We start from the raw sequence: 67,826 nt of genomic DNA, 5'->3' as shown, positions 1-67,826 counted from the left end.
AGACAGGATTCCAGTTTGTCCCGCCTGACAGATATTTAGTCTGTCCTGGGGGCTGCGCAGCCATGCTTCCAGTCTGTCCCACCACACAGGTTTGTACTCCATTCTTTTCCAGGGGCTGTGCAGCCAGGTTTCCAGTCTGTCCCGGCAGACAGGATTCCAGTTTGTCCCGCCTGACAGATATTATTCTGTCCTGGGGGTTGTACAGCCATGCTTCCAGTCTGTCCCGCCAGACAGGCATCCAGTCTGTCCCACCACACAGGGTTGTATTCCATGCTTTTCCAGGGGCTGTGCAGCCAGGTTTCCAGTCTGTCCCGGCAGCGGGATTCCAGTTTGTCCCGCCTGACAGATATTATTCTGTCCTGGGGGCTGCGCAGCCATGCTTCCAGTCTGTCCCGCCAGAAAGGCATCCAGTCTGTCCCACCATACAGGTTTGTACTCCAGTCTTTTCCAGGGGCTGTGCAGCCAGGTTTCCAGTCTGTCCCGGCAGACAGGATTCCAGTTTGTCCCGCCTGACAGATATTATTCTGTCCTGGGGGCTGCGCAGCCATGCTTCCAGTCTGTCCCGCCAGACAGGCATCCAGTCTGTCCCACCACACAGGTTTGTACTCCATTCTTTTCCAGGGGCTGTGCAGCCAGGTTTCCAGTCTGTCCCGGCAGACAGGATTCCAGTTTGTCCCGCCTGACAGATATTTAGTCTGTCCTGGGGGCTGCGCAGCCATGCTTCCAGTCTGTCCCACCACACAGGTTTGTACTCCATTTTTTTTCCAGGGGCTGTGCAGCCAGGTTTCCAGTCTGTCCCGGCAGACAGGATTCCAGTTTGTCCCGCCTGACAGATATTATTCTGTCCTGGGGGTTGTACAGCCATGCTTCCAGTCTGTCCCGCCAGACAGGCATCCAGTCTGTCCCACCACACAGGGTTGTATTCCATGCTTTTCCAGGGGCTGTGCAGCCAGGTTTCCAGTCTGTCCCGGCAGACAGGATTCCAGTTTGTCCCGCCTGACAGATATTATTCTGTCCTGGGGGTTGTACAGCCATGCTTCCAGTCTGTCCCGCCAGACAGGCATCCAGTCTGTCCCACCACACAGGGTTGTATTCCATGCTTTTCCAGGGGCTGTGCAGCCAGGTTTCCAGTCTGTCCCGGCAGACAGGATTCCAGTTTGTCCCGCCTGACAGATATTATTCTGTCCTGGGGGCTGCGCAGCCATGCTTCCAGTCTGTCCCGCCAGAAAGGCATCCAGTCTGTCCCACCATACAGGTTTGTACTCCAGTCTTTTCCAGGGGCTGTGCAGCCAGGTTTCCAGTCTGTCCCGGCAGACAGGATTCCAGTTTGTCCCGCCTGACAGATATTATTCTGTCCTGGGGGCTGCGCAGCCATGCTTCCAGTCTGTCCCGCCAGACAGGCATCCAGTCTGTCCCACCACACAGGTTTGTACTCCATTCTTTTCCAGGGGCTGTGCAGCCAGGTTTCCAGTCTGTCCCGGCAGACAGGATTCCAGTTTGTCCCGCCTGACAGATATTATTCTGTCCTGGGGGCTGCGCAGCCATGCTTCCAGTCTGTCCCACCAGACAGGCATCCAGTCTGTCCCACCACACAGGTTTGTACTCCATTCTTTTCCAGGGGCTGTGCAGCCAGGTTTCCAGTCTGTCCCGGCAGACAGGATTCCAGTTTGTCCCGCCTGACAGATATTTAGTCTGTCCTGGGGGCTGCGCAGCCATGCTTCCAGTCTGTCCCACCACACAGGTTTGTACTCCATTTTTTTTCCAGGGGCTGTGCAGCCAGGTTTCCAGTCTGTCCCGGCAGACAGGATTCCAGTTTGTCCCGCCTGACAGATATTATTCTGTCCTGGGGGCTGTACAGCCATGCTTCCAGTCTGTCCCGCCAGACAGGCATCCAGTCTGTCCCACCACACAGGTTTGTATTCCATGCTTTTCCAGGGGCTGTGCAGCCAGGTTTCCAGTCTGTCCCGGCAGACAGGATTCCAGTTTGTCCCGCCTGACAGATATTATTCTGTCCTGGGGGCTGCGCAGCCATGCTTCCAGTCTGTCCCGCCAGAAAGGCATCCAGTCTGTCCCACCATACAGGTTTGTACTCCAGTCTTTTCCAGGGGCTGTGCAGCCAGGTTTCCAGTCTGTCCCGGCAGACAGGATTCCAGTTTGTCCCGCCTGACAGATATTATTCTGTCCTGGGGGCTGCGCAGCCATGCTTCCAGTCTGTCCCGCCAGACAGGCATCCAGTCTGTCCCACCACACAGGTTTGTACTCCATTCTTTTCCAGGGGCTGTGCAGCCAGGTTTCCAATCTTTCCCAGCAGACAGGATTCCAGTTTGTCCCGCCTGACAGATATTTAGTCTGTCCTGGGGGCTGCGCAGCCATGCTTCCAGTCTGTCCCACCACACAGGTTTGTACTCCATTCTTTTCCAGGGGCTGTGCAGCCAGGTTTCCAGTCTGTCCCGGCAGACAGGATTCCAGTTTGTCCCGCCTGACAGATATTATTCTGTCCTGGGGGCTGCGCAGCCATGCTTCCAGTCTGTCCCACCAGACAGGCATCCAGTCTGTCCCACCACACAGGTTTGTACTCCATTCTTTTCCAGGGGCTGTGCAGCCAGGTTTCCAGTCTGTCCCGGCAGACAGGATTCCAGTTTGTCCCGCCTGACAGATATTATTCTGTCCTGGGGGCTGTACAGCCATGCTTCCAGTCTGTCCCGCCAGACAGGCATCCAGTCTGTCCCACCACACAGGTTTGTATTCCATGCTTTTCCAGGGGCTGTGCAGCCAGGTTTCCAGTCTGTCCCGGCAGACAGGATTCCAGTTTGTCCCGCCTGACAGATATTATTCTGTCCTGGGGGCTGCGCAGCCATGCTTCCAGTCTGTCCCGCCAGAAAGGCATCCAGTCTGTCCCACCATACAGGTTTGTACTCCAGTCTTTTCAAGGGGCTGTGCAGCCAGGTTTCCAGTCTGTCCCGGCAGACAGGATTCCAGTTTGTCCCGCCTGACAGATATTATTCTGTCCTGGGGGCTGCGCAGCCATGCTTCCAGTCTGTCCCACCAGACAGGCATCCAGTCTGTCCCACCACACAGGTTTGTACTCCATTCTTTTCCAGGGGCTGTGCAGCCAGGTTTCCAGTCTGTCCCGGCAGACAAGATTCCAGTTTGTCCCGCCTGACAGATATTTAGTCTGTCCTGGGGACTGCGCAGCCATGCTTCCAGTCTGTCCCACCACACAGGTTTGTACTCCATTTTTTTTCCAGGGGCTGTGCAGCCAGGTTTCCAGTCTGTCCCGGCAGACAGGATTCCAGTTTGTCCCGCCTGACAGATATTAATCTGTCCTGGGGGCTGCGCAGCCATGCTTCCAGTCTGTCCCACCAGACAGGCATCCAGTCTGTCCCACCACACAGGTTTGTACTCCATTCTTTTCCAGGGGCTGTGCAGCCAGGTTTCCAGTCTGTCCCGGCAGACAGGATTCCAGTTTGTCCCGCCTGACAGATATTAATCTGTCCTGGGGGCTGCGCAGCCATGCTTCCAGTCTGTCCCACCAGACAGGCATCCAGTCTGTCCCACCACACAGGTTTGTACTCCATTCTTTTCCAGGGACTGTGCAGCCAGGTTTCCAATCTGTCCCGGCAGACAGGATTCCAGTTTGTCCCGCCTGACAGATATTTAGTCTGTCCTGGGGGCTGCGCAGCCATGCTTCCAGTCTGTCCCACCACACAGGTTTGTACTCCATTCTTTTCCAGGGGCTGTGCAGCCAGGTTTCCAGTCTGTCCCGGCAGACAGGATTCCAGTTTGTCCCGCCTGACAGATATTAATCTGTCCTGTGGGCTGCGCAGCCATGCTTCCAGTCTGTCCCACCAGACAGGCATCCAGTCTGTCCCACCACACAGGTTTGTACTCCATTCTTTTCCAGGGGCTGTGCAGCCAGGTTTCCAGTCTGTCCCGGCAGACAGGATTCCAGGTTGTCCCGCCTGACAGATATTTAGTCTGTCCTGGGGGCTGCGCAGCCATGCTTCCAGTCTGTCCCACCACACAGGTTTGTACTCCATTCTTTTCCAGGGGCTGTGCAGCCAGGTTTCCAGTCTGTCCCGGCAGACAGGATTCCAGTTTGTCCCGCCTGACAGATATTATTCTGTCCTGGGGGCTGCGCAGCCATGCTTCCAGTCTGTCCCACCAGACAGGCATCCAGTCTGTCCCACCACACAGGTTTGTACTCCATTCTTTTCCAGGGGCTGTGCAGCCAGGTTTCCAGTCTGTCCCGGCAGACAGGATTCCAGTTTGTCCCGCCTGACAGATATTATTCTGTCCTGGGGGCTGTACAGCCATGCTTCCAGTCTGTCCCGCCAGACAGGCATCCAGTCTGTCCCACCACACAGGTTTGTATTCCATGCTTTTCCAGGGGCTGTGCAGCCAGGTTTCCAGTCTGTCCCGGCAGACAGGATTCCAGTTTGTCCCGCCTGACAGATATTATTCTGTCCTGGGGGCTGCGCAGCCATGCTTCCAGTCTGTCCCGCCAGAAAGGCATCCAGTCTGTCCCACCATACAGGTTTGTACTCCAGTCTTTTCAAGGGGCTGTGCAGCCAGGTTTCCAGTCTGTCCCGGCAGACAGGATTCCAGTTTGTCCCGCCTGACAGATATTATTCTGTCCTGGGGGCTGCGCAGCCATGCTTCCAGTCTGTCCCACCAGACAGGCATCCAGTCTGTCCCACCACACAGGTTTGTACTCCATTCTTTTCCAGGGGCTGTGCAGCCAGGTTTCCAATCTGTCCCGGCAGACAGGATTCCAGTTTGTCCCGCCTGACAGATATTTAGTCTGTCCTGGGGGCTGCGCAGCCATGCTTCCAGTCTGTCCCACCAGACAGGCATCCAGTCTGTCCCACCACACAGGTTTGTACTCCATTTTTTTTCCAGGGGCTGTGCAGCCAGGTTTCCAGTCTGTCCCGGCAGACAGGATTCCAGTTTGTCCCGCCTGACAGATATTTAGTCTGTCCTGGGGGCTGCGCAGGCATGCTTCCAGTCTGTCCCACCACACAGGTTTGTACTCCATTTTTTTTCCAGGAGCTGTGCAGCCAGGTTTCCAGTCTGTCCCGGCAGACAGGATTCCAGTTTGTCCCGCCTGACAGATATTATTCTGTCCTGGGGGCTGTACAGCCATGCTTCCAGTCTGTCCCGCCAGACAGGCATCCAGTCTGTCCCACCACACAGGTTTGTACTCCATGCTTTTCCAGGGGCTGTGCAGCCAGGTTTCCAGTCTGTCCCGGCAGACAGGATTCCAGTTTGTCCCGCCTGACAGATATTATTCTGTCCTGGGGGCTGCGCAGCCATGCTTCCAGTCTGTCCCGCCAGACAGGCATCCAGTCTGACCCACCACACAGGTTTGTACTCCATTCTTTTCCAGGGGCTGTGCAGCCAGGTTTCCAATCTTTCCCGGCAGACAGGATTCCAGTTTGTCCCGCCTGACAGATATTTAGTCTGTCCTGGGGGCTGCGCAGCCATGCTTCCAGTCTGTCCCACCACACAGGTTTGTACTCCATTCTTTTCCAGGGGCTGTGCAGCCAGGTTTCCAGTCTGTCCCGGCAGACAGGATTCCAGTTTGTCCCGCCTGACAGATATTATTCTGTCCTGGGGGCTGCGCAGCCATGCTTCCAGTCTGTCCCACCAGACAGGCATCCAGTCTGTCCCACCACACAGGTTTGTACTCCATTCTTTTCCAGGGGCTGTGCAGCCAGGTTTCCAGTCTGTCCCGGCAGACAGGATTCCAGTTTGTCCCGCCTGACAGATATTTAGTCTGTCCTGGGGGCTGCGCAGCCATGCTTCCAGTCTGTCCCACCACACAGGTTTGTACTCCATTCTTTTCCAGGGGCTGTGCAGCCAGGTTTCCAGTCTGTCCCGGCAGACAGGATTCCAGTTTGTCCCGCCTGACAGATATTAATCTGTCCTGGGGGCTGCGCAGCCATGCTTCCAGTCTGTCCCACCAGACAGGCATCCAGTCTGTCCCACCACACAGGTTTGTACTCCATTCTTTTCCAGGGGCTGTGCAGCCAGGTTTCCAGTCTGTCCCGGCAGACAGGATTCCAGTTTGTCCCGCCTGACAGATATTAATCTGTCCTGGGGGCTGCGCAGCCATGCTTCCAGTCTGTCCCACCAGACAGGCATCCAGTCTGTCCCACCACACAGGTTTGTACTCCATTCTTTTCCAGGGGCTGTGCAGCCAGGTTTCCAATCTGTCCCGGCAGACAGGATTCCAGTTTGTCCCGCCTGACAGATATTTAGTCTGTCCTGGGGGCTGCGCAGCCATGCTTCCAGTCTGTCCCACCACACAGGTTTGTACTCCATTCTTTTCCAGGGGCTGTGCAGCCAGGTTTCCAGTCTGTCCCGGCAGACAGGATTCCAGTTTGTCCCGCCTGACAGATATTAATCTGTCCTGTGGGCTGCGCAGCCATGCTTCCAGTCTGTCCCACCAGACAGGCATCCAGTCTGTCCCACCACACAGGTTTGTACTCCATTCTTTTCCAGGGGCTGTGCAGCCAGGTTTCCAGTCTGTCCCGGCAGACAGGATTCCAGGTTGTCCCGCCTGACAGATATTTAGTCTGTCCTGGGGGCTGCGCAGCCATGCTTCCAGTCTGTCCCACCACACAGGTTTGTACTCCATTTTTTTTCCAGGGGCTGTGCAGCCAGGTTTCCAGTCTGTCCCGGCAGACAGGATTCCAGTTTGTCTCGCCTGACAGATATTATTCTGTCCTGGGGGCTGTACAGCCATGCTTCCAGTCTGTCCCGCCAGACAGGCATCCAGTCTGTCCCACCACACAGGTTTGTATTCCATGCTTTTCCAGGGGCTGTGCAGCCAGGTTTCCAGTCTGTCCTGGCAGACAGGATTCCAGTTTGTCCCGCCTGACAGATATTATTCTGTCCTGGGGGCTGCGCAGCCATGCTTCCAGTCTGTCCCGCCAGACAGGCATCCAGTCTGTCCCACCATACAGGTTTGTACTCCAGTCTTTTCCAGGGGCTGTGCAGCCAGGTTTCCAGTCTGTCCCGGCAGACAGGATTCCAGTTTGTCCCGCCTGACAGATATTATTCTGTCCTGGGGGCTGCGCAGCCATGCTTCCAGTCTGTCCCACCAGACAGGCATCCAGTCTGTCCCACCACACAGGTTTGTACTCCATTCTTTTCCAGGGGCTGTGCAGCCAGGTTTCCAATCTGTCCCGGCAGACAGGATTCCAGTTTGTCCCGCCTGACAGATATTTAGTCTGTCCTGGGGGCTGCGCAGCCATGCTTCCAGTCTGTCCCACCACACAGGTTTGTACTCCATTCTTTTCCAGGGGCTGTGCAGCCAGGTTTCCAGTCTGTCCCGGCAGACAGGATTCCAGTTTGTCCCGCCTGACAGATATTAATCTGTCCTGTGGGCTGCGCAGCCATGCTTCCAGTCTGTCCCACCAGACAGGCATCCAGTCTGTCCCACCACACAGGTTTGTACTCCATTCTTTTCCAGGGGCTGTGCAGCCAGGTTTCCAGTCTGTCCCGGCAGACAGGATTCCAGGTTGTCCCGCCTGACAGATATTTAGTCTGTCCTGGGGGCTGCGCAGCCATGCTTCCAGTCTGTCCCACCACACAGGTTTGTACTCCATTTTTTTTCCAGGGGCTGTGCAGCCAGGTTTCCAGTCTGTCCCGGCAGACAGGATTCCAGTTTGTCTCGCCTGACAGATATTATTCTGTCCTGGGGGCTGTACAGCCATGCTTCCAGTCTGTCCCGCCAGACAGGCATCCAGTCTGTCCCACCACACAGGTTTGTATTCCATGCTTTTCCAGGGGCTGTGCAGCCAGGTTTCCAGTCTGTCCTGGCAGACAGGATTCCAGTTTGTCCCGCCTGACAGATATTATTCTGTCCTGGGGGCTGCGCAGCCATGCTTCCAGTCTGTCCCGCCAGACAGGCATCCAGTCTGTCCCACCATACAGGTTTGTACTCCAGTCTTTTCCAGGGGCTGTGCAGCCAGGTTTCCAGTCTGTCCCGGCAGACAGGATTCCAGTTTGTCCCGCCTGACAGATATTATTCTGTCCTGGGGGCTGCGCAGCCATGCTTCCAGTCTGTCCCACCAGACAGGCATCCAGTCTGTCCCACCACACAGGTTTGTACTCCATTCTTTTCCAGGGGCTGTGCAGCCAGGTTTCCAATCTGTCCCGGCAGACAGGATTCCAGTTTGTCCCGCCTGACAGATATTTAGTCTGTCCTGGGGGCTGCGCAGCCATGCTTCCAGTCTGTCCCACCACACAGGTTTGTACTCCATTCTTTTCCAGGGGCTGTGCAGCCAGGTTTCCAGTCTGTCCCGGCAGACAGGATTCCAGTTTGTCCCGCCTGACAGATATTATTCTGTCCTGGGGGCTGCGCAGCCATGCTTCCAGTCTGTCCCACCAGACAGGCATCCAGTCTGTCCCACCACACAGGTTTGTACTCCATTCTTTTCCAGGGGCTGTGCAGCCAGGTTTCCAGTCTGTCCCGGCAGACAGGATTCCAGTTTGTCCCGCCTGACAGATATTTAGTCTGTCCTGGGGGCTGCGCAGCCATGCTTCCAGTCTGTCCCACCACACAGGTTTGTACTCCATTTTTTTTCCAGGGGCTGTGCAGCCAGGTTTCCAGTCTGTCCCGGCAGACAGGATTCCAGTTTGTCCCGCCTGACAGATATTATTCTGTCCTGGGGGTTGTACAGCCATGCTTCCAGTCTGTCCCGCCAGACAGGCATCCAGTCTGTCCCACCACACAGGGTTGTATTCCATGCTTTTCCAGGGGCTGTGCAGCCAGGTTTCCAGTCTGTCCCGGCAGACAGGATTCCAGTTTGTCCCGCCTGACAGATATTATTCTGTCCTGGGGGCTGCGCAGCCATGCTTCCAGTCTGTCCCGCCAGACAGGCATCCAGTCTGTCCCACCACACAGGTTTGTACTCCAGTCTTTTCCAGGGGCTGTGCAGCCAGGTTTCCAGTCTGTCCCGGCAGACAGGATTCCAGTTTGTCCCGCCTGACAGATATTCTGTCCTGGGGGCTGCGCAGCCATGCTTCCAGTCTGTCCCACCAGACAGGCATCCAGTCTGTCCCACCACACAGGTTTGTACTCCATTCTTTTCCAGGGGCTGTGCAGCCAGGTTTCCAGTCTGTCCCGGCAGACAGGATTCCAGTTTGTCCCGCCTGACAGATATTTAGTCTGTCCTGGGGGCTGCGCAGCCATGCTTCCAGTCTGTCCCACCACACAGGTTTGTACTCCATTTTTTTTCCAGGGGCTGTGCAGCCAGGTTTCCAGTCTGTCCCGGCAGACAGGATTCCAGTTTGTCCCGCCTGACAGATATTATTCTGTCCTGGGGGCTGTACAGCCATGCTTCCAGTCTGTCCCGCCAGACAGGCATCCAGTCTGTCCCACCACACAGGTTTGTATTCCATGCTTTTCCAGGGGCTGTGCAGCCAGGTTTCCAGTCTGTCCCGGCAGACAGGATTCCAGTTTGTCCCGCCTGACAGATATTATTCTGTCCTGGGGGCTGCGCAGCCATGCTTCCAGTCTGTCCCGCCAGAAAGGCATCCAGTCTGTCCCACCATACAGGTTTGTACTCCAGTCTTTTCCAGGGGCTGTGCAGCCAGGTTTCCAGTCTGTCCCGGCAGACAGGATTCCAGTTTGTCCCGCCTGACAGATATTATTCTGTCCTGGGGGCTGCGCAGCCATGCTTCCAGTCTGTCCCGCCAGACAGGCATCCAGTCTGTCCCACCACACAGGTTTGTACTCCATTCTTTTCCAGGGGCTGTGCAGCCAGGTTTCCAATCTTTCCCAGCAGACAGGATTCCAGTTTGTCCCGCCTGACAGATATTTAGTCTGTCCTGGGGGCTGCGCAGCCATGCTTCCAGTCTGTCCCACCACACAGGTTTGTACTCCATTCTTTTCCAGGGGCTGTGCAGCCAGGTTTCCAGTCTGTCCCGGCAGACAGGATTCCAGTTTGTCCCGCCTGACAGATATTATTCTGTCCTGGGGGCTGCGCAGCCATGCTTCCAGTCTGTCCCACCAGACAGGCATCCAGTCTGTCCCACCACACAGGTTTGTACTCCATTCTTTTCCAGGGGCTGTGCAGCCAGGTTTCCAGTCTGTCCCGGCAGACAGGATTCCAGTTTGTCCCGCCTGACAGATATTATTCTGTCCTGGGGGCTGTACAGCCATGCTTCCAGTCTGTCCCGCCAGACAGGCATCCAGTCTGTCCCACCACACAGGTTTGTATTCCATGCTTTTCCAGGGGCTGTGCAGCCAGGTTTCCAGTCTGTCCCGGCAGACAGGATTCCAGTTTGTCCCGCCTGACAGATATTATTCTGTCCTGGGGGCTGCGCAGCCATGCTTCCAGTCTGTCCCGCCAGAAAGGCATCCAGTCTGTCCCACCATACAGGTTTGTACTCCAGTCTTTTCCAGGGGCTGTGCAGCCAGGTTTCCAGTCTGTCCCGGCAGACAGGATTCCAGTTTGTCCCGCCTGACAGATATTATTCTGTCCTGGGGGCTGCGCAGCCATGCTTCCAGTCTGTCCCACCAGACAGGCATCCAGTCTGTCCCACCACACAGGTTTGTACTCCATTCTTTTCCAGGGGCTGTGCAGCCAGGTTTCCAGTCTGTCCCGGCAGACAGGATTCCAGTTTGTCCCGCCTGACAGATATTATTCTGTCCTGGGGGCTGCGCAGCCATGCTTCCAGTCTGTCCCGCCAGAAAGGCATCCAGTCTGTCCCACCATACAGGTTTGTACTCCAGTCTTTTCCAGGGGCTGTGCAGCCAGGTTTCCAGTCTGTCCCGGCAGACAGGATTCCAGTTTGTCCCGCCTGACAGATATTATTCTGTCCTGGGGGCTGCGCAGCCATGCTTCCAGTCTGTCCCGCCAGACAGGCATCCAGTCTGTCCCACCACACAGGTTTGTACTCCATTCTTTTCCAGGGGCTGTGCAGCCAGGTTTCCAATCTTTCCCAGCAGACAGGATTCCAGTTTGTCCCGCCTGACAGATATTTAGTCTGTCCTGGGGGCTGCGCAGCCATGCTTCCAGTCTGTCCCACCACACAGGTTTGTACTCCATTCTTTTCCAGGGGCTGTGCAGCCAGGTTTCCAGTCTGTCCCGGCAGACAGGATTCCAGTTTGTCCCGCCTGACAGATATTATTCTGTCCTGGGGGCTGCGCAGCCATGCTTCCAGTCTGTCCCACCAGACAGGCATCCAGTCTGTCCCACCACACAGGTTTGTACTCCATTCTTTTCCAGGGGCTGTGCAGCCAGGTTTCCAGTCTGTCCCGGCAGACAGGATTCCAGTTTGTCCCGCCTGACAGATATTATTCTGTCCTGGGGGCTGTACAGCCATGCTTCCAGTCTGTCCCGCCAGACAGGCATCCAGTCTGTCCCACCACACAGGTTTGTATTCCATGCTTTTCCAGGGGCTGTGCAGCCAGGTTTCCAGTCTGTCCCGGCAGACAGGATTCCAGTTTGTCCCGCCTGACAGATATTATTCTGTCCTGGGGGCTGCGCAGCCATGCTTCCAGTCTGTCCCGCCAGAAAGGCATCCAGTCTGTCCCACCATACAGGTTTGTACTCCAGTCTTTTCCAGGGGCTGTGCAGCCAGGTTTCCAGTCTGTCCCGGCAGACAGGATTCCAGTTTGTCCCGCCTGACAGATATTATTCTGTCCTGGGGGCTGTACAGCCATGCTTCCAGTCTGTCCCGCCAGACAGGCATCCAGTCTGTCCCACCACACAGGTTTGTATTCCATGCTTTTCCAGGGGCTGTGCAGCCAGGTTTCCAGTCTGTCCCGGCAGACAGGATTCCAGTTTGTCCCGCCTGACAGATATTATTCTGTCCTGGGGGCTGCGCAGCCATGCTTCCAGTCTGTCCCGCCAGAAAGGCATCCAGTCTGTCCCACCATACAGGTTTGTACTCCAGTCTTTTCCAGGGGCTGTGCAGCCAGGTTTCCAGTCTGTCCCGGCAGACAGGATTCCAGTTTGTCCCGCCTGACAGATATTATTCTGTCCTGGGGGCTGCGCAGCCATGCTTCCAGTCTGTCCCGCCAGACAGGCATCCAGTCTGTCCCACCACACAGGTTTGTACTCCATTCTTTTCCAGGGGCTGTGCAGCCAGGTTTCCAGTCTGTCCCGGCAGACAGGATTCCAGTTTGTCCCGCCTGACAGATATTATTCTGTCCTGGGGGCTGCGCAGCCATGCTTCCAGTCTGTCCCACCAGACAGGCATCCAGTCTGTCCCACCACACAGGTTTGTACTCCATTCTTTTCCAGGGGCTGTGCAGCCAGGTTTCCAATCTGTCCCGGCAGAGAGGATTCCAGTTTGTCCCGCCTGACAGATATTTAGTCTGTCCTGGGGGCTGCGCAGCCATGCTTCCAGTCTGTCCCACCACACAGGTTTGTACTCCATTTTTTTTCCAGGGGCTGTGCAGCCAGGTTTCCAGTCTGTCCCGGCAGACAGGATTCCAGTTTGTCCCGCCTGACAGATATTATTCTGTCCTGGGGGTTGTACAGCCATGCTTCCAGTCTGTCCCGCCAGACAGGCATCCAGTCTGTCCCACCACACAGGGTTGTATTCCATGCTTTTCCAGGGGCTGTGCAGCCAGGTTTCCAGTCTGTCCCGGCAGACAGGATTCCAGTTTGTCCCGCCTGACAGATATTATTCTGTCCTGGGGGCTGCGCAGCCATGCTTCCAGTCTGTCCCGCCAGACAGGCATCCAGTCTGTCCCACCACACAGGTTTGTACTCCAGTCTTTTCCAGGGGCTGTGCAGCCAGGTTTCCAGTCTGTCCCGGCAGACAGGATTCCAGTTTGTCCCGCCTGACAGATATTCTGTCCTGGGGGCTGCGCAGCCATGCTTCCAGTCTGTCCCACCAGACAGGCATCCAGTCTGTCCCACCACACAGGTTTGTACTCCATTCTTTTCCAGGGGCTGTGCAGCCAGGTTTCCAGTCTGTCCCGGCAGACAGGATTCCAGTTTGTCCCGCCTGACAGATATTTAGTCTGTCCTGGGGGCTGCGCAGCCATGCTTCCAGTCTGTCCCACCACACAGGTTTGTACTCCATTTTTTTTCCAGGGGCTGTGCAGCCAGGTTTCCAGTCTGTCCCGGCAGACAGGATTCCAGTTTGTCCCGCCTGACAGATATTATTCTGTCCTGGGGGCTGTACAGCCATGCTTCCAGTCTGTCCCGCCAGACAGGCATCCAGTCTGTCCCACCACACAGGTTTGTATTCCATGCTTTTCCAGGGGCTGTGCAGCCAGGTTTCCAGTCTGTCCCGGCAGACAGGATTCCAGTTTGTCCCGCCTGACAGATATTATTCTGTCCTGGGGGCTGCGCAGCCATGCTTCCAGTCTGTCCCGCCAGAAAGGCATCCAGTCTGTCCCACCATACAGGTTTGTACTCCAGTCTTTTCCAGGGGCTGTGCAGCCAGGTTTCCAGTCTGTCCCGGCAGACAGGATTCCAGTTTGTCCCGCCTGACAGATATTATTCTGTCCTGGGGGCTGCGCAGCCATGCTTCCAGTCTGTCCCGCCAGACAGGCATCCAGTCTGTCCCACCACACAGGTTTGTACTCCATTCTTTTCCAGGGGCTGTGCAGCCAGGTTTCCAATCTTTCCCAGCAGACAGGATTCCAGTTTGTCCCGCCTGACAGATATTTAGTCTGTCCTGGGGGCTGCGCAGCCATGCTTCCAGTCTGTCCCACCACACAGGTTTGTACTCCATTCTTTTCCAGGGGCTGTGCAGCCAGGTTTCCAGTCTGTCCCGGCAGACAGGATTCCAGTTTGTCCCGCCTGACAGATATTATTCTGTCCTGGGGGCTGCGCAGCCATGCTTCCAGTCTGTCCCACCAGACAGGCATCCAGTCTGTCCCACCACACAGGTTTGTACTCCATTCTTTTCCAGGGGCTGTGCAGCCAGGTTTCCAGTCTGTCCCGGCAGACAGGATTCCAGTTTGTCCCGCCTGACAGATATTATTCTGTCCTGGGGGCTGTACAGCCATGCTTCCAGTCTGTCCCGCCAGACAGGCATCCAGTCTGTCCCACCACACAGGTTTGTATTCCATGCTTTTCCAGGGGCTGTGCAGCCAGGTTTCCAGTCTGTCCCGGCAGACAGGATTCCAGTTTGTCCCGCCTGACAGATATTATTCTGTCCTGGGGGCTGCGCAGCCATGCTTCCAGTCTGTCCCGCCAGAAAGGCATCCAGTCTGTCCCACCATACAGGTTTGTACTCCAGTCTTTTCCAGGGGCTGTGCAGCCAGGTTTCCAGTCTGTCCCGGCAGACAGGATTCCAGTTTGTCCCGCCTGACAGATATTATTCTGTCCTGGGGGCTGCGCAGCCATGCTTCCAGTCTGTCCCACCAGACAGGCATCCAGTCTGTCCCACCACACAGGTTTGTACTCCATTCTTTTCCAGGGGCTGTGCAGCCAGGTTTCCAGTCTGTCCCGGCAGACAGGATTCCAGTTTGTCCCGCCTGACAGATATTATTCTGTCCTGGGGGCTGCGCAGCCATGCTTCCAGTCTGTCCCGCCAGAAAGGCATCCAGTCTGTCCCACCATACAGGTTTGTACTCCAGTCTTTTCCAGGGGCTGTGCAGCCAGGTTTCCAGTCTGTCCCGGCAGACAGGATTCCAGTTTGTCCCGCCTGACAGATATTATTCTGTCCTGGGGGCTGCGCAGCCATGCTTCCAGTCTGTCCCGCCAGACAGGCATCCAGTCTGTCCCACCACACAGGTTTGTACTCCATTCTTTTCCAGGGGCTGTGCAGCCAGGTTTCCAATCTTTCCCAGCAGACAGGATTCCAGTTTGTCCCGCCTGACAGATATTTAGTCTGTCCTGGGGGCTGCGCAGCCATGCTTCCAGTCTGTCCCACCACACAGGTTTGTACTCCATTCTTTTCCAGGGGCTGTGCAGCCAGGTTTCCAGTCTGTCCCGGCAGACAGGATTCCAGTTTGTCCCGCCTGACAGATATTATTCTGTCCTGGGGGCTGCGCAGCCATGCTTCCAGTCTGTCCCACCAGACAGGCATCCAGTCTGTCCCACCACACAGGTTTGTACTCCATTCTTTTCCAGGGGCTGTGCAGCCAGGTTTCCAGTCTGTCCCGGCAGACAGGATTCCAGTTTGTCCCGCCTGACAGATATTATTCTGTCCTGGGGGCTGTACAGCCATGCTTCCAGTCTGTCCCGCCAGACAGGCATCCAGTCTGTCCCACCACACAGGTTTGTATTCCATGCTTTTCCAGGGGCTGTGCAGCCAGGTTTCCAGTCTGTCCCGGCAGACAGGATTCCAGTTTGTCCCGCCTGACAGATATTATTCTGTCCTGGGGGCTGCGCAGCCATGCTTCCAGTCTGTCCCGCCAGAAAGGCATCCAGTCTGTCCCACCATACAGGTTTGTACTCCAGTCTTTTCCAGGGGCTGTGCAGCCAGGTTTCCAGTCTGTCCCGGCAGACAGGATTCCAGTTTGTCCCGCCTGACAGATATTATTCTGTCCTGGGGGCTGTACAGCCATGCTTCCAGTCTGTCCCGCCAGACAGGCATCCAGTCTGTCCCACCACACAGGTTTGTATTCCATGCTTTTCCAGGGGCTGTGCAGCCAGGTTTCCAGTCTGTCCCGGCAGACAGGATTCCAGTTTGTCCCGCCTGACAGATATTATTCTGTCCTGGGGGCTGCGCAGCCATGCTTCCAGTCTGTCCCGCCAGAAAGGCATCCAGTCTGTCCCACCATACAGGTTTGTACTCCAGTCTTTTCCAGGGGCTGTGCAGCCAGGTTTCCAGTCTGTCCCGGCAGACAGGATTCCAGTTTGTCCCGCCTGACAGATATTATTCTGTCCTGGGGGCTGCGCAGCCATGCTTCCAGTCTGTCCCGCCAGACAGGCATCCAGTCTGTCCCACCACACAGGTTTGTACTCCATTCTTTTCCAGGGGCTGTGCAGCCAGGTTTCCAGTCTGTCCCGGCAGACAGGATTCCAGTTTGTCCCGCCTGACAGATATTATTCTGTCCTGGGGGCTGCGCAGCCATGCTTCCAGTCTGTCCCACCAGACAGGCATCCAGTCTGTCCCACCACACAGGTTTGTACTCCATTCTTTTCCAGGGGCTGTGCAGCCAGGTTTCCAATCTGTCCCGGCAGAGAGGATTCCAGTTTGTCCCGCCTGACAGATATTTAGTCTGTCCTGGGGGCTGCGCAGGCATGCTTCCAGTCTGTCCCACCACACAGGTTTGTACTCCATTTTTTTTCCAGGAGCTGTGCAGCCAGGTTTCCAGTCTGTCCCGGCGGACAGGATTCCAGTTTGTCCCGCCTGACAGATATTATTCTGTCCTGGGGGCTGCGCAGCCATGCTTCCAGTCTGTCCCGCCAGACAGGCATCCAGTCTGTCCCACCACACAGGTTTGTACTCCATTCTTTTCCAGGGGCTGTGCAGCCAGGTTTCCAATCTTTCCCGGCAGACAGGATTCCAGTTTGTCCCGCCTGACAGATATTTAGTCTGTCCTGGGGGCTGCGCAGCCATGCTTCCAGTCTGTCCCACCACACAGGTTTGTACTCCATTCTTTTCCAGGGGCTGTGCAGCCAGGTTTCCAGTCTGTCCCGGCAGACAGGATTCCAGTTTGTCCCGCCTGACAGATATTATTCTGTCCTGGGGGCTGCGCAGCCATGCTTCCAGTCTGTCCCACCAGACAGGCATCCAGTCTGTCCCACCACACAGGTTTGTACTCCATTCTTTTCCAGGGGCTGTGCAGCCAGGTTTCCAGTCTGTCCCGGCAGACAGGATTCCAGTTTGTCCCGCCTGACAGATATTTAGTCTGTCCTGGGGGCTGCGCAGCCATGCTTCCAGTCTGTCCCGCCAGACAGGCATCCAGTCTGTCCCACCACACAGGTTTGTATTCCATGCTTTTCCAGGGGCTGTGCAGCCAGGTTTCCAGTCTGTCCCGGCAGACAGGATTCCAGTTTGTCCCGCCTGACAGATATTATTCTGTCCTGGGGGCTGCGCAGCCATGCTTCCAGTCTGTCCCGCCAGAAAGGCATCCAGTCTGTCCCACCATACAGGTTTGTACTCCAGTCTTTTCCAGGGGCTGTGCAGCCAGGTTTCCAGTCTGTCCCGGCAGACAGGATTCCAGTTTGTCCCGCCTGACAGATATTATTCTGTCCTGGGGGCTGCGCAGCCATGCTTCCAGTCTGTCCCGCCAGACAGGCATCCAGTCTGTCCCACCACACAGGTTTGTACTCCATTCTTTTCCAGGGGCTGTGCAGCCAGGTTTCCAATCTTTCCCGGCAGACAGGATTCCAGTTTGTCCCGCCTGACAGATATTTAGTCTGTCCTGGGGGCTGCGCAGCCATGCTTCCAGTCTGTCCCACCACACAGGTTTGTACTCCATTCTTTTCCAGGGGCTGTGCAGCCAGGTTTCCAGTCTGTCCCGGCAGACAGGATTCCAGTTTGTCCCGCCTGACAGATATTTAGTCTGTCCTGGGGGCTGCGCAGGCATGCTTCCAGTCTGTCCCACCACACAGGTTTGTACTCCATTTTTTTTCCAGGAGCTGTGCAGCCAGGTTTCCAGTCTGTCCCGGCGGACAGGATTCCAGTTTGTCCCGCCTGACAGATATTATTCTGTCCTGGGGGCTGCGCAGCCATGCTTCCAGTCTGTCCCGCCAGACAGGCATCCAGTCTGTCCCACCACACAGGTTTGTACTCCATTCTTTTCCAGGGGCTGTGCAGCCAGGTTTCCAATCTTTCCCGGCAGACAGGATTCCAGTTTGTCCCGCCTGACAGATATTTAGTCTGTCCTGGGGGCTGCGCAGCCATGCTTCCAGTCTGTCCCACCACACAGGTTTGTACTCCATTCTTTTCCAGGGGCTGTGCAGCCAGGTTTCCAGTCTGTCCCGGCAGACAGGATTCCAGTTTGTCCCGCCTGACAGATATTATTCTGTCCTGGGGGCTGCGCAGCCATGCTTCCAGTCTGTCCCACCAGACAGGCATCCAGTCTGTCCCACCACACAGGTTTGTACTCCATTCTTTTCCAGGGGCTGTGCAGCCAGGTTTCCAGTCTGTCCCGGCAGACAGGATTCCAGTTTGTCCCGCCTGACAGATATTTAGTCTGTCCTGGGGGCTGCGCAGCCATGCTTCCAGTCTGTCCCGCCAGACAGGCATCCAGTCTGTCCCACCACACAGGTTTGTATTCCATGCTTTTCCAGGGGCTGTGCAGCCAGGTTTCCAGTCTGTCCCGGCAGACAGGATTCCAGTTTGTCCCGCCTGACAGATATTATTCTGTCCTGGGGGCTGCGCAGCCATGCTTCCAGTCTGTCCCGCCAGAAAGGCATCCAGTCTGTCCCACCATACAGGTTTGTACTCCAGTCTTTTCCAGGGGCTGTGCAGCCAGGTTTCCAGTCTGTCCCGGCAGACAGGATTCCAGTTTGTCCCGCCTGACAGATATTATTCTGTCCTGGGGGCTGCGCAGACATGCTTCCAGTCTGTCCCGCCAGACAGGCATCCAGTCTGTCCCACCACACAGGTTTGTACTCCATTCTTTTCCAGGGGCTGTGCAGCCAGGTTTCCAATCTTTCCCGGCAGACAGGATTCCAGTTTGTCCCGCCTGACAGATATTTAGTCTGTCCTGGGGGCTGCGCAGCCATGCTTCCAGTCTGTCCCACCACACAGGTTTGTACTCCATTCTTTTCCAGGGGCTGTGCAGCCAGGTTTCCAGTCTGTCCCGGCAGACAGGATTCCAGTTTGTCCCGCCTGACAGATATTATTCTGTGCTGGGGGCTGTGCAGCCATGCTTCCAGTCTGTCCCACCAGACAGGCATCCAGTCTGTCCCACCACACACGTTTGTACTCCATTCTTTTCCAGGGGCTGTGCAGCCAGGTTTCCAATCTTTCCCGGCAGACAGGATTCCAGTTTGTCCCGCCTGACAGATATTTAGTCTGTACTGGGGGCTGCGCAGCCATGCTTCCAGTCTGTCCCACCACACAGGTTTGTACTCCATTCTTTTCCAGGGGCTGTGCAGCCAGGTTTCCAGTCTGTCCCGGCAGACAGGATTCCAGTTTGTCCCGCCTGACAGATATTATTCTGTCCTGGGGGCTGCGCAGCCATGCTTCCAGTCTGTCCCACCAGACAGGCATCCAGTCTGTCCCACCACACAGGTTTGTACTCCATTCTTTTCCAGGGGCTGTGCAGCCAGGTTTCCAGTCTGTCCCGGCAGACAGGATTCCAGTTTGTCCCGCCTGACAGATATTATTCTGTCCTGGGGGCTGTGCAGCCATGCTTCCAGTCTGTCCCACCAGACAGGCATCCAGTCTGTCCCACCACACAGGTTTGTACTCCATTCTTTTCCAGGGGCTGTGCAGCCAGGTTTCCAGTCTGTCCCGGCAGACAGGATTCCAGTTTGTCCCGCCTGACAGATATTTAGTCTGTCCTGGGGGCTGCGCAGCCATGCTTCCAGTCTGTCCCACCACACACGTTTGTACTCCATTCTTTTCCAGGGGCTGTGCAGCCAGGTTTCCAATCTTTCCCGGCAGACAGGATTCCAGTTTGTCCCGCCTGACAGATATTTAGTCTGTACTGGGGGCTGCGCAGCCATGCTTCCAGTCTGTCCCGCCAGACAGGCATCCAGTCTGTCCCACCACACAGGTTTGTACTCCATTCTTTTCCAGGGGCTGTGCAGCCAGGTTTCCAGTCTGTCCCGGCAGACAGGATTCCAGTTTGTCCCGCCTGACAGATATTTAGTCTGTCCTGGGGGCTGCGCAGCCATGCTTCCAGTCTGTCCCGCCAGACAGGCATCCAGTCTGTCCCACCACACAGGTTTGTATTCCATGCTTTTCCAGGGGCTGTGCAGCCAGGTTTCCAGTCTGTCCCGGCAGACAGGATTCCAGTTTGTCCCGCCTGACAGATATTATTCTGTCCTGGGGGCTGCGCAGCCATGCTTCCAGTCTGTCCCGCCAGAAAGGCATCCAGTCTGTCCCACCATACAGGTTTGTACTCCAGTCTTTTCCAGGGGCTGTGCAGCCAGGTTTCCAGTCTGTCCCGGCAGACAGGATTCCAGTTTGTCCCGCCTGACAGATATTATTCTGTCCTGGGGGCTGCGCAGCCATGCTTCCAGTCTGTCCCGCCAGACAGGCATCCAGTCTGTCCCACCACACAGGTTTGTACTCCATTCTTTTCCAGGGGCTGTGCAGCCAGGTTTCCAATCTTTCCCGGCAGACAGGATTCCAGTTTGTCCCGCCTGACAGATATTTAGTCTGTCCTGGGGGCTGCGCAGCCATGCTTCCAGTCTGTCCCACCACACAGGTTTGTACTCCATTCTTTTCCAGGGGCTGTGCAGCCAGGTTTCCAGTCTGTCCCGGCAGACAGGATTCCAGTTTGTCCCGCCTGACAGATATTTAGTCTGTCCTGGGGGCTGCGCAGGCATGCTTCCAGTCTGTCCCACCACACAGGTTTGTACTCCATTTTTTTTCCAGGAGCTGTGCAGCCAGGTTTCCAGTCTGTCCCGGCGGACAGGATTCCAGTTTGTCCCGCCTGACAGATATTATTCTGTCCTGGGGGCTGTGCAGCCATGCTTCCAGTCTGTCCCACCAGACAGGCATCCAGTCTGTCCCACCACACAGGTTTGTACTCCATTCTTTTCCAGGGGCTGTGCAGCCAGGTTTCCAGTCTGTCCCGGCAGACAGGATTCCAGTTTGTCCCGCCTGACAGATATTTAGTCTGTCCTGGGGGCTGCGCAGCCATGCTTCCAGTCTGTCCCACCACACACGTTTGTACTCCATTCTTTTCCAGGGGCTGTGCAGCCAGGTTTCCAATCTTTCCCGGCAGACAGGATTCCAGTTTGTCCCGCCTGACAGATATTTAGTCTGTACTGGGGGCTGCGCAGCCATGCTTCCAGTCTGTCCCGCCAGACAGGCATCCAGTCTGTCCCACCACACAGGTTTGTACTCCATTCTTTTCCAGGGGCTGTGCAGCCAGGTTTCCAATCTTTCCCGGCAGACAGGATTCCAGTTTGTCCCGCCTGACAGATATTTAGTCTGTCCTGGGGGCTGCGCAGCCATGCTTCCAGTCTGTCCCACCACACAGGTTTGTACTCCATTCTTTTCCAGGGGCTGTGCAGCCAGGTTTCCAGTCTGTCCCGGCAGACAGGATTCCAGTTTGTCCCGCCTGACAGATATTATTCTGTCCTGGGGGCTGTGCAGCCATGCTTCCAGTCTGTCCCACCAGACAGGCATCCAGTCTGTCCCACCACACAGGTTTGTACTCCATTCTTTTCCAGGGGCTGTGCAGCCAGGTTTCCAGTCTGTCCCGGCAGACAGGATTCCAGTTTGTCCCGCCTGACAGATATTTAGTCTGTCCTGGGGGCTGCGCAGCCATGCTTCCAGTCTGTCCCACCACACACGTTTGTACTCCATTCTTTTCCAGGGGCTGTGCAGCCAGGTTTCCAATCTTTCCCGGCAGACAGGATTCCAGTTTGTCCCGCCTGACAGATATTTAGTCTGTACTGGGGGCTGCGCAGCCATGCTTCCAGTCTGTCCCACCACACAGGTTTGTACTCCATTCTTTTCCAGGGGCTGTGCAGCCAGGTTTCCAGTCTGTCCCGGCAGACAGGATTCCAGTTTGTCCCGCCTGACAGATATTATTCTGTCCTGGGGGCTGCGCAGCCATGCTTCCAGTCTGTCCCACCAGACAGGCATCCAGTCTGTCCCACCACACAGGTTTGTACTCCATTCTTTTCCAGGGGCTGTGCAGCCAGGTTTCCAGTCTGTCCCGGCAGACAGGATTCCAGTTTGTCCCGCCTGACAGATATTATTCTGTCCTGGGGGCTGTGCAGCCATGCTTCCAGTCTGTCCCACCAGACAGGCATCCAGTCTGTCCCACCACACAGGTTTGTACTCCATTCTTTTCCAGGGGCTGTGCAGCCAGGTTTCCAGTCTGTCCCGGCAGACAGGATTCCAGTTTGTCCCGCCTGACAGATATTTAGTCTGTCCTGGGGGCTGCGCAGCCATGCTTCCAGTCTGTCCCACCACACACGTTTGTACTCCATTCTTTTCCAGGGGCTGTGCAGCCAGGTTTCCAATCTTTCCCGGCAGACAGGATTCCAGTTTGTCCCGCCTGACAGATATTTAGTCTGTACTGGGGGCTGCGCAGCCATGCTTCCAGTCTGTCCCACCACACAGGTTTGTACTCCATTCTTTTCCAGGGGCTGTGCAGCCAGGTTTCCAGTCTGTCCCGGCAGACAGGATTCCAGTTTGTCCCGCCTGACAGATATTATTCTGTCCTGGGGGCTGCGCAGCCATGCTTCCAGTCTGTCCCACCAGACAGGCATCCAGTCTGTCCCACCACACAGGTTTGTACTCCATTCTTTTCCAGGGGCTGTGCAGCCAGGTTTCCAGTCTGTCCCGGCAGACAGGATTCCAGTTTGTCCCGCCTGACAGATATTATTCTGTCCTGGGGGCTGCGCAGCCATGCTTCCAGTCTGTCCCACCAGACAGGCATCCAGTCTGTCCCACCACACAGGTTTGTACTCCATTCTTTTCCAGGGGCTGTGCAGCCAGGTTTCCAATCTTTCCCGGCAGACAGGATTCCAGTTTGTCCCGCCTGACAGATATTTAGTCTGTCCTGGGGGCTGCGCAGCCATGCTTCCAGTCTGTCCCACCACACAGGTTTGTACTCCATTCTTTTCCAGGGGCTGTGCAGCCAGGTTTCCAGTCTGTCCCGGCAGACAGGATTCCAGTTTGTCCCGCCTGACAGATATTTAGTCTGTCCTGGGGGCTGCGCAGCCATGCTTCCAGTCTGTCCCACCACACACGTTTGTACTCCATTTTTTTTCCAGGGGCTGTGCAGCCAGGTTTCCAGTCTGTCCCGGCAGACAGGATTCCAGTTTGTCCCGCCTGACAGATATTATTCTGTCCTGGGGGCTGTACAGCCATGCTTCCAGTCTGTCCCGCCAGACAGGCATCCAGTCTGTCCCACCACACAGGTTTGTACTCCATTCTTTTCCAGGGGCTGTGCAGCCAGGTTTCCAGTCTGTCCCGGCAGACAGGATTCCAGTTTGTCCCGCCTGACAGATATTATTCTGTCCTGGGGGCTGCGCAGCCATGCTTCCAGTCTGTCCCACCAGACAGGCATCCAGTCTGTCCCACCACACAGGTTTGTACTCCATTCTTTTCCAGGGGCTGTGCAGCCAGGTTTCCAGTCTGTCCCGGCAGACAGGATTCCAGTTTGTCCCGCCTGACAGATATTTAGTCTGTCCTGGGGGCTGCGCAGCCATGCTTCCAGTCTGTCCCACCACACAGGTTTGTACTCCATTTTTTTTCCAGGGGCTGTGCAGCCAGGTTTCCAGTCTGTCCCGGCAGACAGGATTCCAGTTTGTCCCACCTGACAGATATTATTCTGTCCTGGGGGCTGTACAGCCATGCTTCCAGTCTGTCCCGCCAGACAGGCATCCAGTCTGTCCCACCACACAGGTTTGTACTCCATTCTTTTCCAGGGGCTGTGCAGCCAGGTTTTCAGTCTGTCCCGGCAGACAGGCATCCAGTCTGTCCCACCACACAGGTTTGTACTCCAGTCTTTTCCAGGGGCTGTGCAGCCAGGTTTCCAGTCTGTCCCGGCAGACAGGATTCCAGTTTGTCCCGCCTGACAGATATTATTCTGTCCTGGGGGCTGCGCAGCCATGCTTCCAGTCTGTCCCACCAGACAGGCATCCAGTCTGTCCCACCACACAGGTTTGTACTCCATTCTTTTCCAGGGGCTGTGCAGCCAGGTTTCCAATCTGTCCCGGCAGACAGGATTCCAGTTTGTCCCGCCTGACAGATATTTAGTCTGTCCTGGGGGCTGCGCAGCCATGCTTCCAGTCTGTCCCACCACACAGGTTTGTACTCCATTTTTTTTCCAGGGGCTGTGCAGCCAGGTTTCCAGTCTGTCCCGGCAGACAGGATTCCAGTTTGTCCCGCCTGACAGATATTTAGTCTGTCCTGGGGGCTGCGCAGCCATGCTTCCAGTCTGTCCCACCAGACAGGCATCCAGTCTGTCCCACCACACAGGTTTGTACTCCATTCTTTTCCAGGGGCTGTGCAGCCAGGTTTCCAATCTGTCCCGGCAGACAGGATTCCAGTTTGTCCCGCCTGACAGATATTTAGTCTGTCCTGGGGGCTGCGCAGCCATGCTTCCAGTCTGTCCCACCACACAGGTTTGTACTCCATTTTTTTTCCAGGGGCTGTGCAGCCAGGTTTCCAGTCTGTCCCGGCAGACAGGATTCCAGTTTGTCCCGCCTGACAGATATTATTCTGTCCTGGGGGCTGTACAGCCATGCTTCCAGTCTGTCCCGCCAGACAGGCATCCAGTCTGTCCCACCACACAGGTTTGTACTCCATGCTTTTCCAGGGGCTGTGCAGCCAGGTTTCCAGTCTGTCCCGGCAGACAGGATTCCAGTTTGTCCCGCCTGACAGATATTATTCTGTCCTGGGGGCTGCGCAGCCATGCTTCCAGTCTGTCCCGCCAGAAAGGCATCCAGTCTGTCCCACCATACAGGTTTGTACTCCAGTCTTTTCCAGGGGCTGTGCAGCCAGGTTTCCAGTCTGTCCCGGCAGACAGGATTCCAGTTTGTCCCGCCTGACAGATATTATTCTGTCCGGGGGGCTGCGCAGCCATGCTTCCAGTCTGTCCCGCCAGACAGGCATCCAGTCTGTCCCACCACACAGGTTTGTACTCCATGCTTTTCCAGGGGCTGTGCAGCCAGGTTTCCAGTCTGTCTTGGCAGACAGGATTCCAGTTTGTCCCGCCTGACAGATATTTAGTCTGTCCTGCGGGCTGCGCAGCCATGCTTCCAGTCTGTCCCGCCAGACAGGCATCCAGTCTGTCCCACCACACAGGTTTGTACTCCATTTTTTTCCAGGGGCTGTGCTGCCAGGTTTCCAGTCTGTCCCGGCAGACAGGATTCCAGTTTGTCCCGCCTGACAGATATTATTCTGTCCTGGGGGCTGCGCAGCCATGCTTCCAGTCTGTCCCGCCAGACAGGCATCCAGTCTCTCCCACCACACAGGTTTGTACTCCAGTCTTTTCCAGGGGCTGCGCAGCCATGCTTCCAGTCTGTCCCACCAGACAGGCATCCAGTCTGTCCCACCATACAGGTTTGTTCTCCAGTCTTTTCCAGGGGCTGTGCAGCCAGGTTTCCAGTCTGTCCCGGCAGACAGGATTCCAGTTTGTCCCGCCTGACAGATATTTAGTCTGTCCTGGGGGCTGCGCAGCCATGCTTCCAGTCTTTCCCGCCAGACAGGCATCCAGTCTGTCCCACCACACAGGTTTGTACTCCAGTTTTTTCCAGGGGCTGTGCAGCTAGGTAATTTGCAATCTCAATGTGAGCACATGAGCAGGAAAAACACAAGCTCACAAGATACCTGATGTGGAGCTTACAGGAGATTTTGGAAGGTGACAATCTAAAGGAATGCTTTGAGTAACAGTAAAAATGCTCGCCCAGTGGCGTAAATCCTGAAAAAATGTTTTTCTCAGGAATCCATTTTTAAACACATTGGCACTTCCTGAGCAGTGACTGCTGGATGATATTATGAAATGGCACCATCCATATGACATATTTTTGGACTTGTTCAAAGGGTGCACTCTATGAGCAAAATGTCATGTGCATGTTGAAATTGCAAGCAGCCAGAAGGTCTTTCAAGTTTGCGATGAGGACCATTTAGAGAAGAAGTGGTAATCACTTGAATTCCAATCACATGCGTCGTTAAATTAAGATATCATGAGCATCCTCAAATGCTGTAATGATGAGATTCACCAGTATTACAAGATATATGTTTGGGAATGAAATCAGCAGCCTTTAATGATTGATGATTGAGAGAGCACAATGACGTAAGATATCTGACTGAAAATGAATTGGACTGCTTGAAAAGGTCATATACGAAATGTTTAAAAGGCAGGAATTGCATAGTATCACAACAAACAGGGTAAAGCAAACACTTCCAGATGCCACTAGGGGGCACCCAGAGTTGAACTGGGGACCTCTTGATCTGCAGTCAAATGCTCTACCACTGAGCTATACCCCCAGCAGGATGTGTGATTTGCAACCTCAATGTGAGCACATGAGCAGGAAAAACACAAGCTCAGAAGATACCTGATGTGGAGCTTACAGGAGATTTTGGAAGGTGACAATCTAAAGGAATGCTTTGAGTAACAGTAAAAATGCTCGCCCAGTGGCGTAAATCCTGAACAAATGTTTTTCTCAGGAATCCATTTTTAAACACATTGGCACTTCCTGAGCAGTGACTGCTGGATGATCTTATGAAATGGCACCATCCATATGACATATTTTTGGACTTGTTCAAAGGGTGCACTCTATGAGCAAAATATCATGTGCATGTTGAAATTGCAAGCAGCCAGAAGGTCTTTCAAGTTTGCGATGAGGACCATTTAGAGAAGAAGTGGTAATCACTTGAATTCCAATCACATGCGTCGTTAAATTAAGATATGAGCATCCTCAAATGCTGTAATGATGAGATTCACCAGTATTACAAGATATATGTTTGGGAATTAAATCAGCAGCCTTTAATGAGTGATGATTGAGAGAGAACAATGTCGTAAGATATCTGACTGAGAATGAATTGGACTGCTTGAAAAGGTCATATACGAAATGTTTAAAAGGCAAGAATTGCATAGTATCACAACAACCAGGGTAAAGTAAACACTTCCAGATGCCACTAGGGGGCAGCCAGAGTTGAACTGGGGACCTCTTGATCTGCAGTCAAATGCTCTACCACTGAGCTATACCCCCAGCAGGAAGTGTGATTTGCAACCTCAATGTGAGCACATGAGCAGGAAAAACACAAGCTCACAAGATACCTGATGTGGAGCTTACAGGAGATTTTGGAAGGCGACAATCTAAAGGAATGCTTTGAGTAACAGTAAAAATGCTCGCCCAGTGGCGTAAATCCTGAATAAATGCTTTTCTCAGGAATCCATTTTTAAACACATTGGCACTTCCTGAGCAGTGACTGCTGGATGATATTATGAAATGGCACCATCCATATGACATATTTTTGGACTTGTTCAAAGGGTGCACTTTGTGAGCAAAATATCATGTGCATGTTGAAATTGCAAGCAGCTAGAAGGTCTTTCAAGTTTGCGATGAGGACCAATTAGAGAAGAAGTGGTAATCACTTGAATTCCAATCACATGCGTCGTTAAATTGATATATCATGAGCGTGCTCAAATGCTGTAATGATGAGATTCACCAGTATTACAAGATATATGTTTGGGAATGAATTCAGCAGCCTTTAATGAGTGATGATTGAGAGAGAACAATGTCGTAAGATATCTGACTGAGAATGAATTGGACTGCTTGAAAAGGTCATATACGAAATGTTTAAAAGGCAAGAATTGCATAGTATCACAACAAACAGGGTAAAGCAAACACTTCCAGATGCCACTAGGGGGCACCCAGAGTTGAACTGGGGACCTCTTGATCTGCAGTCAAATGCTCTACCACTGAGCTATACCCCCAGCAGGAAATGTGATTTGCAACCTCAATGTGAGCACATGAGCAGGAAAAACACAAGCTCACAAGATACCTGATGTGGAGCTTACACGAGATTTTGGAAGGCGACAATCTAAAGGAATGCTTTGAGTAACAGTAAAAATGCTCGCCCAGTGGCGTAAATCCTGAACAAATGCTTTTCTCAGGAATCCATTTTTAAACACATTGGCACTTCCTGAGCAGTGACTGCTGGATGATATTATGAAATGGCACCATCCATATGACATATTTTTGAACTTGTTCAAAGGGTGCACTTTGTGAGCACAATATCATGTGCATGTTGAAATTGCAAGCAGCCAGAAGGTGTTTCAAGTTTTCGATGAGGACCAATTAGAGAAGAAGTGGTAATCAATTGAATTCCAATCACATGCGTTGTTAAATTGAGATATCATGAGCGTGCTCAAATGCTGTAATGATAAGATTCACCAGTATTACAAGATATATGTTTGGGAATGAAATCAGCAGCCTTTAATGAGTGATGATTGAGAGAGAACAATGACGTAAGATATCTGACTGAAAATGAATTGGACTGCTTGAAAAGGTCATATACAAAATGTTTAAAAGGCAGGAATTGCATAGTATCACAACAAACAGGGTAAAGCAAACACTTCCAGATGCCACTAGGGGGCACCCAGAGTTGAACTGGGGACCTCTTGATCTGCAGTCAAATGCTCTACCACTGAGCTATACCCCCAGCAGGATGTGTGATTTGCAACCTCAATGTGAGCACATGAGCAGGAAAAACACAAGCTCAGAAGATACCTGATGTGGAGCTTACAGGAGATTTTGGAAGGTGACAATCTAAAGGAATGCTTTGAGTAACAGTAAAAATGCTCGCCCAGTGGCGTAAATCCTGAACAAATGTTTTTCTCAGGAATCCATTTTTAAACACATTGGCACTTCCTGAGCAGTGACTGCTGGATGATCTTATGAAATGGCACCATCCATATGACATATTTTTGGACTTGTTCAAAGGGTGCACTCTATGAGCAAAATATCATGTGCATGTTGAAATTGCAAGCAGCCAGAAAGTGTTTCAAGTTTTCGATGAGGACCAATTAGAGAAGAAGTGGTAATCAATTGAATTCCAATCACATGCGTCGTTAAATTGAGATATCATGAGCGTGCTCAAATGCTGTAATGATGAGATTCACCAGTATTACAAGATATATGTTTGGGAATTAAATCAGCAGCCTTTAATGAGTGATGATTGAGAGAGAACAATGTCGTAAGATATCTGACTGAGAATGAATTGGACTGCTTGAAAAGGTCATATACGAAATGTTTAAAAGGCAAGAATTGCATAGTATCACAACAACCAGGGTAAAGCAAACACTTCCAGATGCCACTAGGGGGCAGCCAGAGTTGAACTGGGGACCTCTTGATCTGCAGTCAAATGCTCTACCACTGAGCTATACCCCCAGCAGGAAGTGTGATTTGCAACCTCAATGTGAGCACATGAGCAGGAAAAACACAAGCTCACAAGATACCTGATGTGGAGCTTACAGGAGATTTTGGAAGGCGACAATCTAAAGGAATGCTTTGAGTAACAGTAAAAATGCTCGCCCAGTGGCGTAAATCCTGAATAAATGCTTTTCTCAGGAATCCATTTTTAAACACATTGGCACTTCCTGAGCAGTGACTGCTGGATGATATTATGAAATGGCACCATCCATATGACATATTTTTGGACTTGTTCAAAGGGTGCACTTTGTGAGCAAAATATCATGTGCATGTTGAAATTGCAAGCAGCTAGAAGGTCTTTCAAGTTTGCGATGAGGACCATTTAGAGAAGAAGTGGTAATCACTTGAATTCCAATCACATGCGTCATTAAATTAAGATATCATGAGCATCCTCAAATGCTGTAATGATGAGATTCACCAGTATTACAAGATATATGTTTGGGAATGAAATCAGCAGCCTTTAATGATTGATGATTGAGAGAGCACAATGATGTAAGATATCTGACTGAAAATGAATTGGACTGCTTGAAAAGGTCATATACGAAATGTTTAAAAGGCAAGAATTGCATAGTATCACAACAAACAGGGTAAAGCAAACACTTCCAGATGCCACTAGGGGGCACCCAGAGTTGAACTGGGGACCTCTTGATCTGCAGTCAAATGCTCTACCACTGAGCTATACCCCCAGCAGGAAATGTGATTTGCAACCTCAATGTGAGCACATGAGCAGAAAAAACACAAGCTCACAAGATACCTGATGTGGAGCTTACACGAGATTTTGGAAGGCGACAATCTAAAGGAATGCTTTGAGTAACAGTAAAAATGCTCGCCCAGTGGCGTAAATCCTGAACAAATGCTTTTCTCAGGAATCCATTTTTAAACACATTGGCACTTCCTGAGCAGTGACTGCTGGATGATATTATGAAATGGCACCATCCATATGACATATTTTTAGACTTGTTCAAGGGGTGCACTCTATGAGCAAAATATCATGTGCATGTTGAAATTGCATGCAGCCAGAAGGTCTTTCAAGTTTGCGATGAGGACCATTTAGAGAAGAAGTGGTAATCACTTGAATTCCAATCACATGCGTTGTTAAATTGAGATATCATGAGCGTCCTCAAATGCTGTAATGATGAGATTCACCAGTATTACAAGATATATGTTTGGGAATTAAATCAGCAGCCTTTAATGAGTGATGATTGAGAGAGAACAATGTCGTAAGATATCTGACTGAGAATGAATTGGACTGCTTGAAAAGGTCATATACGAAATGTTTAAAAGGCAAGAATTGCATAGTATCACAACAAACAGAGTAAAGCAAACACTTCCAGATGCCACTAGGGGGCACACAGAGTTGAACTGGGGACCTCTTGATCTGCAGTCAAATGCTCTACCACTGAGCTATACCCCCAGCAGGAAGTGTGATTTGCAACCTCAATGTGAGCACATAAGCAGGAAAAACACAAGCTCACAAGATACCTGATGTGGAGCTTACAGGAGATTTTGGAAGGTGACAATCTAAAGGAATGCTTTGAGTAACAGTAAAAATGCTCGCCCAGTGGCGTAAATCCTGAACAAATGCTTTTCTCAGGAATCTATTTTTAAACACATTGGCACTTCCTGAGCAGTGACTGCTGGATGATATTATGAAATGGCACCATCCATATGACATATTTTTGGACTTGTTCAAAGGGTGCACTCTATGAGCAAAATATCATGTGCATGTTGAAATTGCAAGCAGCCAGAAGGTCTTTCAAGTTTGCGTTGAGGACCATTTAGAGAAGAAGTGGTAATCACTTGAATTCCAATCACATGTGTCGTTAAATTAAGATATCATGAGCGTCCTCAAATGCTGTAATGATGAGATTCACCAGTATTACAAGATATATGTTTGGGAATGTATTCAGCAGCCTTTAATGAGGGATGATTGAGAAAGAACAATGTCGTAAGATATCTGACTGAAAATGAATTGGACTGCTTGAAAAGGTCATATACGAAATGTTTAAAAGGCAAGAATTGCATAGTATCACAACAAACAGGGTAAAGCAAACACTTCCAGATGCCACTAGGGGGCACCCAGAGTTGAACTGGGGACCTCTTGATCTGCAGTCAAATGCTCTACCACTGAGCTATACCCCCAGGAGGAAGTGGGATTTGCAACCTCAATGTGAGCACATGAGCAGGAAAAACACAAGCTCACAAGATACCTGATGGGGAGCTTACAGGAGATTTTGGAAGGCGACAATCTAAAGGAATGCTTTGAGTAACAGTAAAAATGCTCGCCCAGTGGCGTAAATCCTGAACAAATGCTTTTCTCAGGAATCTATTTTTAAACACATTGGCACTTCCTGAGCAGTGACTGCTGGATGATATTATGTAATGGCACCATCCATATGACATATTTTTGGACTTGTTCAAAGGGTGCACTCTATGAGCAAAATATCATGTGCATGTTGAAATTGCAAGCAGCCAGAAGGTCTTTCAAGTTTGCGATGAGGACCATTTAGAGAAGAAGTGGTTATAACTTGAATTCCAATCACATGTGTCGTTAAATTAAGATATCATGAGCGTCCTCAAATGCTGTAATGATGAGATTCACCAGTATTACAAGATATATGTTTGGGAATGAAATCAGCAGCCTTTAATGAGTGATGATTGAGAGAGAACAATGTCGTAAGATATCTGACTGAAAATGAATTGGACTGCTTGAAAAGGTCATATACGAAATGTTTAAAAGGCAAGAATAGCATAGTATCACAACATACAGGGTAAAGCAAACACTTCTACATGCCACCAGGGGGCACCCAGAGTTGAACTGGGGACCTCTCGATCTGCAGTCAAATGCTCTACCACTGAGCTATACCCCTAGCAGGAAGTGTGATTTGCAACCTCAATGTGAGCACATGAGCAGGAAAAACAAGCTCACAAGATACCTGATGTGGAGCTTACAGGAGATTTTGGAAGGTGACAATCTAAAGGAATGCTTTGAGTAACAGTAAAAATGCTCGCCCAGTGGCGTAAATCCTGAACAAATGCTTTTCTCAGGAATCTATTTTTAAACACATTGGCACTTCCTGAGCAGTGACTGCTGGATGATATTATGAAATGGCACCATCCATATGACATATTTTTGGACTTGTTCAAAGGGTGCACTCTATGAGCAAAATATCATGTGCATGTTGAAATTGCAAGCAGCCAGAAGGTCTTTCAAGTTTGCGTTGAGGACCATTTAGAGAAGAAGTGGTAATCACTTGAATTCCAATCACATGTGTCGTTAAATTAAGATATCATGAGCGTCCTCAAATGCTGTAATGATGAGATTCACCAGTATTACAAGATATATGTTTGGGAATGTATTCAGCAGCCTTTAATGAGGGATGATTGAGAAAGAACAATGTCGTAAGATATCTGACTGAAAATGAATTGGACTGCTTGAAAAGGTCATATACGAAATGTTTAAAAGGCAAGAATTGCATAGTATCACAACAAACAGGGTAAAGCAAACACTTCCAGATGCCACTAGGGGGCACCCAGAGTTGAACTGGGGACCTCTTGATCTGCAGTCAAATGCTCTACCACTGAGCTATACCCCCAGGAGGAAGTGGGATTTGCAACCTCAATGTGAGCACATGAGCAGGAAAAACACAAGCTCACAAGATACCTGATGGGGAGCTTACAGGAGATTTTGGAAGGCGACAATCTAAAGGAATGCTTTGAGTAACAGTAAAAATGCTCGCCCAGTGGCGTAAATCCTGAACAAATGCTTTTCTCAGGAATCTATTTTTAAACACATTGGCACTTCCTGAGCAGTGACTGCTGGATGATATTATGTAATGGCACCATCCATATGACATATTTTTGGACTTGTTCAAAGGGTGCACTCTATGAGCAAAATATCATGTGCATGTTGAAATTGCAAGCAGCCAGAAGGTCTTTCAAGTTTGCGATGAGGACCATTTAGAGAAGAAGTGGTTATAACTTGAATTCCAATCACATGTGTCGTTAAATTAAGATATCATGAGCGTCCTCAAATGCTGTAATGATGAGATTCACCAGTATTACAAGATATATGTTTGGGAATGAAATCAGCAGCCTTTAATGAGTGATGATTGAGAGAGAACAATGTCGTAAGATATCTGACTGAAAATGAATTGGACTGCTTGAAAAGGTCATATACGAAATGTTTAAAAGGCAAGAATAGCATAGTATCACAACATACAGGGTAAAGCAAACACTTCTACATGCCACCAGGGGGCACCCAGAGTTGAACTGGGGACCTCTCGATCTGCAGTCAAATGCTCTACCACTGAGCTATACCCCTAGCAGGAAGTGTGATTTGCAACCTCAATGTGAGCACATGAGCAGGAAAAACAAGCTCACAAGATACCTGATGTGGAGCTTACTGGAGATTTTGGAAGGTGACAATCTAAAGGAATGCTTTGAGTAACAGTAAAAATGCTCGCCCAGTGGCGTAAATACTGAACAAATGCTTTTCTCAGGAATCCATTTTTAAACACATTGGCACTTGTTGAGCAGTGGCTGCTGGATGATATTATGAAATGGGACCATCCATATGACATATTTTTGGACTTGTTCAAAGGGTGCACTCTATGAACAAAATATCATGTGCATGTTGAAATTGCAAGCAGCCAGAAGGTCTTTCAAGTTTGCGATGAGGACCATTTAGAGAAGAAGTGGTAATCACTTGAATTCCAATCACATGCGTCGTTAAATTGAGATATCATGAGCGTCCTCAAATGCTGTAATGATGAGATTCACCAGTATTACAAGATATATGTTTGGGAATGTATTCAGCAGCCTTTAATGAGGGATGATTGAGAAAGAACAATGTCGTAAGATATCTGACTGAAAATGAATTGGACTGCTTGAAAAGGTCATATACGAAATGTTTAAAAGGCAAGAATTGCATAGTATCACAACAAACAGGGTAAAGCAAACACTTCCAGATGCCACTAGGGGGCACCCAGAGTTGAACTGGGGACCTCTTGATCTGCAGTCAAATGCTCTACCACTGAGCTATACCCCCAGCAGGAAATGTGATTTGCAACCTCAATGTGAGCACATGAGCAGGAAAAACACAAGCTCACAAGATACCTGATGTGGAGCTTACACGAGATTTTGGAAGGCGACAATCTAAAGGAATGCTTTGAGTAACAGTAAAAATGCTCGCCCAGTGGCGTAAATCCTGAACAAATGCTTTTCTCAGGAATCCATTTTTAAACACATTGGCACTTCCTGAGCAGTGACTGCTGGATGATATTATGAAATGGCACCATCCATATGACATATTTTTAGACTTGTTCAAGGGGTGCACTCTATGAGCAAAATATCATGTGCATGTTGAAATTGCATGCAGCCAGAAGGTCTTTCAAGTTTGCGATGAGGACCATTTAGAGAAGAAGTGGTAATCACTTGAATTCCAATCACATGCGTTGTTAAATTGAGATATCATGAGCGTCCTCAAATGCTGTAATGATGAGATTCACCAGTATTACAAGATATATGTTTGGGAATTAAATCAGCAGCCTTTAATGAGTGATGATTGAGAGAGAACAATGTCGTAAGATATCTGACTGAGAATGAATTGGACTGCTTGAAAAGGTCATATACGAAATGTTTAAAAGGCAAGAATTGCATAGTATCACAACAAACAGAGTAAAGCAAACACTTCCAGATGCCACTAGGGGGCACACAGAGTTGAACTGGGGACCTCTTGATCTGCAGTCAAATGCTCTACCACTGAGCTATACCCCCAGCAGGAAGTGTGATTTGCAACCTCAATGTGAGCACATAAGCAGGAAAAACACAAGCTCACAAGATACCTGATGTGGAGCTTACAGGAGATTTTGGAAGGTGACAATCTAAAGGAATGCTTTGAGTAACAGTAAAAATGCTCGCCCAGTGGCGTAAATCCTGAACAAATGCTTTTCTCAGGAATCTATTTTTAAACACATTGGCACTTCCTGAGCAGTGACTGCTGGATGATATTATGAAATGGCACCATCCATATGACATATTTTTGGACTTGTTCAAAGGGTGCACTCTATGAGCAAAATATCATGTGCATGTTGAAATTGCAAGCAGCCAGAAGGTCTTTCAAGTTTGCGTTGAGGACCATTTAGAGAAGAAGTGGTAATCACTTGAATTCCAATCACATGTGTCGTTAAATTAAGATATCATGAGCGTCCTCAAATGCTGTAATGATGAGATTCACCAGTATTACAAGATATATGTTTGGGAATGTATTCAGCAGCCTTTAATGAGGGATGATTGAGAAAGAACAATGTCGTAAGATATCTGACTGAAAATGAATTGGACTGCTTGAAAAGGTCATATACGAAATGTTTAAAAGGCAAGAATTGCATAGTATCACAACAAACAGGGTAAAGCAAACACTTCCAGATGCCACTAGGGGGCACCCAGAGTTGAACTGGGGACCTCTTGATCTGCAGTCAAATGCTCTACCACTGAGCTATACCCCCAGGAGGAAGTGGGATTTGCAACCTCAATGTGAGCACATGAGCAGGAAAAACACAAGCTCACAAGATACCTGATGGGGAGCTTACAGGAGATTTTGGAAGGCGACAATCTAAAGGAATGCTTTGAGTAACAGTAAAAATGCTCGCCCAGTGGCGTAAATCCTGAACAAATGCTTTTCTCAGGAATCTATTTTTAAACACATTGGCACTTCCTGAGCAGTGACTGCTGGATGATATTATGTAATGGCACCATCCATATGACATATTTTTGGACTTGTTCAAAGGGTGCACTCTATGAGCAAAATATCATGTGCATGTTGAAATTGCAAGCAGCCAGAAGGTCTTTCAAGTTTGCGATGAGGACCATTTAGAGAAGAAGTGGTTATAACTTGAATTCCAATCACATGTGTCGTTAAATTAAGATATCATGAGCGTCCTCAAATGCTGTAATGATGAGATTCACCAGTATTACAAGATATATGTTTGGGAATGAAATCAGCAGCCTTTAATGAGTGATGATTGAGAGAGAACAATGTCGTAAGATATCTGACTGAAAATGAATTGGACTGCTTGAAAAGGTCATATACGAAATGTTTAAAAGGCAAGAATAGCATAGTATCACAACATACAGGGTAAAGCAAACACTTCTACATGCCACCAGGGGGCACCCAGAGTTGAACTGGGGACCTCTCGATCTGCAGTCAAATGCTCTACCACTGAGCTATACCCCTAGCAGGAAGTGTGATTTGCAACCTCAATGTGAGCACATGAGCAGGAAAAACAAGCTCACAAGATACCTGATGTGGAGCTTACTGGAGATTTTGGAAGGTGACAATCTAAAGGAATGCTTTGAGTAACAGTAAAAATGCTCGCCCAGTGGCGTAAATACTGAACAAATGCTTTTCTCAGGAATCCATTTTTAAACACATTGGCACTTGTTGAGCAGTGGCTGCTGGATGATATTATGAAATGGGACCATCCATATGACATATTTTTGGACTTGTTCAAAGGGTGCACTCTATGAACAAAATATCATGTGCATGTTGAAATTGCAAGCAGCCAGAAGGTCTTTCAAGTTTGCGATGAGGACCATTTAGAGAAGAAGTGGTAATCACTTGAATTCCAATCACATGCGTCGTTAAATTGAGATATCATGAGCGTCCTCAAATGCTGTAATGATGAGATTCACCAGTATTACAAGATATATGTTTGGGAATGTATTCAGCAGCCTTTAATGAGGGATGATTGAGAAAGAACAATGTCGTAAGATATCTGACTGAAAATGAATTGGACTGCTTGAAAAGGTCATATACGAAATGTTTAAAAGGCAAGAATTGCATAGTATCACAACAAACAGGGTAAAGCAAACACTTCCAGATGCCACTAGGGGGCACCCAGAGTTGAACTGGGGACCTCTTGATCTGCAGTCAAATGCTCTACCACTGAGCTATACCCCCAGCAGGAAGTGTGATTTGCAACCTCAATGTGAGCACATGAGCAGGAAAAACACAAGCTCAAAAGATACCTGATGGGGAGCTTACAGGAGATTTTGGAAGGCGACAATCTAAAGGAATGCTTTGAGTAACAGTAAAAATGCTCGCCCAGTGGCGTAAATCCTGAACAAATGCTTTTCTCAGGAATCACCATCCATATGACATATTTTTAGACTTGTTCAAGGGGTGCACTCTATGAGCAAAATATCATGTACATGTTGAAATTGCAAGCAGCCAGAAGGTCTTTCAAGTTTGCGATGAGGACCATTTAGAGAAGAAGTGGTAATCACTTGAATTCCAATCACATGCGTCGTTAAATTGAGATATCATGAGAGTCCTCAAATGCTGTAATGATGAGATTCACCAGTATTACAAGATATATGTTTGGGAATGAAATCAGCAGCCTTTAATGAGTGATGATTGAGAGAGAACAATGTCGTAAGATATCTGACTGAAAATGAATTGGACTGCTTGAAAAGGTCATATACGAAATGTTTAAAAGGCAAGAATAGCATAGTATCACAACATACAGGGTAAAGCAAACACTTCTACATGCCACCAGGGGGCACCCAGAGTTGAACTGGGGACCTCTTGATCTGCAGTCAAATGCTCTACCACTGAGCTATACCCCCAGCAGGAAGTGTGATTTGCAACCTCAATGTGAGCACATGAGCAGGAAAAACAAGCTCACAAGATACCTGATGTGGAGCTTACCGGAGATTTTGGAAGGTGAGAATCTAAAGGAATGCTTTGAGTAACAGTAAAAATGCTCGCCCAGTGGCGTAAATACTGAACAAATGCTTTTCTCAGGAATCCATTTTTAAACACATTGGCACTTGTTGAGCAGTGGCTGCTGGATGATATTATGAAATGGCACCATCCATATGACATATTTTTGGACTTGTTCAAAGGGTGCACTCTATGAACAAAATATCATGTGCATGTTGAAATTGCAAGCAGCCAGAAGGTCTTTCAAGTTTGCGATGAGGACCATTTAGAGAAGAAGTGGTAATCACTTGAATTCCAATCACATGCGTCGTTAAATTGAGATATCATGAGCGTCCTCAAATGCTGTAATGATGAGATTCACCAGTATTACAAGATATATGTTTGGGAATGAAATCAGCAGCCTTTAATGAGTGATCATTGAGAGAGAACAATGTCGTAAGATATCTGACTGAAAATGAATTGGACTGCTTGAAAAGGTCATATACGAAATGTTTAAAAGGCAAGAATTGCATAGTATCACAACATACAGGGTAAAGCAAACACTTCTAGATGCCATCAGGGGGCACCCAGAATTGAACTGGGGACCTCTTGATCTGCAGTCAAATGCTCTACCACTGAGCTATACCCCCAGCAGGAAGTGTGATTTGCAACCTCAATGTGAGCACATGAGCAGGAAAAACAAGCTCACAAGATACCTGATGTGGAGCTTACCGGAGATTTTGGAAGGTGACAATCTAAAGGAATGCTTGGAGTAACAGTAAAAATGCTCGCCCAGTGGCGTAAATACTGAACAAATGCTTTTCTCAGGAATCCATTTTTAAACAAATTGGCACTTCCTGAGCAGTGACTGCTGGATGATATTATGAAATGGCACCATCCATATGACATATTTTTGGACTTGTTCAAAGGGTGCACTCTATGAGCAAAATATCATGTGCATGTTGAAATTGCAAGCAGCCAGAACGTCTTTCAAGTTTGCGTTGAGGACCATTTAGAGAAGAAGTGGTAATCACTTGAATTCCAATCACATGCGTCGTTAAATTAAGATATCATGAGCGTCCTCAAATGCTGTAATGATGAGATTCACCAGTATTACAAGATATATGTTTGGGAATGAAATCAGCAGCCTTTAATGAGTGATGATTGAGAGAGAACAATGTCGTAAGATATCTGACTGAAAATGAATTGGACTGCTTGAAAAGGTCATATACGAAATGTTTAAAAGGCAAGAATAGCATAGTATCACAACATACAGGGTAAAGCAAACACTTCTACATGCCACCAGGGGGCACCCAGAGTTGAACTGGGGACCTCTTGATCTGCAGTCTAATGCTCTACCACTGAGCTATACCCCCAGCAGGAAGTGTGATTTGCAACCTCAATGTGAGCACATGAGCAGGAAAAACAAGCTCACAAGATACCTGATGTGGAGCTTACCGGAGATTTTGGAAGGTGACAATCTAAAGGAATGCTTTGAGTAACAGTAAAATTGCTCGCCCAGTGGCGTAAATACTGAACAAATGCTTTTCTCAGGAATCCATTTTTAAACACATTGGCACTTGTTGAGCAGTGGCTGCTGGATGATATTATGAAATGGGACCATCCATATGACATATTTTTGGACTTGTTCAAAGGGTGCACTCTATGAACAAAATATCATGTGCATGTTGAAATTGCAAGCAGCCAGAAGGTCTTTCAAGTTTGCAATGAGGACCATTTAGAGAAGAAGTGGTAATCACTTGAATTCCAATCACATGCGTCGTTAAATTGAGATATCATGAGCGTCCTCAAATGCTGTAATGATGAGATTCACCAGTATTACAAGATATATGTTTGGGAATGTATTCAGCAGCCTTTAATGAGGGATGATTGAGAAAGAACAATGTCGTAAGATATCTGACTGAAAATGAATTGGACTGCTTGAAAAGGTCATATACGAAATGTTTAAAAGGCAAGAATTGCATAGTATCACAACAAACAGGGTAAAGCAAACACTTCCAGATGCCACTAGGGGGCACCCAGAGTTGAACTGGGGACCTCTTGATCTGCAGTCAAATGCTCTACCACTGAGCTATACCCCCAGCAGGAAGTGGGATTTGCAACCTCAATGTGAGCACATGAGCAGGAAAAACACAAGCTCACAAGATACCTGATGGGGAGCTTACAGGAGATTTTGGAAGGCGACAATCTAAAGGAATGCTTTGAGTAACAGTAAAAATGCTCGCCCAGTGGCGTAAATCCTGAACAAATGCTTTTCTCAGGAATCCATTTTTAAACACATTGGCACTTCCTGAGCAGTGACTGCTGGATGATATTATGAAATGGCACCATCCATATGACATATTTTTAGACTTGTTCAAGGGGTGCACTCTATGAGCAAAATATCATGTGCATGTTGAAATTGCAAGCAGCCAGAAGGTCTTTTAAGTTTGCGATGAGGACCATTTATCGAAGAAGTGGTAATCACTTGAATTCCAATCACATGCATCGTTAAATTGAGATATCATGAGCGTCCTCAAATGCTGTAATGATGAGATTCACCAGTATTACAAGATATATGTTTGGGAATGAAATCAGCAGCCTTTAATGAGTGATCATTGAGAGAGAACAATGTCGTAATATATCTGACTGAAAATGAATTGGACTGCTCGAAAAGGTTATATACGAAATGTTTAAAAGGTAAGAATCGCATAGTATCACAACATACAGGGTAAAGCAAACACTTCCAGACGCCACTAGGGGGCACCGAGAGTTGAACTGGGGACCTCTTGATCTGCCGTCAAACACTCTACCACTGATCTATATCCCCAGCAGGAAGTGGGATTTGCAACCTCAATGTGAGCACATGAGCAGGAAAAACACAAGCTCACAAGATACCTGATGTGGAGCTTACAGGAGATTTTTGGAAGGTGAGAATCTAAAGGAATGCTTTGAGTAACAGTAAAAATGCTCGCCCAGTGGCGTAAATCCTGAACAAATGCTTTTCTCAGGAATCCATTTTTAAACACATTGGCACTTCCTGAGCAGTGACTGCTGGATGATATTATGAAATGGCACCATCCATATGACATATTTTTGAACTTGTTCAAAGGGTGCACTTTGTGAGCACAATATCATGTGCATGTTGAAATTGCAAGCAGCCAGAAGGTGTTTCAAGTTTTCGATGAGGACCAATTAGAGAAGAAGTGGTAATCAATTGAATTCCAATCACATGCGTTGTTAAATTGAGATATCATGAGCGTGCTCAAATGCTGTAATGATAAGATTCACCAGTATTACAAGATATATGTTTGGGAATGAAATCAGCAGCCTTTAATGAGTGATGATTGAGAGAGAACAATGACGTAAGATATCTGACTGAAAATGAATTGGACTGCTTGAAAAGGTCATATACAAAATGTTTAAAAGGCAGGAATTGCATAGTATCACAACAAACAGGGTAAAGCAAACACTTCCAGATGCCACTAGGGGGCACCCAGAGTTGAACTGGGGACCTCTTGATCTGCAGTCAAATGCTCTACCACTGAGCTATACCCCCAGCAGGATGTGTGATTTGCAACCTCAATGTGAGCACATGAGCAGGAAAAACACAAGCTCAGAAGATACCTGATGTGGAGCTTACAGGAGATTTTGGAAGGTGACAATCTAAAGGAATGCTTTGAGTAACAGTAAAAATGCTCGCCCAGTGGCGTAAATCCTGAACAAATGTTTTTCTCAGGAATCCATTTTTAAACACATTGGCACTTCCTGAGCAGTGACTGCTGGATGATCTTATGAAATGGCACCATCCATATGACATATTTTTGGACTTGTTCAAAGGGTGCACTCTATGAGCAAAATATCATGTGCATGTTGAAATTGCAAGCAGCCAGAAAGTGTTTCAAGTTTTCGATGAGGACCAATTAGAGAAGAAGTGGTAATCAATTGAATTCCAATCACATGCGTCGTTAAATTGAGATATCATGAGCGTGCTCAAATGCTGTAATGATGAGATTCACCAGTATTACAAGATATATGTTTGGGAATTAAATCAGCAGCCTTTAATGAGTGATGATTGAGAGAGAACAATGTCGTAAGATATCTGACTGAGAATGAATTGGACTGCTTGAAAAGGTCATATACGAAATGTTTAAAAGGCAAGAATTGCATAGTATCACAACAACCAGGGTAAAGCAAACACTTCCAGATGCCACTAGGGGGCAGCCAGAGTTGAACTGGGGACCTCTTGATCTGCAGTCAAATGCTCTACCACTGAGCTATACCCCCAGCAGGAAGTGTGATTTGCAACCTCAATGTGAGCACATGAGCAGGAAAAACACAAGCTCACAAGATACCTGATGTGGAGCTTACAGGAGATTTTGGAAGGCGACAATCTAAAGGAATGCTTTGAGTAACAGTAAAAATGCTCGCCCAGTGGCGTAAATCCTGAATAAATGCTTTTCTCAGGAATCCATTTTTAAACACATTGGCACTTCCTGAGCAGTGACTGCTGGATGATATTATGAAATGGCACCATCCATATGACATATTTTTGGACTTGTTCAAAGGGTGCACTTTGTGAGCAAAATATCATGTGCATGTTGAAATTGCAAGCAGCTAGAAGGTCTTTCAAGTTTGCGATGAGGACCATTTAGAGAAGAAGTGGTAATCACTTGAATTCCAATCACATGCGTCATTAAATTAAGATATCATGAGCATCCTCAAATGCTGTAATGATGAGATTCACCAGTATTACAAGATATATGTTTGGGAATGAAATCAGCAGCCTTTAATGATTGATGATTGAGAGAGCACAATGATGTAAGATATCTGACTGAAAATGAATTGGACTGCTTGAAAAGGTCATATACGAAATGTTTAAAAGGCAAGAATTGCATAGTATCACAACAAACAGGGTAAAGCAAACACTTCCAGATGCCACTAGGGGGCACCCAGAGTTGAACTGGGGACCTCTTGATCTGCAGTCAAATGCTCTACCACTGAGCTATACCCCCAGCAGGAAATGTGATTTGCAACCTCAATGTGAGCACATGAGCAGGAAAAACACAAGCTCACAAGATACCTGATGTGGAGCTTACACGAGATTTTGGAAGGCGACAATCTAAAGGAATGCTTTGAGTAACAGTAAAAATGCTCGCCCAGTGGCGTAAATCCTGAACAAATGCTTTTCTCAGGAATCCATTTTTAAACACATTGGCACTTCCTGAGCAGTGACTGCTGGATGATATTATGAAATGGCACCATCCATATGACATATTTTTAGACTTGTTCAAGGGGTGCACTCTATGAGCAAAATATCATGTGCATGTTGAAATTGCATGCAGCCAGAAGGTCTTTCAAGTTTGCGATGAGGACCATTTAGAGAAGAAGTGGTAATCACTTGAATTCCAATCACATGCGTTGTTAAATTGAGATATCATGAGCGTCCTCAAATGCTGTAATGATGAGATTCACCAGTATTACAAGATATATGTTTGGGAATTAAATCAGCAGCCTTTAATGAGTGATGATTGAGAGAGAACAATGTCGTAAGATATCTGACTGAGAATGAATTGGACTGCTTGAAAAGGTCATATACGAAATGTTTAAAAGGCAAGAATTGCATAGTATCACAACAAACAGAGTAAAGCAAACACTTCCAGATGCCACTAGGGGGCACACAGAGTTGAACTGGGGACCTCTTGATCTGCAGTCAAATGCTCTACCACTGAGCTATACCCCCAGCAGGAAGTGTGATTTGCAACCTCAATGTGAGCACATAAGCAGGAAAAACACAAGCTCACAAGATACCTGATGTGGAGCTTACAGGAGATTTTGGAAGGTGACAATCTAAAGGAATGCTTTGAGTAACAGTAAAAATGCTCGCCCAGTGGCGTAAATCCTGAACAAATGCTTTTCTCAGGAATCTATTTTTAAACACATTGGCACTTCCTGAGCAGTGACTGCTGGATGATATTATGAAATGGCACCATCCATATGACATATTTTTGGACTTGTTCAAAGGGTGCACTCTATGAGCAAAATATCATGTGCATGTTGAAATTGCAAGCAGCCAGAAGGTCTTTCAAGTTTGCGTTGAGGACCATTTAGAGAAGAAGTGGTAATCACTTGAATTCCAATCACATGTGTCGTTAAATTAAGATATCATGAGCGTCCTCAAATGCTGTAATGATGAGATTCACCAGTATTACAAGATATATGTTTGGGAATGTATTCAGCAGCCTTTAATGAGGGATGATTGAGAAAGAACAATGTCGTAAGATATCTGACTGAAAATGAATTGGACTGCTTGAAAAGGTCATATACGAAATGTTTAAAAGGCAAGAATTGCATAGTATCACAACAAACAGGGTAAAGCAAACACTTCCAGATGCCACTAGGGGGCACCCAGAGTTGAACTGGGGACCTCTTGATCTGCAGTCAAATGCTCTACCACTGAGCTATACCCCCAGGAGGAAGTGGGATTTGCAACCTCAATGTGAGCACATGAGCAGGAAAAACACAAGCTCACAAGATACCTGATGGGGAGCTTACAGGAGATTTTGGAAGGCGACAATCTAAAGGAATGCTTTGAGTAACAGTAAAAATGCTCGCCCAGTGGCGTAAATCCTGAACAAATGCTTTTCTCAGGAATCTATTTTTAAACACATTGGCACTTCCTGAGCAGTGACTGCTGGATGATATTATGTAATGGCACCATCCATATGACATATTTTTGGACTTGTTCAAAGGGTGCACTCTATGAGCAAAATATCATGTGCATGTTGAAATTGCAAGCAGCCAGAAGGTCTTTCAAGTTTGCGATGAGGACCATTTAGAGAAGAAGTGGTTATAACTTGAATTCCAATCACATGTGTCGTTAAATTAAGATATCATGAGCGTCCTCAAATGCTGTAATGATGAGATTCACCAGTATTACAAGATATATGTTTGGGAATGAAATCAGCAGCCTTTAATGAGTGATGATTGAGAGAGAACAATGTCGTAAGATATCTGACTGAAAATGAATTGGACTGCTTGAAAAGGTCATATACGAAATGTTTAAAAGGCAAGAATAGCATAGTATCACAACATACAGGGTAAAGCAAACACTTCTACATGCCACCAGGGGGCACCCAGAGTTGAACTGGGGACCTCTCGATCTGCAGTCAAATGCTCTACCACTGAGCTATACCCCTAGCAGGAAGTGTGATTTGCAACCTCAATGTGAGCACATGAGCAGGAAAAACAAGCTCACAAGATACCTGATGTGGAGCTTACAGGAGATTTTGGAAGGTGACAATCTAAAGGAATGCTTTGAGTAACAGTAAAAATGCTCGCCCAGTGGCGTAAATCCTGAACAAATGCTTTTCTCAGGAATCTATTTTTAAACACATTGGCACTTCCTGAGCAGTGACTGCTGGATGATATTATGAAATGGCACCATCCATATGACATATTTTTGGACTTGTTCAAAGGGTGCACTCTATGAGCAAAATATCATGTGCATGTTGAAATTGCAAGCAGCCAGAAGGTCTTTCAAGTTTGCGTTGAGGACCATTTAGAGAAGAAGTGGTAATCACTTGAATTCCAATCACATGTGTCGTTAAATTAAGATATCATGAGCGTCCTCAAATGCTGTAATGATGAGATTCACCAGTATTACAAGATATATGTTTGGGAATGTATTCAGCAGCCTTTAATGAGGGATGATTGAGAAAGAACAATGTCGTAAGATATCTGACTGAAAATGAATTGGACTGCTTGAAAAGGTCATATACGAAATGTTTAAAAGGCAAGAATTGCATAGTATCACAACAAACAGGGTAAAGCAAACACTTCCAGATGCCACTAGGGGGCACCCAGAGTTGAACTGGGGACCTCTTGATCTGCAGTCAAATGCTCTACCACTGAGCTATACCCCCAGGAGGAAGTGGGATTTGCAACCTCAATGTGAGCACATGAGCAGGAAAAACACAAGCTCACAAGATACCTGATGGGGAGCTTACAGGAGATTTTGGAAGGCGACAATCTAAAGGAATGCTTTGAGTAACAGTAAAAATGCTCGCCCAGTGGCGTAAATCCTGAACAAATGCTTTTCTCAGGAATCTATTTTTAAACACATTGGCACTTCCTGAGCAGTGACTGCTGGATGATATTATGTAATGGCACCATCCATATGACATATTTTTGGACTTGTTCAAAGGGTGCACTCTATGAGCAAAATATCATGTGCATGTTGAAATTGCAAGCAGCCAGAAGGTCTTTCAAGTTTGCGATGAGGACCATTTAGAGAAGAAGTGGTTATAACTTGAATTCCAATCACATGTGTCGTTAAATTAAGATATCATGAGCGTCCTCAAATGCTGTAATGATGAGATTCACCAGTATTACAAGATATATGTTTGGGAATGAAATCAGCAGCCTTTAATGAGTGATGATTGAGAGAGAACAATGTCGTAAGATATCTGACTGAAAATGAATTGGACTGCTTGAAAAGGTCATATACGAAATGTTTAAAAGGCAAGAATAGCATAGTATCACAACATACAGGGTAAAGCAAACACTTCTACATGCCACCAGGGGGCACCCAGAGTTGAACTGGGGACCTCTCGATCTGCAGTCAAATGCTCTACCACTGAGCTATACCCCTAGCAGGAAGTGTGATTTGCAACCTCAATGTGAGCACATGAGCAGGAAAAACAAGCTCACAAGATACCTGATGTGGAGCTTACTGGAGATTTTGGAAGGTGACAATCTAAAGGAATGCTTTGAGTAACAGTAAAAATGCTCGCCCAGTGGCGTAAATACTGAACAAATGCTTTTCTCAGGAATCCATTTTTAAACACATTGGCACTTGTTGAGCAGTGGCTGCTGGATGATATTATGAAATGGGACCATCCATATGACATATTTTTGGACTTGTTCAAAGGGTGCACTCTATGAACAAAATATCATGTGCATGTTGAAATTGCAAGCAGCCAGAAGGTCTTTCAAGTTTGCGATGAGGACCATTTAGAGAAGAAGTGGTAATCACTTGAATTCCAATCACATGCGTCGTTAAATTGAGATATCATGAGCGTCCTCAAATGCTGTAATGATGAGATTCACCAGTATTACAAGATATATGTTTGGGAATGTATTCAGCAGCCTTTAATGAGGGATGATTGAGAAAGAACAATGTCGTAAGATATCTGACTGAAAATGAATTGGACTGCTTGAAAAGGTCATATACGAAATGTTTAAAAGGCAAGAATTGCATAGTATCACAACAAACAGGGTAAAGCAAACACTTCCAGATGCCACTAGGGGGCACCCAGAGTTGAACTGGGGACCTCTTGATCTGCAGTCAAATGCTCTACCACTGAGCTATACCCCCAGCAGGAAATGTGATTTGCAACCTCAATGTGAGCACATGAGCAGGAAAAACACAAGCTCACAAGATACCTGATGTGGAGCTTACACGAGATTTTGGAAGGCGACAATCTAAAGGAATGCTTTGAGTAACAGTAAAAATGCTCGCCCAGTGGCGTAAATCCTGAACAAATGCTTTTCTCAGGAATCCATTTTTAAACACATTGGCACTTCCTGAGCAGTGACTGCTGGATGATATTATGAAATGGCACCATCCATATGACATATTTTTAGACTTGTTCAAGGGGTGCACTCTATGAGCAAAATATCATGTGCATGTTGAAATTGCATGCAGCCAGAAGGTCTTTCAAGTTTGCGATGAGGACCATTTAGAGAAGAAGTGGTAATCACTTGAATTCCAATCACATGCGTTGTTAAATTGAGATATCATGAGCGTCCTCAAATGCTGTAATGATGAGATTCACCAGTATTACAAGATATATGTTTGGGAATTAAATCAGCAGCCTTTAATGAGTGATGATTGAGAGAGAACAATGTCGTAAGATATCTGACTGAGAATGAATTGGACTGCTTGAAAAGGTCATATACGAAATGTTTAAAAGGCAAGAATTGCATAGTATCACAACAAACAGAGTAAAGCAAACACTTCCAGATGCCACTAGGGGGCACACAGAGTTGAACTGGGGACCTCTTGATCTGCAGTCAAATGCTCTACCACTGAGCTATACCCCCAGCAGGAAGTGTGATTTGCAACCTCAATGTGAGCACATAAGCAGGAAAAACACAAGCTCACAAGATACCTGATGTGGAGCTTACAGGAGATTTTGGAAGGTGACAATCTAAAGGAATGCTTTGAGTAACAGTAAAAATGCTCGCCCAGTGGCGTAAATCCTGAACAAATGCTTTTCTCAGGAATCTATTTTTAAACACATTGGCACTTCCTGAGCAGTGACTGCTGGATGATATTATGAAATGGCACCATCCATATGACATATTTTTGGACTTGTTCAAAGGGTGCACTCTATGAGCAAAATATCATGTGCATGTTGAAATTGCAAGCAGCCAGAAGGTCTTTCAAGTTTGCGTTGAGGACCATTTAGAGAAGAAGTGGTAATCACTTGAATTCCAATCACATGTGTCGTTAAATTAAGATATCATGAGCGTCCTCAAATGCTGTAATGATGAGATTCACCAGTATTACAAGATATATGTTTGGGAATGTATTCAGCAGCCTTTAATGAGGGATGATTGAGAAAGAACAATGTCGTAAGATATCTGACTGAAAATGAATTGGACTGCTTGAAAAGGTCATATACGAAATGTTTAAAAGGCAAGAATTGCATAGTATCACAACAAACAGGGTAAAGCAAACACTTCCAGATGCCACTAGGGGGCACCCAGAGTTGAACTGGGGACCTCTTGATCTGCAGTCAAATGCTCTACCACTGAGCTATACCCCCAGGAGGAAGTGGGATTTGCAACCTCAATGTGAGCACATGAGCAGGAAAAACACAAGCTCACAAGATACCTGATGGGGAGCTTACAGGAGATTTTGGAAGGCGACAATCTAAAGGAATGCTTTGAGTAACAGTAAAAATGCTCGCCCAGTGGCGTAAATCCTGAACAAATGCTTTTCTCAGGAATCTATTTTTAAACACATTGGCACTTCCTGAGCAGTGACTGCTGGATGATATTATGTAATGGCACCATCCATATGACATATTTTTGGACTTGTTCAAAGGGTGCACTCTATGAGCAAAATATCATGTGCATGTTGAAATTGCAAGCAGCCAGAAGGTCTTTCAAGTTTGCGATGAGGACCATTTAGAGAAGAAGTGGTTATAACTTGAATTCCAATCACATGTGTCGTTAAATTAAGATATCATGAGCGTCCTCAAATGCTGTAATGATGAGATTCACCAGTATTACAAGATATATGTTTGGGAATGAAATCAGCAGCCTTTAATGAGTGATGATTGAGAGAGAACAATGTCGTAAGATATCTGACTGAAAATGAATTGGACTGCTTGAAAAGGTCATATACGAAATGTTTAAAAGGCAAGAATAGCATAGTATCACAACATACAGGGTAAAGCAAACACTTCTACATGCCACCAGGGGGCACCCAGAGTTGAACTGGGGACCTCTCGATCTGCAGTCAAATGCTCTACCACTGAGCTATACCCCTAGCAGGAAGTGTGATTTGCAACCTCAATGTGAGCACATGAGCAGGAAAAACAAGCTCACAAGATACCTGATGTGGAGCTTACTGGAGATTTTGGAAGGTGACAATCTAAAGGAATGCTTTGAGTAACAGTAAAAATGCTCGCCCAGTGGCGTAAATACTGAACAAATGCTTTTCTCAGGAATCCATTTTTAAACACATTGGCACTTGTTGAGCAGTGGCTGCTGGATGATATTATGAAATGGGACCATCCATATGACATATTTTTGGACTTGTTCAAAGGGTGCACTCTATGAACAAAATATCATGTGCATGTTGAAATTGCAAGCAGCCAGAAGGTCTTTCAAGTTTGCGATGAGGACCATTTAGAGAAGAAGTGGTAATCACTTGAATTCCAATCACATGCGTCGTTAAATTGAGATATCATGAGCGTCCTCAAATGCTGTAATGATGAGATTCACCAGTATTACAAGATATATGTTTGGGAATGTATTCAGCAGCCTTTAATGAGGGATGATTGAGAAAGAACAATGTCGTAAGATATCTGACTGAAAATGAATTGGACTGCTTGAAAAGGTCATATACGAAATGTTTAAAAGGCAAGAATTGCATAGTATCACAACAAACAGGGTAAAGCAAACACTTCCAGATGCCACTAGGGGGCACCCAGAGTTGAACTGGGGACCTCTTGATCTGCAGTCAAATGCTCTACCACTGAGCTATACCCCCAGCAGGAAGTGTGATTTGCAACCTCAATGTGAGCACATGAGCAGGAAAAACACAAGCTCAAAAGATACCTGATGGGGAGCTTACAGGAGATTTTGGAAGGCGACAATCTAAAGGAATGCTTTGAGTAACAGTAAAAATGCTCGCCCAGTGGCGTAAATCCTGAACAAATGCTTTTCTCAGGAATCACCATCCATATGACATATTTTTAGACTTGTTCAAGGGGTGCACTCTATGAGCAAAATATCATGTACATGTTGAAATTGCAAGCAGCCAGAAGGTCTTTCAAGTTTGCGATGAGGACCATTTAGAGAAGAAGTGGTAATCACTTGAATTCCAATCACATGCGTCGTTAAATTGAGATATCATGAGAGTCCTCAAATGCTGTAATGATGAGATTCACCAGTATTACAAGATATATGTTTGGGAATGAAATCAGCAGCCTTTAATGAGTGATGATTGAGAGAGAACAATGTCGTAAGATATCTGACTGAAAATGAATTGGACTGCTTGAAAAGGTCATATACGAAATGTTTAAAAGGCAAGAATAGCATAGTATCACAACATACAGGGTAAAGCAAACACTTCTACATGCCACCAGGGGGCACCCAGAGTTGAACTGGGGACCTCTTGATCTGCAGTCAAATGCTCTACCACTGAGCTATACCCCCAGCAGGAAGTGTGATTTGCAACCTCAATGTGAGCACATGAGCAGGAAAAACAAGCTCACAAGATACCTGATGTGGAGCTTACCGGAGATTTTGGAAGGTGAGAATCTAAAGGAATGCTTTGAGTAACAGTAAAAATGCTCGCCCAGTGGCGTAAATACTGAACAAATGCTTTTCTCAGGAATCCATTTTTAAACACATTGGCACTTGTTGAGCAGTGGCTGCTGGATGATATTATGAAATGGCACCATCCATATGACATATTTTTGGACTTGTTCAAAGGGTGCACTCTATGAACAAAATATCATGTGCATGTTGAAATTGCAAGCAGCCAGAAGGTCTTTCAAGTTTGCGATGAGGACCATTTAGAGAAGAAGTGGTAATCACTTGAATTCCAATCACATGCGTCGTTAAATTGAGATATCATGAGCGTCCTCAAATGCTGTAATGATGAGATTCACCAGTATTACAAGATATATGTTTGGGAATGAAATCAGCAGCCTTTAATGAGTGATGATTGAGAGAGAACAATGTCGTAAGATATCTGACTGAAAATGAATTGGACTGCTTGAAAAGGTCATATACGAAATGTTTAAAAGGCAAGAATTGCATAGTATCACAACAAACAGGGTAAAGCAAACACTTCCAGATGCCACTAGGGGGCACCCAGAGTTGAACTGGGGACCTCTTGATCTGCAGTCAAATGCTCTACCACTGAGCTATACCCCCAGCAGGAAGTGTGATTTGCAACCTCAATGTGAGCACATGAGCAGGAAAAACACAAGCTCAAAAGATACCTGATGGGGAGCTTACAGGAGATTTTGGAAGGCGACAATCTAAAGGAATGCTTTGAGTAACAGTAAAAATGCTCGCCCAGTGGCGTAAATCCTGAACAAATGCTTTTCTCAGGAATCACCATCCATATGACATATTTTTAGACTTGTTCAAGGGGTGCACTCTATGAGCAAAATATCATGTACATGTTGAAATTGCAAGCAGCCAGAAGGTCTTTCAAGTTTGCGATGAGGACCATTTAGAGAAGAAGTGGTAATCACTTGAATTCCAATCACATGCGTCGTTAAATTGAGATATCATGAGAGTCCTCAAATGCTGTAATGATGAGATTCACCAGTATTACAAGATATATGTTTGGGAATGAAATCAGCAGCCTTTAATGAGTGATGATTGAGAGAGAACAATGTCGTAAGATATCTGACTGAAAATGAATTGGACTGCTTGAAAAGGTCATATACGAAATGTTTAAAAGGCAAGAATAGCATAGTATCACAACATACAGGGTAAAGCAAACACTTCTACATGCCACCAGGGGGCACCCAGAGTTGAACTGGGGACCTCTTGATCTGCAGTCAAATGCTCTACCACTGAGCTATACCCCCAGCAGGAAGTGTGATTTGCAACCTCAATGTGAGCACATGAGCAGGAAAAACAAGCTCACAAGATACCTGATGTGGAGCTTACCGGAGATTTTGGAAGGTGAGAATCTAAAGGAATGCTTTGAGTAACAGTAAAAATGCTCGCCCAGTGGCGTAAATACTGAACAAATGCTTTTCTCAGGAATCCATTTTTAAACACATTGGCACTTGTTGAGCAGTGGCTGCTGGATGATATTATGAAATGGCACCATCCATATGACATATTTTTGGACTTGTTCAAAGGGTGCACTCTATGAACAAAATATCATGTGCATGTTGAAATTGCAAGCAGCCAGAAGGTCTTTCAAGTTTGCGATGAGGACCATTTAGAGAAGAAGTGGTAATCACTTGAATTCCAATCACATGCGTCGTTAAATTGAGATATCATGAGCGTCCTCAAATGCTGTAATGATGAGATTCACCAGTATTACAAGATATATGTTTGGGAATGAAATCAGCAGCCTTTAATGAGTGATCATTGAGAGAGAACAATGTCGTAAGATATCTGACTGAAAATGAATTGGACTGCTTGAAAAGGTCATATACGAAATGTTTAAAAGGCAAGAATTGCATAGTATCACAACATACAGGGTAAAGCAAACACTTCTAGATGCCATCAGGGGGCACCCAGAATTGAACTGGGGACCTCTTGATCTGCAGTCAAATGCTCTACCACTGAGCTATACCCCCAGCAGGAAGTGTGATTTGCAACCTCAATGTGAGCACATGAGCAGGAAAAACAAGCTCACAAGATACCTGATGTGGAGCTTACCGGAGATTTTGGAAGGTGACAATCTAAAGGAATGCTTGGAGTAACAGTAAAAATGCTCGCCCAGTGGCGTAAATACTGAACAAATGCTTTTCTCAGGAATCCATTTTTAAACAAATTGGCACTTCCTGAGCAGTGACTGCTGGATGATATTATGAAATGGCACCATCCATATGACATATTTTTGGACTTGTTCAAAGGGTGCACTCTATGAGCAAAATATCATGTGCATGTTGAAATTGCAAGCAGCCAGAACGTCTTTCAAGTTTGCGTTGAGGACCATTTAGAGAAGAAGTGGTAATCACTTGAATTCCAATCACATGCGTCGTTAAATTAAGATATCATGAGCGTCCTCAAATGCTGTAATGATGAGATTCACCAGTATTACAAGATATATGTTTGGGAATGAAATCAGCAGCCTTTAATGAGTGATGATTGAGAGAGAACAATGTCGTAAGATATCTGACTGAAAATGAATTGGACTGCTTGAAAAGGTCATATACGAAATGTTTAAAAGGCAAGAATAGCATAGTATCACAACATACAGGGTAAAGCAAACACTTCTACATGCCACCAGGGGGCACCCAGAGTTGAACTGGGGACCTCTTGATCTGCAGTCTAATGCTCTACCACTGAGCTATACCCCCAGCAGGAAGTGTGATTTGCAACCTCAATGTGAGCACATGAGCAGGAAAAACAAGCTCACAAGATACCTGATGTGGAGCTTACCGGAGATTTTGGAAGGTGACAATCTAAAGGAATGCTTTGAGTAACAGTAAAATTGCTCGCCCAGTGGCGTAAATACTGAACAAATGCTTTTCTCAGGAATCCATTTTTAAACACATTGGCACTTGTTGAGCAGTGGCTGCTGGATGATATTATGAAATGGGACCATCCATATGACATATTTTTGGACTTGTTCAAAGGGTGCACTCTATGAACAAAATATCATGTGCATGTTGAAATTGCAAGCAGCCAGAAGGTCTTTCAAGTTTGCAATGAGGACCATTTAGAGAAGAAGTGGTAATCACTTGAATTCCAATCACATGCGTCGTTAAATTGAGATATCATGAGCATCCTCAAATGCTGTAATGATGAGATTCACCAGTATTACAAGATATATGTTTGGGAATGTATTCAGCAGCCTTTAATGAGGGATGATTGAGAAAGAACAATGTCGTAAGATATCTGACTGAAAATGAATTGGACTGCTTGAAAAGGTCATATACGAAATGTTTAAAAGGCAAGAATTGCATAGTATCACAACAAACAGGGTAAAGCAAACACTTCCAGATGCCACTAGGGGGCACCCAGAGTTGAACTGGGGACCTCTTGATCTGCAGTCAAATGCTCTACCACTGAGCTATACCCCCAGCAGGAAGTGGGATTTGCAACCTCAATGTGAGCACATGAGCAGGAAAAACACAAGCTCACAAGATACCTGATGGGGAGCTTACAGGAGATTTTGGAAGGCGACAATCTAAAGGAATGCTTTGAGTAACAGTAAAAATGCTCGCCCAGTGGCGTAAATCCTGAACAAATGCTTTTCTCAGGAATCCATTTTTAAACACATTGGCACTTCCTGAGCAGTGACTGCTGGATGATATTATGAAATGGCACCATCCATATGACATATTTTTAGACTTGTTCAAGGGGTGCACTCTATGAGCAAAATATCATGTGCATGTTGAAATTGCAAGCAGCCAGAAGGTCTTTTAAGTTTGCGATGAGGACCATTTATCGAAGAAGTGGTAATCACTTGAATTCCAATCACATGCATCGTTAAATTGAGATATCATGAGCGTCCTCAAATGCTGTAATGATGAGATTCACCAGTATTACAAGATATATGTTTGGGAATGAAATCAGCAGCCTTTAATGAGTGATCATTGAGAGAGAACAATGTCGTAATATATCTGACTGAAAATGAATTGGACTGCTCGAAAAGGTTATATACGAAATGTTTAAAAGGTAAGAATCGCATAGTATCACAACATACAGGGTAAAGCAAACACTTCCAGACGCCACTAGGGGGCACCGAGAGTTGAACTGGGGACCTCTTGATCTGCCGTCAAACACTCTACCACTGATCTATATCCCCAGCAGGAAGTGGGATTTGCAACCTCAATGTGAGCACATGAGCAGGAAAAACACAAGCTCACAAGATACCTGATGTGGAGCTTACAGGAGATTTTTGGAAGGTGAGAATCTAAAGGAATGCTTTGAGTAACAGTAAAAATGCTCGCCCAGTGGCGTAAATCCTGAACAAATGCTTTTCTCAGGAATCCATTTTTAAACACATTGGCACTTCCTGAGCAGTGACTGCTGGATGATATTATGAAATGGCACCATCCATATGACATATTTTTGGACTTGTTCAAAGGGTGCACTCTATGAGCAAAATATCATGTGCATGTTGAAATTGCAAGCAGCCAGAAGGTCTTTCAAGTTTGCGATGAGGACCATTTAGAGAAGAAGTGGTTATAACTTGAATTCCAATCACATGCGTCGTTAAATTGAGATATCATGAGCGTCCTCAAATGCTGTAATGATGAGATTCACCAGTATTACAAGATATAAGTTTGGGAATGAAATCAGCAGCCTTTAATGAGTGATGATTGAGAGAGAACAATGTCGTAAGATATCTGACTGAAAATAAATTGGACTGCTTGAAAAGGTCATATACGAAATGTTTAAAAGGCAAGAATTGCATAGTATCACAACAAACAGAGTAAAGCAAACACTTCCAGATGCCACTAGGGGGCACACAGAGTTGAACTGGGGACCTCTTGATCTGCAGTCAAATGCTCTACCACTGAGCTATACCCCCAGCAGGAAGTGTGATTTGCAACCTCAATGTGAGCACATAAGCAGGAAAAACACAAGCTCACAAGATACCTGATGTGGAGCTTACAGGAGATTTTGGAAGGTGACAATCTAAAGGAATGCTTTGAGTAACAGTAAAAATGCTCGCCCAGTGGCGTAAATCCTGAACAAATGCTTTTCTCAGGAATCTATTTTTAAACACATTGGCACTTCCTGAGCAGTGACTGCTGGATGATATTATGAAATGGCACCATCCATATGACATATTTTTGGACTTGTTCAAAGGGTGCACTCTATGAGCAAAATATCATGTGCATGTTGAAATTGCAAGCAGCCAGAAGGTCTTTCAAGTTTGCGTTGAGGACCATTTAGAGAAGAAGTGGTAATCACTTGAATTCCAATCACATGTGTCGTTAAATTAAGATATCATGAGCGTCCTCAAATGCTGTAATGATGAGATTCACCAGTATTACAAGATATATGTTTGGGAATGTATTCAGCAGCCTTTAATGAGGGATGATTGAGAAAGAACAATGTCGTAAGATATCTGACTGAAAATGAATTGGACTGCTTGAAAAGGTCATATACGAAATGTTTAAAAGGCAAGAATTGCATAGTATCACAACAAACAGGGTAAAGCAAACACTTCCAGATGCCACTAGGGGGCACCCAGAGTTGAACTGGGGACCTCTTGATCTGCAGTCAAATGCTCTACCACTGAGCTATACCCCCAGGAGGAAGTGGGATTTGCAACCTCAATGTGAGCACATGAGCAGGAAAAACACAAGCTCACAAGATACCTGATGGGGAGCTTACAGGAGATTTTGGAAGGCGACAATCTAAAGGAATGCTTTGAGTAACAGTAAAAATGCTCGCCCAGTGGCGTAAATCCTGAACAAATGCTTTTCTCAGGAATCTATTTTTAAACACATTGGCACTTCCTGAGCAGTGACTGCTGGATGATATTATGTAATGGCACCATCCATATGACATATTTTTGGACTTGTTCAAAGGGTGCACTCTATGAGCAAAATATCATGTGCATGTTGAAATTGCAAGCAGCCAGAAGGTCTTTCAAGTTTGCGATGAGGACCATTTAGAGAAGAAGTGGTTATAACTTGAATTCCAATCACATGTGTCGTTAAATTAAGATATCATGAGCGTCCTCAAATGCTGTAATGATGAGATTCACCAGTATTACAAGATATATGTTTGGGAATGAAATCAGCAGCCTTTAATGAGTGATGATTGAGAGAGAACAATGTCGTAAGATATCTGACTGAAAATGAATTGGACTGCTTGAAAAGGTCATATACGAAATGTTTAAAAGGCAAGAATAGCATAGTATCACAACATACAGGGTAAAGCAAACACTTCTAGATGCCACCAGGGGGCACCCAGAGTTGAACTGGGGACCTCTTGATCTGCAGTCAAATGCTCTACCACTGAGCTATACCCCCAGCAGGAAGTGTGATTTGCAACCTCAATGTGAGCACATGAGCAGGAAAAACAAGCTCACAAGATACCTGATGTGGAGCTTACCGGAGATTTTGGAAGGTGACAATCTAAAGGAATGCTTTGAGTAACAGTAAAAATGCTTGCCCAGTGGCGTAAATACTGAACAAATGCTTTTCTCAGGAATCCATTTTTAAACACATTGGCACTTGTTGAGCAGTGGCTGCTGGATGATATTATGAAATGGGACCATCCATATGACATATTTTTGGACTTGTTCAAAGGGTGCACTCTATGAGCAAAATATCATGTGCATGTTGAAATTGCAAGCAGCCAGAAGGTCTTTCAAGTTTGCGATGAGGACCATTTAGAGAAGAAGTGGTTATAACTTGAATTCCAATCACATGTGTCGTTAAATTAAGATATCATGAGCGTCCTCAAATGCTGTAATGATGAGATTCACCAGTATTACAAGATATATGTTTGGGAATGAAATCAGCAGCCTTTAATGAGTGATGATTGAGAGAGAACAATGTCGTAAGATATCTGACTGAAAATGAATTGGACTGCTTGAAAAGGTCATATACGAAATGTTTAAAAGGCAAGAATAGCATAGTATCACAACATACAGGGTAAAGCAAACACTTCTAGATGCCACCAGGGGGCACCCAGAGTTGAACTGGGGACCTCTTGATCTGCAGTCAAATGCTCTACCACTGAGCTATACCCCCAGCAGGAAGTGTGATTTGCAACCTCAATGTGAGCACATGAGCAGGAAAAACACAAGATCACAAGATACCTGATGGGGAGCTTACAGGAGATTTTGGAAGGCGACAATCTAAAGGAATGCTTTGAGTAACAGTAAAAATGCTCGACCAGTGGCGTAAATCCTGAACAAATGCTTTTCTCAGGAATCACCATCCATATGACATATTTTTAGACTTGTTCAAGGGGTGCACTCTATGAGCAAAATATCATGTGCGTGTTGAAATTGCAAGCAGCCAGAAGGTCTTTCAAGTTTGCGATGAGGACCATTTAGAGAAGAAGTGGTAATCACTTGAATTCCAATCACATGCGTCGTTAAATTGAAATATCATGAGCATCCTCAAATGCTGTAATGATGAGATTCACCAGTATTACAAGATACATGTTTGGGAATGAATTCAGCAGCCTTTAATGAGTGATGATTGAGAAAGAACAATCTCGTAAGATATCTGACTGAGCAGTGACTGCTGGATGATATTATGAAATGGCACCATCCGACATATTTTTGGACTTGTTCAAAGGGTGCACTCTATGAGCAAAATATCATGTGCATGTTGAAATTGCAAGCAGCCAGAAGGTCTTTCAAGTTTGCGATGAGGACCATTTAGAGAAGAAGTGGTTATAACTTGAATTCCAATCACATGCGTCGTTAAATTGAGATATCATGAGCGTCCTCAAATGCTGTAATGATGAGATTCACCAGTATTACAAGATATAAGTTTGGGAATGAAATCAGCAGCCTTTAATGAGTGATGATTGAGAGAGAACAATGTCGTAAGATATCTGACTGAAAATAAATTGGACTGCTTGAAAAGGTCATATACTAAATGTTTAAAAGGCAAGAATTGCATAGTATCACAACAAACAGGGTAAAGCAAACACTTCCAGATGCCACTAGGGGGCACACAGAGTTGAACTGGGGACCGCTTGATCTGCAGTGAAATGCTCTACCACTGAGCTATACCCCCAGCAGGAAGTGTGATTTGCAACCTCAATGTGAGCACATAAGCAGGAAAAACACAAGCTCACAAGATACCTGATGTGGAGCTTACAGGAGATTTTGGAAGGTGACAATCTAAAGGAATGCTTTGAGTAACAGTAAAAATGCTCGCCCAGTGGCGTAAATCCTGAACAAATGCTCTTCTCAGGAATCTATTTTTAAACACATTGGCACTTCCTGAGCAGTGACTGCTGGATGATATTATGAAATGGCACCATCCATATGACATATTTTTGGACTTGTTCAAAGGGTGCACTCTATGAGCAAAATATCATGTGCATGTTGAAATTGCAAGCAGCCAGAAGGTCTTTCATGTTTGCGATGAGGACCATTTAGAGAAGAAGGGGTAATAACTTGAATTCCAATCACATGCGTCGTTAAATTGAGATATCATGAGCGTCCTCAAATGCTGTAATGATGAGATTCACCAGTATTACAAGATATATGTTTGGGAATGAAATCAGCAGCCTTTAATGAGTGATGATTGAGAGAGAACAATGTCGTAAGATATCTGACTGAAAATGAATTGGACTGCTTGAAAAGGTCATATACGAAATGTTTAAAAGGCAAGAATTGGATAGTATCACAACAAACAGGGTAAAGCAAACACTTCTAGATGCCACTAGGGGGCACCCAGAGTTGAACTGAGGACCTCTTGATCTGCAGTCAAATGCTCTACCACTGAGCTATACCCCCAGCAGGAAGAGTGATTTGCAACCTCAATGTGAGCACATGAGCAGGAAAAACACAAGCTCACAAGATACCTGATGTGGAGCTTACAGGAGATTTTGGAAGGTGAGAATCTAAAGGAATGCTTTGAGTAACAGTAAAAATGCTCGCCCAGTGGCGTAAATCCTGAACAAATGCTTTTCTCAGGAATCAATTTTTAAACACATTGGCACTTCCTGAGCAGTGACTGCTGGATGATATTATGAAATGGCACCATCCATATGACATATTTTTGGACTTGTTCAAAGGTTGCACTCTATGAGCAAAATATCATGTGCATGTTGAAATTGCAAGCAGCCAGAAGGTCTTTCAAGTTTGCGATGAGGACCATTTAGAGAAGAAGTGGTTATAACTTGAATTCCAATCACATGCGTCGTTAAATTGAAATATCATGAGCATCCTCAAATGCTGTAATGATGAGATTCACCAGTATTACAAGATACATGTTTGGGAATGAATTCAGCACCCTTTAATGAGTGATGATTGAGAAAGAACAATCTCGTAAGATATCTGACTGAAAATGAATTGGACTGCTTGAAAAGGTTATATACGAAATGTTTAAAAGGCAAGAATTGCATAGTATCACATCAAACAGGGTAAAGCAAACACTTTCAGATGCCACTAGGGGGCAGCCAGAGTTGAACTGGGAACCTCTTGATCTGCAGTCAAATGCTCTACCACTGAGCTATACCCCCAGCAGGAAGTGTGATTTGCAACCTCAATGTGAGCACATGAGCAGGAAAAACACAAGATCACAAGATACCTGATGGGGAGCTTACAGGAGATTTTGGAAGGCGACAATCTAAAGGAATGCTTTGAGTAACAGTAAAAATGCTCGACCAGTGGCGTAAATCCTGAACAAATGCTTTTCTCAGGAATCACCATCCATATGACATATTTTTAGACTTGTTCAAGGGGTGCACTCTATGAGCAAAATATCATGTGCGTGTTGAAATTGCAAGCAGCCAGAAGGTCTTTCAAGTTTGCGATGAGGACCATTTAGAGAAGAAGTGGTAATCACTTGAATTCCAATCACATGCGTCGTTAAATTGAAATATCATGAGCATCCTCAAATGCTGTAATGATGAGATTCACCAGTATTACAAGATACATGTTTGGGAATGAATTCAGCAGCCTTTAATGAGTGATGATTGAGAAAGAACAATCTCGTAAGATATCTGACTGAGCAGTGACTGCTGGATGATATTATGAAATGGCACCATCCATATGACATATTTTTGGACTTGTTCAAAGGGTGCACTCTATGAGCAAAATATCATGTGCATGTTGAAATTGCAAGCAGCCAGAAGGTCTTTCAAGTTTGCGATGAGGACCATTTAGAGAAGAAGTGGTTATAACTTGAATTCCAATCACATGCGTCGTTAAATTGAGATATCATGAGCGTCCTCAAATGCTGTAATGATGAGATTCACCAGTATTACAAGATATATGTTTGGGAATGTATTCAGCAGCCTTTAATGAGGGATGATTGAGAAAGAACAATGTCGTAAGATATCTGACTGAAAATGAATTGGACTGCTTGAAAAGGTCATATACGAAATGTTTAAAAGGCAAGAATTGCATAGTATCACAACAAACAGGGTAAAGCAAACACTTCCAGATGCCACTAGGGGGCACCCAGAGTTGAACTGGGGACCTCTTGATCTGCAGTCAAATGCTCTACCACTGAGCTATACCCCCAGGAGGAAGTGGGATTTGCAACCTCAATGTGAGCACATGAGCAGGAAAAACACAAGCTCACAAGATACCTGATGGGGAGCTTACAGGAGATTTTGGAAGGCGACAATCTAAAGGAATGCTTTGAGTAACAGTAAAAATGCTCGCCCAGTGGCGTAAATCCTGAACAAATGCTTTTCTCAGGAATCTATTTTTAAACACATTGGCACTTCCTGAGCAGTGACTGCTGGATGATATTATGTAATGGCACCATCCATATGACATATTTTTGGACTTGTTCAAAGGGTGCACTCTATGAGCAAAATATCATGTGCATGTTGAAATTGCAAGCAGCCAGAAGGTCTTTCAAGTTTGCGATGAGGACCATTTAGAGAAGAAGTGGTTATAACTTGAATTCCAATCACATGTGTCGTTAAATTAAGATATCATGAGCGTCCTCAAATGCTGTAATGATGAGATTCACCAGTATTACAAGATATATGTTTGGGAATGAAATCAGCAGCCTTTAATGAGTGATGATTGAGAGAGAACAATGTCGTAAGATATCTGACTGAAAATGAATTGGACTGCTTGAAAAGGTCATATACGAAATGTTTAAAAGGCAAGAATAGCATAGTATCACAACATACAGGGTAAAGCAAACACTTCTAGATGCCACCAGGGGGCACCCAGAGTTGAACTGGGGACCTCTTGATCTGCAGTCAAATGCTCTACCACTGAGCTATACCCCCAGCAGGAAGTGTGATTTGCAACCTCAATGTGAGCACATGAGCAGGAAAAACAAGCTCACAAGATACCTGATGTGGAGCTTACCGGAGATTTTGGAAGGTGACAATCTAAAGGAATGCTTTGAGTAACAGTAAAAATGCTTGCCCAGTGGCGTAAATACTGAACAAATGCTTTTCTCAGGAATCCATTTTTAAACACATTGGCACTTGTTGAGCAGTGGCTGCTGGATGATATTATGAAATGGGACCATCCATATGACATATTTTTGGACTTGTTCAAAGGGTGCACTCTATGAGCAAAATATCATGTGCATGTTGAAATTGCAAGCAGCCAGAAGGTCTTTCAAGTTTGCGATGAGGACCATTTAGAGAAGAAGTGGTTATAACTTGAATTCCAATCACATGTGTCGTTAAATTAAGATATCATGAGCGTCCTCAAATGCTGTAATGATGAGATTCACCAGTATTACAAGATATATGTTTGGGAATGAAATCAGCAGCCTTTAATGAGTGATGATTGAGAGAGAACAATGTCGTAAGATATCTGACTGAAAATGAATTGGACTGCTTGAAAAGGTCATATACGAAATGTTTAAAAGGCAAGAATAGCATAGTATCACAACATACAGGGTAAAGCAAACACTTCTAGATGCCACCAGGGGGCACCCAGAGTTGAACTGGGGACCTCTTGATCTGCAGTCAAATGCTCTACCACTGAGCTATACCCCCAGCAGGAAGTGTGATTTGCAACCTCAATGTGAGCACATGAGCAGGAAAAACAAGCTCACAAGATACCTGATGTGGAGCTTACCGGAGATTTTGGAAGGTGACAATCTAAAGGAATGCTTTGAGTAACAGTAAAAATGCTTGCCCAGTGGCGTAAATACTGAACAAATGCTTTTCTCAGGAATCCATTTTTAAACACATTGGCACTTGTTGAGCAGTAGCTGCTGGATGATATTATGAAATGGGACCATCCATATGACATATTTTTGGACTTGTTCAAAGGGTGCACTCTATGAACAAAATATCATGTGCATGTTGAAATTGCAAGCAGCCAGAAGGTCTTTCAAGTTTGCGATGAGGACCATTTAGAGAAGAAGTGGTAATCACTTGAATTCCAATCACATGCGTCGTTAAATTGAAATATCATGAGCATCCTCAAATGCTGTAATGATGAGATTCACCAGTATTACAAGATACATGTTTGGGAATGAATTCAGCAGCCTTTAATGAGTGATGATTGAGAAAGAACAATCTCGTAAGATATCTGACTGAAAATGAATTGGACTGCTTGAAAAGGTTATATACGAAATGTTTAAAAGGCAAGAATTGCATAGTATCACATCAAACAGGGTAAAGCAAACACTTTCAGATGCCACTAGGGGGCACCCAGAGTTGAACTGGGGACCTCTTGATCTGCAGTCAAATGCTCTACCACTGAGCTATACCCCCAGCAGGAAGTGTGATTTGCAACCTCAATGTGAGCACATGAGCAGGAAAAACACAAGATCACAAGATACCTGATGGGGAGCTTACAGGAGATTTTGGAAGGCGACAATCTAAAGGAATGCTTTGAGTAACAGTAAAAATGCTCGACCAGTGGCGTAAATCCTGAACAAATGCTTTTCTCAGGAATCACCATCCATATGACATATTTTTAGACTTGTTCAAGGGGTGCACTCTATGAGCAAAATATCATGTGCGTGTTGAAATTGCAAGCAGCCAGAAGGTCTTTCAAGTTTGCGATGAGGACCATTTAGAGAAGAAGTGGTAATCACTTGAATTCCAATCACATGCGTCGTTAAATTGAAATATCATGAGCATCCTCAAATGCTGTAATGATGAGATTCACCAGTATTACAAGATACATGTTTGGGAATGAATTCAGCAGCCTTTAATGAGTGATGATTGAGAAAGAACAATCTCGTAAGATATCTGACTGAGCAGTGACTGCTGGATGATATTATGAAATGGCACCATCCGACATATTTTTGGACTTGTTCAAAGGGTGCACTCTATGAGCAAAATATCATGTGCATGTTGAAATTGCAAGCAGCCAGAAGGTCTTTCAAGTTTGCGATGAGGACCATTTAGAGAAGAAGTGGTTATAACTTGAATTCCAATCACATGCGTCGTTAAATTGAGATATCATGAGCGTCCTCAAATGCTGTAATGATGAGATTCACCAGTATTACAAGATATAAGTTTGGGAATGAAATCAGCAGCCTTTAATGAGTGATGATTGAGAGAGAACAATGTCGTAAGATATCTGACTGAAAATAAATTGGACTGCTTGAAAAGGTCATATACTAAATGTTTAAAAGGCAAGAATTGCATAGTATCACAACAAACAGGGTAAAGCAAACACTTCCAGATGCCACTAGGGGGCACACAGAGTTGAACTGGGGACCTCTTGATCTGCAGTGAAATGCTCTACCACTGAGCTATACCCCCAGCAGGAAGTGTGATTTGCAACCTCAATGTGAGCACATAAGCAGGAAAAACACAAGCTCACAAGATACCTGATGTGGAGCTTACAGGAGATTTTGGAAGGTGACAATCTAAAGGAATGCTTTGAGTAACAGTAAAAATGCTCGCCCAGTGGCGTAAATCCTGAACAAATGCTCTTCTCAGGAATCTATTTTTAAACACATTGGCACTTCCTGAGCAGTGACTGCTGGATGATATTATGAAATGGCACCATCCATATGACATATTTTTGGACTTGTTCAAAGGGTGCACTCTATGAGCAAAATATCATGTGCATGTTGAAATTGCAAGCAGCCAGAAGGTCTTTCATGTTTGCGATGAGGACCATTTAGAGAAGAAGGGGTAATAACTTGAATTCCAATCACATGCGTCGTTAAATTGAGATATCATGAGCGTCCTCAAATGCTGTAATGATGAGATTCACCAGTATTACAAGATATATGTTTGGGAATGAAATCAGCAGCCTTTAATGAGTGATGATTGAGAGAGAACAATGTCGTAAGATATCTGACTGAAAATGAATTGGACTGCTTGAAAAGGTCATATACGAAATGTTTAAAAGGCAAGAATTGGATAGTATCACAACAAACAGGGTAAAGCAAACACTTCTAGATGCCACTAGGGGGCACCCAGAGTTGAACTGAGGACCTCTTGATCTGCAGTCAAATGCTCTACCACTGAGCTATACCCCCAGCAGGAAGAGTGATTTGCAACCTCAATGTGAGCACATGAGCAGGAAAAACACAAGCTCACAAGATACCTGATGTGGAGCTTACAGGAGATTTTGGAAGGTGAGAATCTAAAGGAATGCTTTGAGTAACAGTAAAAATGCTCGCCCAGTGGCGTAAATCCTGAACAAATGCTTTTCTCAGGAATCAATTTTTAAACACATTGGCACTTCCTGAGCAGTGACTGCTGGATGATATTATGAAATGGCACCATCCATATGACATATTTTTGGACTTGTTCAAAGGTTGCACTCTATGAGCAAAATATCATGTGCATGTTGAAATTGCAAGCAGCCAGAAGGTCTTTCAAGTTTGCGATGAGGACCATTTAGAGAAGAAGTGGTTATAACTTGAATTCCAATCACATGCGTCGTTAAATTGAAATATCATGAGCATCCTCAAATGCTGTAATGATGAGATTCACCAGTATTACAAGATACATGTTTGGGAATGAATTCAGCAGCCTTTAATGAGTGATGATTGAGAAAGAACAATCTCGTAAGATATCTGACTGAAAATGAATTGGACTGCTTGAAAAGGTTATATACGAAATGTTTAAAAGGCAAGAATTGCATAGTATCACATCAAACAGGGTAAAGCAAACACTTTCAGATGCCACTAGGGGGCAGCCAGAGTTGAACTGGGAACCTCTTGATCTGCAGTCAAATGCTCTACCACTGAGCTATACCCCCAGCAGGAAGTGTGATTTGCAACCTCAATGTGAGCACATGAGCAGGAAAAACACAAGATCACAAGATACCTGATGGGGAGCTTACAGGAGATTTTGGAAGGCGACAATCTAAAGGAATGCTTTGAGTAACAGTAAAAATGCTCGACCAGTGGCGTAAATCCTGAACAAATGCTTTTCTCAGGAATCACCATCCATATGACATATTTTTAGACTTGTTCAAGGGGTGCACTCTATGAGCAAAATATCATGTGCGTGTTGAAATTGCAAGCAGCCAGAAGGTCTTTCAAGTTTGCGATGAGGACCATTTAGAGAAGAAGTGGTAATCACTTGAATTCCAATCACATGCGTCGTTAAATTGAAATATCATGAGCATCCTCAAATGCTGTAATGATGAGATTCACCAGTATTACAAGATACATGTTTGGGAATGAATTCAGCAGCCTTTAATGAGTGATGATTGAGAAAGAACAATCTCGTAAGATATCTGACTGAGCAGTGACTGCTGGATGATATTATGAAATGGCACCATCCGACATATTTTTGGACTTGTTCAAAGGGTGCACTCTATGAGCAAAATATCATGTGCATGTTGAAATTGCAAGCAGCCAGAAGGTCTTTCAAGTTTGCGATGAGGACCATTTAGAGAAGAAGTGGTTATAACTTGAATTCCAATCACATGCGTCGTTAAATTGAGATATCATGAGCGTCCTCAAATGCTGTAATGATGAGATTCACCAGTATTACAAGATATAAGTTTGGGAATGAAATCAGCAGCCTTTAATGAGTGATGATTGAGAGAGAACAATGTCGTAAGATATCTGACTGAAAATAAATTGGACTGCTTGAAAAGGTCATATACTAAATGTTTAAAAGGCAAGAATTGCATAGTATCACAACAAACAGGGTAAAGCAAACACATCCAGATGCCACTAGGGGGCACACAGAGTTGAACTGGGGACCTCTTGATCTGCAGTGAAATGCTCTACCACTGAGCTATACCCCCAGCAGGAAGTGTGATTTGCAACCTCAATGTGAGCACATAAGCAGGAAAAACACAAGCTCACAAGATACCTGATGTGGAGCTTACAGGAGATTTTGGAAGGTGACAATCTAAAGGAATGCTTTGAGTAACAGTAAAAATGCTCGCCCAGTGGCGTAAATCCTGAACAAATGCTCTTCTCAGGAATCCATTTTTAAACACATTGGCACTTCCTGAGCAGTGACTGCTGGATGATCTTATGAAATGGCACCATCCATATGACATATTTTTGGACTTGTTCAAAGGGTGCACTCTATGAGCAAAATATCATGTGCATGTTGAAATTGCAAGCAGCCAGAAGGTCTTTCAAGTTTGCGATGAGGACCATTTAGAGAAGAAGTGGTAATCACTTGAATTCCAATCACATGCGTCGTTAAATTAAGATATGAGCATCCTCAAATGCTGTAATGATGAGATTCACCAGTATTACAAGATATATGTTTGGGAATTAAATCAGCAGCCTTTAATGAGTGATGATTGAGAGAGAACAATGTCGTAAGATATCTGACTGAGAATGAATTGGACTGCTTGAAAAGGTCATATACGAAATGTTTAAAAGGCAAGAATTGCATAGTATCACAACAACCAGGGTAAAGTAAACACTTCCAGATGCCACTAGGGGGCAGCCAGAGTTGAACTGGGGACCTCTTGATCTGCAGTCAAATGCTCTACCACTGAGCTATACCCCCAGCAGGAAGTGTGATTTGCAACCTCAATGTGAGCACATGAGCAGGAAAAACACAAGCTCACAAGATACCTGATGTGGAGCTTACAGGAGATTTTGGAAGGCGACAATCTAAAGGAATGCTTTGAGTAACAGTAAAAATGCTCGCCCAGTGGCGTA

At 46.2% G+C, this 67,826-nt stretch overlaps 39 non-coding genes across 39 annotated transcripts; all 39 read right to left on the bottom strand.

Moving 5' to 3' along the window:
* Positions 1-25,947: 25,947 nt before the first annotated feature.
* trnac-gca (transfer RNA cysteine (anticodon GCA)) lies at positions 25,948-26,019 on the bottom strand. The gene has a single exon. It is a non-coding gene; the product is annotated as a tRNA-Cys (tRNA).
* A 653-nt stretch (positions 26,020-26,672) lies between these two features.
* On the bottom strand, positions 26,673-26,744 carry trnac-gca (transfer RNA cysteine (anticodon GCA)). The gene has a single exon. It is a non-coding gene; the product is annotated as a tRNA-Cys (tRNA).
* A 656-nt stretch (positions 26,745-27,400) lies between these two features.
* On the bottom strand, positions 27,401-27,472 carry trnac-gca (transfer RNA cysteine (anticodon GCA)). The gene has a single exon. It is a non-coding gene; the product is annotated as a tRNA-Cys (tRNA).
* Positions 27,473-28,128: 656 nt separating this feature from the next.
* On the bottom strand, positions 28,129-28,200 carry trnac-gca (transfer RNA cysteine (anticodon GCA)). Its single transcript has one exon. It is a non-coding gene; the product is annotated as a tRNA-Cys (tRNA).
* Positions 28,201-28,856: 656 nt separating this feature from the next.
* On the bottom strand, positions 28,857-28,928 carry trnac-gca (transfer RNA cysteine (anticodon GCA)). Its single transcript has one exon. It is a non-coding gene; the product is annotated as a tRNA-Cys (tRNA).
* Positions 28,929-29,584: 656 nt separating this feature from the next.
* trnac-gca (transfer RNA cysteine (anticodon GCA)) lies at positions 29,585-29,656 on the bottom strand. Its single transcript has one exon. It is a non-coding gene; the product is annotated as a tRNA-Cys (tRNA).
* Positions 29,657-31,040: 1,384 nt separating this feature from the next.
* On the bottom strand, positions 31,041-31,112 carry trnac-gca (transfer RNA cysteine (anticodon GCA)). The gene has a single exon. It is a non-coding gene; the product is annotated as a tRNA-Cys (tRNA).
* Positions 31,113-32,494: 1,382 nt separating this feature from the next.
* On the bottom strand, positions 32,495-32,566 carry trnac-gca (transfer RNA cysteine (anticodon GCA)). The gene has a single exon. It is a non-coding gene; the product is annotated as a tRNA-Cys (tRNA).
* Positions 32,567-33,948: 1,382 nt separating this feature from the next.
* Positions 33,949-34,020, bottom strand: trnac-gca (transfer RNA cysteine (anticodon GCA)). The gene has a single exon. It is a non-coding gene; the product is annotated as a tRNA-Cys (tRNA).
* A 1,384-nt stretch (positions 34,021-35,404) lies between these two features.
* trnac-gca (transfer RNA cysteine (anticodon GCA)) lies at positions 35,405-35,476 on the bottom strand. Its single transcript has one exon. It is a non-coding gene; the product is annotated as a tRNA-Cys (tRNA).
* Positions 35,477-36,858: 1,382 nt separating this feature from the next.
* Positions 36,859-36,930, bottom strand: trnac-gca (transfer RNA cysteine (anticodon GCA)). The gene has a single exon. It is a non-coding gene; the product is annotated as a tRNA-Cys (tRNA).
* A 596-nt stretch (positions 36,931-37,526) lies between these two features.
* Positions 37,527-37,598, bottom strand: trnac-gca (transfer RNA cysteine (anticodon GCA)). The gene has a single exon. It is a non-coding gene; the product is annotated as a tRNA-Cys (tRNA).
* Positions 37,599-38,252: 654 nt separating this feature from the next.
* On the bottom strand, positions 38,253-38,324 carry trnac-gca (transfer RNA cysteine (anticodon GCA)). The gene has a single exon. It is a non-coding gene; the product is annotated as a tRNA-Cys (tRNA).
* A 654-nt stretch (positions 38,325-38,978) lies between these two features.
* trnac-gca (transfer RNA cysteine (anticodon GCA)) lies at positions 38,979-39,050 on the bottom strand. Its single transcript has one exon. It is a non-coding gene; the product is annotated as a tRNA-Cys (tRNA).
* A 654-nt stretch (positions 39,051-39,704) lies between these two features.
* On the bottom strand, positions 39,705-39,776 carry trnac-gca (transfer RNA cysteine (anticodon GCA)). The gene has a single exon. It is a non-coding gene; the product is annotated as a tRNA-Cys (tRNA).
* Positions 39,777-41,161: 1,385 nt separating this feature from the next.
* trnac-gca (transfer RNA cysteine (anticodon GCA)) lies at positions 41,162-41,233 on the bottom strand. The gene has a single exon. It is a non-coding gene; the product is annotated as a tRNA-Cys (tRNA).
* A 656-nt stretch (positions 41,234-41,889) lies between these two features.
* On the bottom strand, positions 41,890-41,961 carry trnac-gca (transfer RNA cysteine (anticodon GCA)). Its single transcript has one exon. It is a non-coding gene; the product is annotated as a tRNA-Cys (tRNA).
* Positions 41,962-42,617: 656 nt separating this feature from the next.
* On the bottom strand, positions 42,618-42,689 carry trnac-gca (transfer RNA cysteine (anticodon GCA)). The gene has a single exon. It is a non-coding gene; the product is annotated as a tRNA-Cys (tRNA).
* A 1,384-nt stretch (positions 42,690-44,073) lies between these two features.
* Positions 44,074-44,145, bottom strand: trnac-gca (transfer RNA cysteine (anticodon GCA)). The gene has a single exon. It is a non-coding gene; the product is annotated as a tRNA-Cys (tRNA).
* Positions 44,146-45,527: 1,382 nt separating this feature from the next.
* trnac-gca (transfer RNA cysteine (anticodon GCA)) lies at positions 45,528-45,599 on the bottom strand. Its single transcript has one exon. It is a non-coding gene; the product is annotated as a tRNA-Cys (tRNA).
* A 1,382-nt stretch (positions 45,600-46,981) lies between these two features.
* trnac-gca (transfer RNA cysteine (anticodon GCA)) lies at positions 46,982-47,053 on the bottom strand. The gene has a single exon. It is a non-coding gene; the product is annotated as a tRNA-Cys (tRNA).
* A 1,384-nt stretch (positions 47,054-48,437) lies between these two features.
* trnac-gca (transfer RNA cysteine (anticodon GCA)) lies at positions 48,438-48,509 on the bottom strand. Its single transcript has one exon. It is a non-coding gene; the product is annotated as a tRNA-Cys (tRNA).
* Positions 48,510-49,891: 1,382 nt separating this feature from the next.
* Positions 49,892-49,963, bottom strand: trnac-gca (transfer RNA cysteine (anticodon GCA)). The gene has a single exon. It is a non-coding gene; the product is annotated as a tRNA-Cys (tRNA).
* Positions 49,964-50,559: 596 nt separating this feature from the next.
* On the bottom strand, positions 50,560-50,631 carry trnac-gca (transfer RNA cysteine (anticodon GCA)). The gene has a single exon. It is a non-coding gene; the product is annotated as a tRNA-Cys (tRNA).
* A 654-nt stretch (positions 50,632-51,285) lies between these two features.
* On the bottom strand, positions 51,286-51,357 carry trnac-gca (transfer RNA cysteine (anticodon GCA)). The gene has a single exon. It is a non-coding gene; the product is annotated as a tRNA-Cys (tRNA).
* A 596-nt stretch (positions 51,358-51,953) lies between these two features.
* Positions 51,954-52,025, bottom strand: trnac-gca (transfer RNA cysteine (anticodon GCA)). Its single transcript has one exon. It is a non-coding gene; the product is annotated as a tRNA-Cys (tRNA).
* Positions 52,026-52,679: 654 nt separating this feature from the next.
* Positions 52,680-52,751, bottom strand: trnac-gca (transfer RNA cysteine (anticodon GCA)). Its single transcript has one exon. It is a non-coding gene; the product is annotated as a tRNA-Cys (tRNA).
* Positions 52,752-53,405: 654 nt separating this feature from the next.
* Positions 53,406-53,477, bottom strand: trnac-gca (transfer RNA cysteine (anticodon GCA)). The gene has a single exon. It is a non-coding gene; the product is annotated as a tRNA-Cys (tRNA).
* A 654-nt stretch (positions 53,478-54,131) lies between these two features.
* On the bottom strand, positions 54,132-54,203 carry trnac-gca (transfer RNA cysteine (anticodon GCA)). Its single transcript has one exon. It is a non-coding gene; the product is annotated as a tRNA-Cys (tRNA).
* Positions 54,204-56,316: 2,113 nt separating this feature from the next.
* On the bottom strand, positions 56,317-56,388 carry trnac-gca (transfer RNA cysteine (anticodon GCA)). Its single transcript has one exon. It is a non-coding gene; the product is annotated as a tRNA-Cys (tRNA).
* Positions 56,389-57,044: 656 nt separating this feature from the next.
* Positions 57,045-57,116, bottom strand: trnac-gca (transfer RNA cysteine (anticodon GCA)). Its single transcript has one exon. It is a non-coding gene; the product is annotated as a tRNA-Cys (tRNA).
* Positions 57,117-57,770: 654 nt separating this feature from the next.
* Positions 57,771-57,842, bottom strand: trnac-gca (transfer RNA cysteine (anticodon GCA)). The gene has a single exon. It is a non-coding gene; the product is annotated as a tRNA-Cys (tRNA).
* Positions 57,843-59,500: 1,658 nt separating this feature from the next.
* On the bottom strand, positions 59,501-59,572 carry trnac-gca (transfer RNA cysteine (anticodon GCA)). The gene has a single exon. It is a non-coding gene; the product is annotated as a tRNA-Cys (tRNA).
* Positions 59,573-61,234: 1,662 nt separating this feature from the next.
* trnac-gca (transfer RNA cysteine (anticodon GCA)) lies at positions 61,235-61,306 on the bottom strand. The gene has a single exon. It is a non-coding gene; the product is annotated as a tRNA-Cys (tRNA).
* Positions 61,307-61,962: 656 nt separating this feature from the next.
* trnac-gca (transfer RNA cysteine (anticodon GCA)) lies at positions 61,963-62,034 on the bottom strand. The gene has a single exon. It is a non-coding gene; the product is annotated as a tRNA-Cys (tRNA).
* Positions 62,035-62,688: 654 nt separating this feature from the next.
* Positions 62,689-62,760, bottom strand: trnac-gca (transfer RNA cysteine (anticodon GCA)). The gene has a single exon. It is a non-coding gene; the product is annotated as a tRNA-Cys (tRNA).
* Positions 62,761-63,414: 654 nt separating this feature from the next.
* On the bottom strand, positions 63,415-63,486 carry trnac-gca (transfer RNA cysteine (anticodon GCA)). The gene has a single exon. It is a non-coding gene; the product is annotated as a tRNA-Cys (tRNA).
* Positions 63,487-65,144: 1,658 nt separating this feature from the next.
* trnac-gca (transfer RNA cysteine (anticodon GCA)) lies at positions 65,145-65,216 on the bottom strand. Its single transcript has one exon. It is a non-coding gene; the product is annotated as a tRNA-Cys (tRNA).
* A 2,383-nt stretch (positions 65,217-67,599) lies between these two features.
* Positions 67,600-67,671, bottom strand: trnac-gca (transfer RNA cysteine (anticodon GCA)). The gene has a single exon. It is a non-coding gene; the product is annotated as a tRNA-Cys (tRNA).
* Between the last annotated feature and the right edge of the window lie 155 nt (positions 67,672-67,826).

The sequence above is a fragment of the Brachyhypopomus gauderio genome, chromosome 6, assembly GCF_052324685.1.
Source record: "Brachyhypopomus gauderio isolate BG-103 chromosome 6, BGAUD_0.2, whole genome shotgun sequence".
NCBI lineage: Eukaryota > Metazoa > Chordata > Actinopteri > Gymnotiformes > Hypopomidae > Brachyhypopomus > Brachyhypopomus gauderio.
The sequence above is the reverse complement of the archived record's forward strand: the minus strand, read 5'-3'. Positions and strand labels throughout refer to the sequence as shown.